General features: G+C 35.9%; 1 protein-coding gene and 1 pseudogene across 1 annotated transcript; one reads left to right on the top strand and one right to left on the bottom strand.

Moving 5' to 3' along the window:
* Positions 1 to 51183: 51183 nt before the first annotated feature.
* LOC120071682 (1-deoxy-D-xylulose-5-phosphate synthase 2, chloroplastic-like) lies at positions 51184 to 56948 on the bottom strand. Its single transcript, XM_039024059.2, has 7 exons — positions 56335 to 56948; positions 56025 to 56175; positions 54681 to 55226; positions 52902 to 53209; positions 52043 to 52324; positions 51688 to 51972; positions 51184 to 51577 (listed from the first exon to the last, which is right to left on the bottom strand). The coding sequence occupies exons 1-7, from the start codon at positions 56854 to 56856 to the stop codon at positions 51425 to 51427; spliced, it is 2247 nt and encodes a 748-aa protein (XP_038879987.2). The 5' UTR covers positions 56857 to 56948; the 3' UTR covers positions 51184 to 51424.
* Positions 56949 to 58724: 1776 nt separating this feature from the next.
* Positions 58725 to 65055, top strand: LOC150037697 (uncharacterized; annotated as a pseudogene).
* The last annotated feature ends 7034 nt before the right edge of the window (positions 65056 to 72089 follow it).

Genomic DNA, 72089 nt, shown 5'->3' with positions numbered 1-72089 from the left:
ATTCCTCATCGGAAGCATTTATTTTCACCACACTATAAAAAAAAGACTCTCCCAACGGCTAAAACGACCGTCGGGAGATAGGATCTCTCCCAATTACGTAAGTGAGGCATCGGGAGTTGGTTAGAACTCTCAACACCATACATGGGAACTCCAAATGGGCATAATCATCAGAAATTCTTATATAACTCTCAACGAACTGTTTTATTCGTCGGGAATTCCCTTATATCTCCTGACGGTATATGCTGCTGCATCAGGAGTTTGTTTACAAAATCCCCAATTCAATAAATCTTCTTCTAATGTTCTAGCTCTAGCCCACTGCTCGTCCGTTGAAAAGAAGAGGAAGCGCGTGCCGTTGAAGTGTTTTTCTGTCCGTCAAAGTGCCGTTCGTTGAAGAAAAAAGGTAGGTGAGCGTCGTTCGTCTTCGAAGGTCGTCTAACATCCGTCATCTGCTTCTCGAACGACTCTCCCCGTCGAACGTCATCGTCTTCCAACAACGTTGCCTCGTCGTCTCCCCGTCGAACGACATCCATTAGCACTTCTCCGTTGTAAAAAATTGTCTGTTAGTTGTGCCGTCTTCCAAGTACTCTTTGACCTGCCTCTTCCTGTTGAACGCCTCACCATTTTTTCAAGACAAATTGCTCTGGTATCCTTTCTATTCCTTTTGAATTTGTCATATCTCTTTGTTTTCATAAGTGAGATGTAGATTTGTTTAATTTTTACGAATTGTGATTTCTATTTTAATTTTTATGAATTATGAATTATGTTTTCATTTTTATGAACTCGCAATGGATAGAGTTATGATTTGTGATTTATATTTTTTTAATTAATATTTTTAATTTTTAGTCTTTTGGGAAAAAAAGTGTTGGATGATTTGGGAATTCTATCTATGTGTCTTGAAAGTGTTTGATGATTTGGGATTTCTATGTTAGATTAATTTGCCTTATTTTTTTTTCTTATTTCTCTAAAATTTACTTTAATTTAATTTTTTTTTTTTTACAATTTAGTTATTATGTTGTAATGTTAAAATGGATTGATGTTATTTTACTCCACTAGATATGATGTTACTTTATTATCGATATACTTTATCAATAAATTAAATATACTATATATCAATGATATTCAACTTTTATTTTTTTATACATGATTGATAATTCTTGATTGTTATTAGGTCTATCTCTAATAGGAGTTTCATAATTCTTGTGACAATCGTCTAAAAGTTAAACTTTTATGAATCATATCCGTCTCTTGATTTTGTTTTCTATAATCTATAGTTGAGGAATGCATCCATAAGCCTCTAAAAGTTAACCACCATTCATTATCTACACAACACAGGTTATAATTGTGTGTTTATAGATGTTTATGAAGTTTGAATGTTGTGGGGGCTGGGTTGTGTTTGGTTATAATTGTTTTGGGGGGAAAGAAACTTGGAGTTTTTTTGTGTGTTTGTGGATGTTTATGAAGTTTAAATGTTGTGGGGGGTGGGTTGAGATTGGTTATACTCGTTTTGGAATTGAACTTAGAGTTTTTTGTTTGTTTGTGGAAGTTTATGACATTTGAATATTTTTATTTTGTTGTAGGATGCTGTTCAGAGATGAGGTTGGAATGTTATTGGAGATGTTGTGTTCCAGATGTTGTTTTCATGTTCTTTTATATATTCCTGATCACATATTTTTTTTTATAAATTATCTTGTAACTTTTCTCTATTTTAGGCAATAAAGAATAGTATGAATTTTGTTTGTTTGTTTTATTTCTTATATAAATATGTTTGAGTTGTTTAATAATATTTTATAGGTTATTCGGATCAAATTAAAAAAAAAAAACTACAAACTACAAATTAAAAAAATTACAAATTAAAAATTCCAATTTTAAATAATGAAATTGTAGACGTCGGGAGTTTGGAGAACTCCCAATGATGACAATATATGCATCAGGACTGCACAAACTCTCGATGCTATATATTATGCATCGGGAGTTTGTTCAAACTCTCGATGCCATACGTTCAGCGTCAGGAGTTCTTTCCAACTCTCACGATAGGTAATTGAGCGTCAGGAGTTCTACTCCCAACGGACTTATCTCGACCCAACTCCCGACGACCAGTACCTCATTGGGAGTGAATCTCCCGACGCGTTTTCTACCATTTTTAGACGATTTTAAGTGTTGGGAAATGGTTGATTTCTTGTAATGACAGTTTTTTAAACTCTTATCTTGTAGAGGTTTTCCTTTGTGATTATCATTTTGTGTGGTTCTTTTGAAATTTGAATTATTAGAACGACCACCACAAAAATAATAATTATTTCTTTCTCTGCCACAATCATGACCTCGACCACGATTATTAACATTCACAACATTCACTTCAGGGAACGGTGTTGTTCCAGTTGGTTGAGATTCATGATTTTTCATCAATAACTTGTTATTTTGTTTAGTCACTATAAGACACGAAATTAGTTCAGAATATTGTTTAAAACCTTTCTCTCGATATTGCTACAGGAGCATATCCGAAATGTATAAAATGTCTTCTATAAAATATTTATTTAAAATTTTGGAGTCTCAATGCATCCATTTACAACGAGCTTTAGGAAAAAAAAAATTGTTTTTTGATGATTACATTTTGATGGCATCCAGGTTGATTTTGGTCAAGCACTAATGACAAATAATTATTACCATTAATACAAATGCTACAAATTTTTATTTTATAATATTTTCATGGTAACAACATTACAAAATATTATATTTATAATATAAATTAATGTATATCAAATATGTAAAACAACATTTAATTTAGTGACAGTTGCAAATATAGACATTAGATCTAAAGTATTAGCAGATAAAACATAATGTAAAAAAAATTGCAAATATGACCAAATTTAATAGTCTATCAGTGATAGACCATATTATTGGTAGGAGTCTATCAGCGATAGACCATATCATAAGAGTCTATCAATGATAGAAGTCTATCGCTGATAGACTTCTATCATTGATAGATAGACTTTGAGTCTATCAACGAAAGAAAAGCCTATCACTGATAAACTTGTCTATATTTGTAATTTTTTTTTTAAATGATGTTATACACTTGGTTATTATTCCTAAAAATGCTATCAATTGCAATTACCCTTTAATTTATTAATTATAAACAAGAGAAAAAAATTGACATATCTTTAGGACCTATATTTAGCGAAAAAAACGATAGGAGCTCGTGTTGATAACATGCTGTGAATTTGAGGAGCATAACGAGAACACGGATATACTAATATAATATAATATAATATAATATAATATAATATAATAATAAAATAAATTAAACATAATATATAAATATATGAAATAAATAAATAACAAAAGTAAATAAAATCAAAAGGATGAACTTCTCTACTTTCTTCAATATTTTTGGATTTTACCCCATGAGTGTGTCTTTCAAAACTCACCAAATATCATTATTTATAAGCAATTTGGTAAGCAGGAAGTAGATTACATGGACACTAATAATGTGTAATGTTGTGATAGACATCACTTTGAGAAATAAAGGCATGACACATGATCAATAGACACTAAGCATAAACATCTTATAGACATCTATTATCATAATATTTATAATAATTTATTCATTTACTATCTCTCTCTTTTTTTTTCTTTTTTTTTTCTGTTTTCTTCTTATTTTTCATTTTATTTTTTCATTTCCTTTTAGTGTGAATATATTTTTTTTGCCAACTTTTAACAATATTAATTTTGTTTTTTGTTTTATATTTTTATTTTTTTCTCTCATTTACACAATATATTTTATTTTCATTAATCAAATGAAATTGCAAGTTCAAAATAATAAGATGAGAAAAACGTTTTATAACCTAAAAGCTGACGACAGTTTCATACTAAATTTTACTTTTTTGCTTTATAATTTTTCTTTATCATCATATTTTCATTTTGAAAGTATTATACAATACTATTTATTTTCATAAATAAATATGCATACAGACTTTATTTGAAATTAGAATCATTAAATTGAATCTCTAAAATGAATTACTAATTATTAAATTGAATCTCTAAAATAAATTATTAATTCATTAGTTGAAGTTATGTCTACAATCCTCTACTATTTTTTCTATTGTCAAGTTATAAACTCGAGATTGATTTGAGAGTTAGAGTGTGTGTGACTTGAGACCACACCTATGCTCAATTTCTTTTGTTTGGTAAGCATTTTGGACTATTTTTTTTTTCTTTCAAAAAAATGCAGATTTACCGTTAATCATTTTTTTGGCATCACAACAATTATTATATAAATTTTGAAGTACTTTAATCTAAAAAAAGATTCTAAACATTTTGAAAAATATCGATATTGAAACAACTAAACATGAATTAAAGTCCAAAATTGAATCAAACTTTAATTACGTTTGAGGAATTGGCCTTGACAAGGACGGAACACTAATTAGCTCCTGAAGAGAAAATTCAATGAATTTGTGGCAAAAATTCTAGGACATGGAAAAAAGTTAATGGGTACTCAGATTTATTAATTAAAAAAAAAATCAAAAAAGTGAATGGAAATCGGATTCGAATCCACCATCTTTTGATTCATATCTGAATACAATGTAGGTAGCAAAGTTATAAATTTGCAACCATGCCAACTTAAATTAACATCTTTGTACGTTAAATCAAATTTGTAAACCTAACGTATTTGTGACATATTTGTAAAAGGGACTTATTTATTTTTTTTTAAAAAAAGAAAAATAATTCGTCCTTACCATTATTAATACTATAAAATAGATCAACTCTAAATTTGTAAAATTTGTGAGTAATTTGACAATAGAAAATAGTAGAGAAATTTAGGTCTACTTTTGACCAATAACTTTGATCGTTTATATAGACCAGTAATATAGAATTGATGCTTGAGCTCATAACTAACCCTTTTCAATGCAGTTACACTACCATAATTTGAGGTTGTAACCAATGCTTAAGTGCATCACCCACTCAATTCCTCAACGGTTCATTTATGAATTGTCCATTGAAAATATGGACGATTTCAAACTCAATCACTCTAAGTCTTCCAATAGTCCTCTGAGGTCCTTTATGGATTCTGTAAAGGTTACTTATGGGTTCTCTAAGGTCCTCCAAGTGATTCCTAGGTCCTCCATGGATTCTACAGAGGTCTTCCATAGGTCCTTCAAGGTTCTCCAAGTGACTCTTAAGTCTTCCATGGATCCTCTATGTGACTTCTAGGTTTTCCATGGTCCTGGATGTGACTCATAGGCCCTTAATGTATAATATTGAGCTCCATCTAGGCTCACTCATGGGTTCTTTAATCACACACAAAGCTCCTCTTGGGTCTTATGAGCTCACTCTAGGCTCCCTCATGGGTTATCTGATCTCCCTCTAGACTCCCAATGAGTCTTTTGAACTCATTCTAGGCTCCCTCGTGGGCCTATGAGCTACCTCTAGAGTCTCATGGATCCTCTAAAGTCCATCTAGACTCTTTCATGGGTTCTCTGGACTTTTCTTACGCTCATCATAGGTCCCTTGAACTCACTCTAATTCTTTATGACATAAGTTCAAATCTACCCATAACAATTATAATAAAAATTCTCAATTTATGAGTGTGCAATGTAGCTAGGATTAATTAAAAGATAAAAATATTTTTAAAAAAATTAGAAGATTTTTTTCCTTTTAAATTCATAATGTGTCTATGTAAGTGAGACATTTGACTAAAAGATATATCACATTCACAATGGTAGACAGTCGTCTTTAAATGTGTCTCTTGATCAGACACCCTTAAAGTGGAGAGATGCATAACAAAGTTTTAGCCAATTCTTTTTAATAAAAAAATGATTTAATATACTATAAGATATATCTTAAACTTTTTGGCTAAAAATATCCTATAACTATGTTAAAAGTGAAAACAACTAAATTATTAATTTAAATAAAATTTATAAATTTTTTACATGTACAAATATCCGTCAATATCGATACTTTACCGGTATATTCACAAAATTAAAATTCTATTATCAAGATTGATATCAAGATTTTAATGTTGAAGCCCTACAACAAAAGTAGTTTTCTATGACATAAAAGGTTTAGCCAAAATTGATAGGGCAGGGAAAAAGTGTTATAAATGAAAAAAATTCGCTGTTTTTGAATTTTTGCTATTCCATGACTTTTTTAAATATCACTAATTTATGACACTTATTTAATGTCATTAAATGTATTTGAATCAAAATAAAAATATTATAAATTAATTTAAAAAGATTTAGAATTTCCGTGTGATCGGATCTTCGTAGATCCCCACCTTGATCAAGGCGGGGAATCCCCAATTTAACCAAATAGGATCAAACCGAAGATTTTAACTGGGTCCCTGATCGAGGACGGGAAGGATATCCTCGCCCCATCCCTGTCCCCATCCCCAATTAACTTTTTTATTTTTTTATTTTTTTAATATATATATATAGGAGAATCCTCGTTCCCGTCTCCACCTTCCATTCGTGGGAATAAGAGAAATACCTTGCTAGGACGGAGATGAGGAGTCTCTCACCCCACCCCAGCCCCATTTATCGACACTAAGAAACCTTCAACCGCCATTCGCATGGAAGTTGTTGTGTGCCATCTCTTCATCGCCATTCCATCGTCGTTGTTCGTTCACCGGCATCAGTTAGTCTTCAGCGCCGCCAGACATCCGTTCTTGCCGATTTGTGGGACGACGTCTACCTCGTGGTTCACGTCCAATCTTCCTCCTATTTGTGAATTGACTCCGCCGTCGTTTGTTAGTCATCAACCAAATTTGTGGATTGATTTTATCGCTGAATTCGTGAAGAACCATTCTCCGATTTGCACCAGCATATGTTATTAGGCCAGTTTCAAAATATTTCCCTAACCTCCCTCCCCATTTTTATTGCTAAAATATAATTTTATTTTTTATATTGAATGTGTGTTGCTCCATCTCTCTTTTCCTCTGTTTCAATCTGATTCTAGCCATCAATTTGATTTCTAAGGTTTTTTCCCCTTCCAAATCTACGATTGAATTTACAACATCGACAAATCCAATCGTTCAACACAGGTAAAGAAAAAAGATTTCGATTGACATGTTTTTAGAGTCTTAGATTTTAGAGGTCTTTGTTGATACAATCTTTATAGCAAGAATGGATGCCAAAATCCTTTCAACTGCTTCATTGAGTGCCATAATAATGAGACTGATGAAGGTAAGCCAACTGATTCAAACGAGTTTCAGGCTCTTTGTTTGAATGAATTTGTTATCTTTTCATGTTAGGAAGTTTACAGTTTGATTGTCTTAACATCTTTTCTCTCTCTTCATCTTAGGCATGGGTGAGGTTGGTGGAGCAAATTTAACTCATGAGTTTTCATTAATGTCAAATATGGTATTTTATACATTTGTTCAAAAACATCTAGTATTTGATATCTGGGGTGTCATATTTATAAGATTAGTATGACAGTGAAGTTAAATAAAATGAAGAGTGTTAATTTACCTAATTAATAAACATAGTAAAAGTTATATCAGAGAATAATTTAGGGTTCCTTTAATATCATTTTATTTTTAAAAATTAAGTTTATGAACACTATTTCTACTTCTTAATTTCTTTCTTTTTTATCTATTTACCAATGGTTTTACCCAGCCAAATTTTGGGAACTAAAAAATGTAGCTTTCAAAAACTTATTTTTTTTTTTTAGAATTTGGCTAACAATTCAACCACCGTAATTAACAAAGATCAATTCATTATAAGAAATGTAGGAAAAATAGGCTTAATTCTCAAAAATAAAAAATAAAATGGTTACCAAACGAACATTAATTTTTTATTTGTGATTTTTGAAAATTATGCTTGTTTTATTGCTTTCCTAATTATTTTCATCGACCTCAAGATAACATTTAAATTTTTAGCTATTTTTAAAAAAAAAAAAAATTTCAAAACTACTCGATCCAATTTTCAAAACTTTAAAAAGTCAAACCGTTATCTAGGGTTAAATTAATTTTTTTAAAAAATGACTTAAATTAATTAAAACATTAGAAGATTGGAAAATTATAATAGGCGGCAAACCTAACTAAGAGAATTATAAATGCAGCTTTGGTTTTTCAGATTTTAGAGAAATAGTAAAAAATTCAAACTCTCATTTTAATTTTTTATGTATTCCCATTTTATACTCAGATATAGTTACTCCTCACGCACACCCTACACTTCAAACCTCCTTTTCATTCATCTCTCTTGCTCTCACGTTCCATCTCAAAGTCATCCAGCCAATCGATAGTTGTTTGCCTTTGTCGTTCTGTCGCTCGTCCATCGATCGATCACCAGCCATGTCGCTCATCGATCGCTAGTTGTCGTTGTCGTTAAGTTTCATTTGCAAGTTTCTCTCTCTCCCTGCCTTTAAAATTTTCTTCTAGTTTCAGCCATTGTCACCTTCATATCGTCCGCCATCAATAATGAAATCGATATGTCGTCTTCACCATCGTTGTGAAGACGTTTTACAAAAGAATCTACGATTTCGGATGAGGTTAGTTTTGATCGATCGGTGGAACATGTTCTTCTTCTTTAATTAATTTGATTTAGATTTTAAGAATTAAAATTACGTTGCAAAGGCTAATCCTTAACTCCTCTTCTTTATATTTCATCTCCGCAATCAACTTCTGTTGGAATTATGTTTCTATGAGAAATTGTTCATGGAAACCTACAAATTTTGACATGATTAATTGATGAATAGGAAATTCAATGAGGGTGGAGCTTGAAAAATCTTAGACCACATAATATATTGTTTTAACAGTTTTTTAGTATATCACATATCAATCAAACAATAATCAGATAACAATGAAATAGTAATTTATATCATTAAGTATCGGTATCAAATAAAAATCAGACAATAATCAGTTAGCAATCGATATTACTAGCAATTAGATAACAATCAAAACCAAATAGCAATTAGATAGCAATTAGACAACAATCGACATCATTAATAATAGTCATCATAAAATAATAATCAGATAGTAATTGGATAGCAATCTGATAGCAATCATATGTCAATCAGATAACAATCAAATGTTATAGTAGAAGTTCATATAGAATTCAAATGACAAAAAAAAAAAAAAAAATCAAAAGGCAGTTAGATGGCAATATTAGAAACTACAATTAGGAACTACTAATTATGTGACAAAAATAAAGGTAATCAAATGACAATATCATAAACTGCTAAATGTATAAAAAATAAAGGTTATCAGATGACAATCAAAAGAAAATTAGATAATAATATCATAAATTACTGACTAATTGCCAAAAAAAAGAAGGTAATAGATGACAACTGAAGTCAATCAGATGACAATATTAAAAACTAAAGTAATCAAATGACAATCAGAATGTAATCAGAAACTTCTTAATAATTAACAAAAAAAAAAAATCAAATAATAATCAAATGACGATTAGAAAATAATTAAAAAAATTTCATATTAATCAAACTATTATAGGTCTAAACTTACAATCGCATGACAGACAAGTATTCTTTCTGTAGCTAACATGAAACTAAACTTTCATGCTTAAACTATCGAAGGAGAAGAAGAATCAATCATAATGATTCTCTTCCGATGATGTATATCAGTCGTATCAAGAAATGGAATGTAAAAAGCATAGCTTAAAGGGAAAAATGTATAAAAGTAAAAGAGAATGGAGAACTAAAATTCAAGTAATCGAAAGTGAAATAAAAATTAGATAATAATCAGTATAATCGACAATTAGTATCAATTAATAATCAAACAACAATCAGATAACAATTTGTATCATCAACAATCATATGATAATCAATATTAAATAAAAAATTAGACATCATCACATAACATTCAGATAACAATCAAATTCTTATGATCTGTGAATTAGTGAGGGCATTTTTTACTTTTTCAGTTTCAATGCCTCATTTAAATTAGTTTGGGGTGACCAGATTTGCTATTTTTGTAAACATTGTGTGGATATGGGCCTAATTTTTAACTTATTTTAACATGCTTACAATTTTCCCTAGAAAATTGGCATGTTTTCAAATATAGTAAAATAAATCAAAATATTTAGAAATATAGCAAAATGTCATTGTCTATTAGTGACAAACACTGATATACTACTATCATCTATCACTGATAGACACTGATACATGTCTATCGGTGTTTATCACTGATAAACTGTGATATTTTGTTATATTTGAAAATATTTTAAGTATTTTTTCTTTTTGTTTTTTCAAATTTGGGATCTCTAATGTTGTCAAAATATACAAATGCAAACATCTCATATGTGAATTATTTTCAACATTTGGTATATGGAGGTCAGCCAGTGGTGATCAACGGAAGTTGTGGTAGAAGGTTCGCCAGGCAGTAATCGAAGGTTGTGTTCGGAGTTTCTCAAATTAGGGAGAGTTAACCATTGTACTCAAAATTCATTTTTCTAACCGTTTGTTTCAAGTATTTATCCTAAACTACCTTATTTTATAAACTCATTTTTCCAAAACTTATTTTGAGTGTTTATCAAATACTTGATTTTTTTTTCAAAATGATATATTTTTTAAATTAATCACTTGAGAACGTATTTCAAACAAAATTAAAAAATTGTGTAGGTCATTTGCAAAATCATCTTTTTTTTTTTTTTGTCATAGGTAGATTCTAAAATTTTAGACCGTCTACTTTTCTGAAAAAGGAAGTTTGTTTTGGCAACCAAAAATTATTTTTATCATGACCCGAAGTACTCCTCAATTCTCATTCTCACTCAAAAGTAACATATTTTTTGAAGTGATGTTTATGGAGTGTTTTCAATTCAAATGCATTTTGAATAACCTCTTAAAAGTACCGTTAGAATGTAGAATCTCGATCGCCAAAATTATTTGTCACGAAGCACTACTTTTTACAGTCAAAATACTTTTGTTACGATCATTTAACAAGCTCTACTATTTCTTCAAACAAATATAAGAAAAACAAAAATATTTTCAATTAAAAACACTTTTAAATACTAGTATTACCTTTAGCCATTATAAATGATTCATAATTACACTTGAATGTTGGATGAAAAGTTAATGTGTTATGAATGGTGAAGCAAGTGTCCTAGTCACTCTCCCATCACTTTTTTTTTATCCAGCTTACTTTTTCTATTTTGTAGATGATAGAAAATAAAAATGTTACATAATAATCAGACGTTTTGTGTGCCTACCTTCACCCATCTATCATAGACTTTAATTCTTTGTCCTATTTTCTTGATCATTTTCCATGATATTGGGCTTCTGAGATCAACACTAATGAGGCGTAAAAACTTCTTTAGGTTGAGATGATCCAAGAAAACAAAAAAAAAAAGTAGATGTTGTGTGTGTGGACTTAAGACTGTCAGCCACGTCGCTTCAAAAGGTGGTAAGCACTCTTCCTTCCTTATCTCTTTTGTTTTTCATTTCGATTGAAAACATTGAAAAAAAATAAAGCAGAACTCTAATCTCTCTCTTTCTCTCTTTTGTTTTTCCCTTGGCAAAGGAACTCGAGCGAAGATTTTGGATTCAAATGTTAGAAAATCAAATATGCAGTTTGAGTAATGAAAGGAGAAGAGAAAAATGAACACAAAGATGTATAGTAGTTCGGTGTTTTTCCCCATATCCACTCTTCAAAAGAACTTCAAGCTTCATTCAAGAACTTCAAGATTACAACTATTAGAACTGAGATAAGTTCTTTCACAGCTCCCTGTCTCAAACTCTATCTCTCTGAATTTTTACAACATTTTTCATTATACGCAGAATGGAGTTATATATTTGTTTCTTTTCCTGCATTTTTCTTTGACTATTTCTGATAGTGCTATGAACTCGGCTTCAATAGTTGATAGTGAAGGAACTCTTATTCAAGAGTACCTATGAGCGGAAGTAAATATTTCCAATTCATTGTGACAGAATTTCCACATATACATTCAAACATACAGATATGCATTCACAACGCTAAATTACTGGCATTCTTAGAGAATCAATAAATAAGAGACCAAGAGATCATACCAGTTGAAGACTTTTTCTTCACAACAAATCTCGCTTTTGCTGGAACGACAAGCTATCGTTCAGCAACACCCAAACATCTACCATGAACACTCTCCACATGAACAGAAGGAAATGGGGACGACACCACCACTTAGAGCCCTCAGTATTCTCGGGATGAGAATCCAGAGGGTGGGCTTTGTTTGGATTTGGTAGAGGAGAGGAAGTAAAGAGATCGTATACAATGATCATCCAAGTGGGAGAAAGGCTCGTCTATCATATAGATAAAATGCTTGATCGTTTAGGTGAAGTATACGATCGTGTAGGAAAAGGTAAGCGATCGTTTAAACGATCGTGTAGGAAAAGCTAAGTGATCGTATATACGATCATTTAGAAAAACTCGGGCGCTAAATGATCGTTTAGTAAAAGGTAAGCGATCGTTTAGTAAATAGCGCACGTGGGTGTAAGCGTAAGCGATGGTTCAGCACTATCGTATAGGTAAGCGATCATTCAGCACTATTATATAGGCTTTGATTTTTACTAAGCGATAACAAACTTCAACACTATGTCTGCGCATCCAATGCTTAACACATCGTGAGCTAGTCTCAAAGCAATTCTTCATCTTACTCATATGTTATGAAAACAGAAGAGACACCGACCTATTATCCCTTAACCGTCCAATTAATAGACAATAAATATAATCACATTATATTCATAACCTATGGATTAATATCATATATTAACCATAGTATTTTTCCAATTTCCTTAAAATTAATATCATATTTATATCCAATTTCCTTAAAATTAATGTATCTCATACATAAAATTAATTATATCATATATAAGTAGATTAGGACAAGAGACTAAGTAACCATAGGGAATAAGCAAATTAGGACAAGAGACTAAGTAATTATAGACATCCTATAGGGGGACACTCCCAGGGTGCTTCGAGATACGTGCAAAATCTTTATTTAATCTAACGAGAGAGACCGTGGGATATGTTGTCGCACTTCCCGCTCTCACTTACTATGAACATTCTCTCCATCCATCTTGATATTGACTTACCCAAACACCATCCTTTATGGGGACACTCCCAGGGTTTCACGAAGCCGATGATAGATCTCATGGTGTGGACTATGAGGGAGAAATGTGAAAGGTTTAAATGAAGCATCAAATACCCCAAGTACCTCCTACTGAATGTTCTACCTAGGGGTTTACTAATCTAGACAATCCGACTACTGATTATAATCTTAGTCATTTATTAAGTCTGCTTAAAAAAAAATTTTGTCTTTGAAATAAAACAAGTTCAAGTAGTCACATTAAACTCTTTAATAGACTGTCCTTAACTTGCATGCATGCATCAAATCTATCTAATTCACCTTTCCAGGTAGGTTCCTAGGTAGGGGTATTCCGTTGCCGTCATCTTAAATACCCCAGCCTAGATAGAACCTATCTTAGACAAAAGGTCTCTTATAGATATTGGGATTGATGTCCTAATTCTCTCGGAATCTCGTTGTTTTGTAAAGATACACATTGTTTAATGAATAAAATAAGTGTTATTTAATTCTAGCATTTACTCATATCCAATAAACAAAGCTCCTTGGCTATCTTATGTGAACTTAAGCATGTATATGTGATATACAAGTGGATCATGCCTTAAGTGATAATCTAAATAGTCTGTAGTATAAGGATTAAGGTGGGGTAACTTGTAGAAATACAAGTTATTTATGCCACCTTATCTAGATATTGTGGCCAAAAGTTAGTAAATATGCGCTGATTGTATGAAGATTAGCTTAGAATTACAATAATTATAAATGATCACAATTACACCCACTAACGCCATAAAGATGGAAGACAAGCCGAGTTTTACTCTGTTTTGTAGGAAACCAGGTCACCGCTTGTGCTCAATGCTCACGAAAAACTGATCAATGCATCTCTGTCATATTGCGCCCGTCAATCAACAATGAAGAGACAATCACCGCAATGACGACGTAATGCGACAGTCGATCTAGAGCTAACTTTCAACTGCATATGGTAATAAAAACAAACACTGCATACGAATACTCGATCGAAAGATGCAGCTGAGCAACGCAAAAGCGAAGGATTGAGACATGTGTACAGCTAACGGTTGTGCAAAATTGACGATCTGATTCATAACAGAAGGAATAATATCCCTCCATCTTCGGAATTACCATAACCATCAGTGGGGACCATAAGGTCGGAATCAAATACCTACACCTATAAATACCCCATAGATTTCAGAGAAAACTTATGCTACTTGATACGGGGCTAAGTGCTGCTAAACTGTTGAGAGAAAAGGCTGAGCTAAGTGCTTAAGTGAAGAAATTTGGGAAGAAGACGAGATAAGGACGAGAGGTGAATCTCAGATCTAATCTGCCGATTACCCGATCGGAAGCTCTGTGCATAGATCTCTGCTACCGGTGGAGCAAGCCTGAAAGGGAAGCTCTCCCTACCATAAAATCCATCCTATCCAGCAAGCAGATCTCCATCAAATCAGTGCCAAGACATTGGCACTTTTTTGTATCTGTTCTATCTCTTTCATTATTGTATTTCACTTTCTCTTTATCTTTTCATTCACACACCATGTATCAAACGCTTAATAGATATATTAAATATTTTGATAGCTTTCATATACCATTCTTTATCTATTTTTGTTCTTCCATTAATCATTTTATCCATGATGTCTTTTCAATCCCCTGATGGTTAATATGAATCAAACAAGTACTTAATCTGTGTTAAAGGTATAAAATGCATTTAGCTAAGGTATGCTAGACGACATCTTCACCTGTGAGAGTAGCAGTGAAGATGCCATTCTGATCTATTGAGAGAGGTTAGAAAAATGCGTTAACTAAAACGAGTAGTACTTCCAGACATGGAAGCAACCTTGTGTTCATTATGTTATTCTCTGTTTCACCACAGACATGCAGGAGCGTGGCCGATCACTGAAAGATGTACGCCAAGAGAAGAGCGGAACAGTATTTCTAGCTTCAACGCAATTAAGAACTTGCGTTGTTTACATTATATATCTTTCTCTTTCTATTCTATTCATAAGACTTGTCGCCGCATTTCACGTCTTTGCATAACTTTCACAGCCAGCCTTGACCGCAGCATCTTGTAACATGAAGCCTCTATCTTGTATCATCTAGCTTAGGTTTATTTTATTTTATTTTATCATCGCATCTTTACTGCTTTAATTTATTTTATCGCAATTTATATACCCGTACAAACACATTTTCAAAGATTGAAAACCTGGTTGCATATATCGATAACATATCACAATAACCTAAAACAGTCCCTAAGTTCGACCTCGGATCACACCGAGAAACTTGCGGTGGAATTACACTTGGTTCCATTGTCAGGAAACTTGTGAAAACGCATGGCATACTACGTGAACATCCATAATTAACACAAATCAAGTAGTAGTATCGCATCATTTCGAGCATAGAACATTATCAATCATACCTATCAGCGATTAGTCAACAGAGTTTGTATAAGACCTAGACCACGAGATGACTAGACTCTGTATATAACGCCGTTGATACTAGAGACTTGCATCTCACCTAAACGACCATAGGTGACACGACCTCAATTCTGAGCGTTTTGGAAACTCCTGTCTTTAAGGGCGGCCATTTGATTAGTATGGGTGAGAGTGACCAAATTGCAAACTCAACATGCCTACCTTTTTGGGGACTTGTCTGATCTGGGAGCTGGGAACACAATCTATGAGATGGAATTCACTCCTTTCCCGAAGCAGGGATAAGTAGAGAGATTACTCCCTTAAGGGCTGATTCCAAGGCTTGAACATAGTGGCCACAACTTTTCTTTGGAAGAGAAGACTCAGTCATAGTAGGACTATGACTTATGTTCATTAGAGGGATCAGTGGTACTTAAGGAGACAGATGTAACTATAGAGGCATAATGGTTATTGGCCCAGCGGTATTTACAAGCGATCTGTAAAGCGTTGCCGCACTGCTGATTGGTTAAGATTAACACATAATATATCTGTGGTAAGGAGAGTTCAACTGTCGGTCTTTAGTGGAGTGCCTGACAGTTAACGGATGGTGGATCCCGTGACTAAAGAGTTTAGTCAATTATTCACGTACTGTTGGAGCTTCGAGCTACAGGTCCATAAGGTCCCTTTGGTAGCTTAATGGATTCAGTTGAGGATCAGTTCTTGGTGTTGATTTGAAATGTTCAAATTGACAAAAGGAATTTTGATTATATATCATATAATTGGGATGATGTATGAGATACATCTAGTGGAGGATTGATGTAAATGAGATTTACAATAAGTACCATGTAATAGAAAAAGAACTATGGTTTATATGTTTTATGAGATGAAATATTAAAACTATATGTTATAAATATAATATGATAAGTTGGTTATCATATATATTTATAATAATTATTATTATTGGATAATTAATTCTTTTTCTTTAATAACCACTTGAGTGGGTGGTTATTGGTTTTTCATGGTAGCCATGAGATAAAAGGAAAATGGTTTTCCTAATTTTAGTAAGTTTTACAAACTATTGAAAAGCTTTTCATAAAAAGTTTTTTAGAGATTTCTCTCTAACAAAAAAGGATCTCACGGAGTTGTCAAGTAAATATAAAATTACTAAATGATAGTTTGGGTTAGCTAAACGATCATATAGTGGCGAGCTAAACGATCATACATTATTTATCAAATAATCCATAGCTTTTGCTAGACGATCGCTTGCCCAAAGTAAACGATCGTATAGTGTCTGTAGGCGACAGACCGAGCTAAGCGATGAGCTAAACGATCGCATAGATTTTGCAAGACGATCTCATAACTTTAGCTAAACCATTGAGCATCAACCTATATGATAGGTCTCCATCATCTCCCACTTGCCTAGTCGTGTACACGATTGGTGTTTCCTTCTTCGTCTGCCTCATTCCAAGTCCGAACAGAGCTCACCCTCTGGATTCACACACCGAGAATACCAAGGTAGCCTTGTTGATGGTGTCATACTTAACTCGACATCGTCAAGGTTCTGTGGAGGTTGTCGTTCTGTTGCAGAGAAGTTCGTGGCCGAGGCGATCATTGAGGGCGAGCGCGAAGAGTTTGTGATGTGTTGCGGTTGTGTAGATCGAGCATTCGTGGTTGCTATTGTTTGAGCGGTCGTGCACAAAGAAGCGTGGAGATGCATCTTCAAATGTTCGTAGAGTATTCTCTTTGTTCATTTGAGTTTTCATATTGTGGTTTCTGTATTAATTGTATAACTACTTGTCTGAAGTCGACTGTAAATGTATTGTTCATTCATGATTGTGATTTGGAATAATCTTAATTCTGCTGCTTATGGAAATCTCAAATGTTCATTCATGACTGTAAATGTATTGTTCATCCAAATTACAACTTTGAATTGAACACATTTTATAGTCGCGGTGGGTTTTTGCATTTGTCGTTACTCATTTTCTGCATCTATGACTCCTCTAATGACCAATACAACATAGTCCAACTAGGGACTTTATGTTTATTGGTTTGTGGTAAAGCAAATAAAACCTACAATTGAGCAAAATCAAGATGTAAAGTAAATATCATATATTATACAACAAAATACAACAGAAGCGTTCGTACAAACTGTTTACAAACTATAGGACACAAGACTTTAGGGCATCAACCCCAAAAATCTCCCATTTTCCTAAAGCGAAGTGGAGTGTACATAAAAATAGTACAAAACAATAATCTAGGGCATAAAAGCCTAGTACAAGAAAATCTCAAACTTGACCTAGTTCAGCTGCAGGCGATCTTGTAGATCCATGCTCGGAAGGTAACCCTCATACACTGTAACGTGAGATCCTTGTAAACGGGTCAGTAACATATTACTCCGAAGTGATCCTTGTGACGATTACGTCCTCTTGATGCATTATCTCGCAAATCAGATGATATTTGCCCCACTATTATCACAATAGAGGGTAATGGGCCTAGACATATCTGGAACAACTTCCAGTTCTGTCAAGGACTTCTTGAGCCAAACGACCTCTTTAGCAGCTTTGCAAGCCACTTTGTACTCCGCCTCCATAGTGGAGTTCGCGATACACCCCTGCTTAGTGCTTCGCCACACTACAGCTCCTCCGTTAAGAGTAAAGACCAACCCTGATGTGGACTTGTGAGAGTCCTTATCAGTCTGAAAGTCAGAATTCGTGTCTCTAGTAAGGATCAAATTCCTAAATCTATACACGAGCATGTAGTTCCTCGTTCTCCGAAGGTACTTGAAAATGTGCTTTACTATGGTCCAGTGACCCTGGCCTGGGTTAGACTGATACCTACTAACTATGCCTACAGTGTAGTTGATGTCTTGACGAGTACAGAGCATCGCATACATCAAATTGCCAACGGCAGACGCATATGGGACCCGTCTCATCTCCTCAACCTCCTGAGGCGTCTTAGGACACATGTCCTTAGACAAAGTGACTCCATGCCTGAACGGTAGTAGGCCCCTCTTGGAGTCCTGCATCGAGTACTTGAGCAATATCTTGTCAATGTACGATGCCTGAGACAATTCTAGCACTTTGTTCTTACGATCCCAAAAGATATGTATACCTAGAAAAAACTGAGTCTCTCCCAAATATTTCATTTGGAATTGGGTCACTAACCAGTTCTTAATTGCAGTCAGTAGACCTACATCATTCTAAATGAGTAGTATATCGTCTACGTACAACACTAAGAAGACTACTGAAGAGTTCATGATCTTCTTGTATATATAAGGTTCATCAATGTTCTGGTTAAAGCCATACGACTTGATCGTAGTATCAAATCGTATGTTTCGAGATCTAAACGCTTGTTCCAGCCCGTAAATGGACCGATTCAGCTTGCAAAGATTTTGCTCTTGACTTTGGTCTATGAATCCCTCAGGTTGCATCATATAAATGGTCTCTTCAAGATTACCATTTAGAAAGGCCGTCTTGACGACAATTTTCCAGATCTCATAATTATAATAAGCTGTAATGGACATGAGGATGTAAATCGACTTTAACATGGTAACAGGTAAGAAAGTCTCCTCATAGTCGACTTCTTCTACCTAGGTATAATCCGAGTCGAGCCTTGAAGGTCTGTACCTTCCTATCAGCACCCCGTTTGCACTTGTAGATCCATTTGCAACCTATATATCTTGCCCTATCAGGCTAATCTACAAGATCCCATACTGAGTTGAAGTATATCGACTCCATCTCGAGATCCATGGCCTTGACCCATTCATCTCAGTCAACATCCTTCATTTCCTTCTGATAAGACAACAGATCCTCAACGTCGCCATCTGCTACTATAGCAAGAATTTCTGTGAAACCCAGATAGCGAATGGGCAGGTTCGCAACCCTCCCAATACATCGAGGTTCCCTCAACTCTTGAGGTGAAACCGACCTACTAGATGAACTCCCATCAATCTCTTGCTGATGTATCAGGCTCTTCAACAACTCTTGTTGAAGTTTCAGTAGTTTCATTGGAAAGCTCACGCAACAGGGACTGTGCTCCCTTATATGATCCTCCTCCAGGAAATTTGCGTTCGTGGAAACAAACACCCTATTTTCCGACGGATCATAAAAGTAACCCCCTCATGTACCTTTGGGGTACCTACAAAGAGGCATAACCTCAACCGTGGTTCCAACTTCTTGGTATTTGCCTTAAGCACATGTGCATGGCAACCCCAAATGCGGAAGTGACATAAACTAGCTTTACGCCCGTTCCGCAACTCTAGAGGTGTTCTCGCAAAACTCTTGGAAGGAACACAGTTGAGTATGTATAACGTAGTCTCCATTGCGAAACCCCAAAACGAGTCCGGTAAGGAAGCGTAACTCATCATCGAACGAACCATGTCCAACATGGTTCTATTTCTTTTCTCCTTTACACAATTTTTCTGAGGTCTACCTGATGCTAAGAGTTGGAAAACGATTCTATGTTCTATCAAATCATGAGTACGATGACCTTACAGATGCTCATAAGTACAGCTGGGCAATTCTACATCTCACTCCTTAAGTATCACTGATTCCTCTAATGAACAATACAACATAGTCCAACTATGTGTGAACACCTCTTGGGCCAAGAGAAGGTGTGTGGCGCCACATCATTCAAGCCCTGGAATTATCCCTTAAGAAAGCTATCTATATACTTGCTCCTGCCTCGGGGAAGGAGTGAATTCCATCTTGTGTATCTGAATTTTCAGCTCCCAAATCAGACGAATCCCCCAAAATGGTAGGTTTGAATCGGTGACCTGGCCATTCGCACCCATACAAATCAAAGGACCACCCTGAATAGAAGAAGTTCCCAAGTCACTCAGGATTGAGGTCATGTTACCAATGGTCATCTTAGTGAATTGAACTCTCTGCCATTAACGGTGTTATATAACGAGAAGTTAACACTTCGTGGTTAGGTCTTATACAAAGTCTTTGTATAGGACGCCCCCGCTCGCATGTCCCTTACATGAATGATAATGATCAGACCATCTGTGATGAGTCACAACACCTGTAACTATTCCACAAAGCGGCCGCCTCCATAGCGTTACCAGGATAAGGTTTCCCTTCTATATCCATATACTACAGACCATTTTGGTTATCACTTAAGACATGATCCACATGTATGTCACCATATACATGCTTAGGTTACATACAGATAAATAGGGATTCTATGTTCATTGGTTTATGGTAAAGAAAATAAAACATACAATTGAGCAAAATCAAGATGTAAAGTAAAATATCATATACTATATAACACAAGCGTTCGTATAAACTGTTTACAAACTACAAGACACGAGACTTTAGGGCATCAACCCCAACAACCATATCCTGGTAACGTTACGAATGCGGCCCGCTTTGTGGAATGATCACAAGTGTTGTGACTTGTCACAAATAGCCTGAACCTGATCATTCGTGTAGGGGACATGCGAGGGGGGGCATCCTATACAAAGAGCTTGTATAAGACCTGACCACGAAGTGTTAACAACTCGTTATATAACATCGTTCATGAAAGAGGCTTCACTTCACTAGGATGACCATAGGTAACATGACTTCAATCCTGAATGAGTTGGGAACTCCTTCCATTGAGGGCGGTCCTTTTATTTTCATGGGTACGAGTGGCCAGTTGGGAAATCCTGCCATTGGGGATTCATTTGATTTGGGAATTGGGAACTTAGCTACACAAGATGGAATTCACTCATTCCCTGAAGCAGGGGTAAGTGGATAGATAGCTCCCTTAAGGGCTGATTACAAGGTTGGAACGACGTGACGCCACACACCTTCTCTTAGCCCAAGAGGTGTTCACACATAGTGGGACTATGTTGTATTATTCCATAGAGGGATCAGTGGTACGTAAGGAGTGAGATGTAACTATAGGGGCAAAACGGTAAATTGGTCTAACTGTACTTACAAACATTTATGAAGTGTCATCGTACTCATGATTGGTATATCTGATAGACACCGAAATATATCTGTGGTAAGAAGAGTTCACCTGTTGGTCTTTAATGGGATTGATAACTGGCAGAAATGCCAGTTATTATATGCCTTTTATTGAGTTTTGCGTTGATTAGCACTTAAATTCTCATTGACCCAAATATTATGCATTACTCCATGCCAAAGTGTATTTTTGTAGCTATCGCAGGAATCAAACGCATGCGTTGGACATAAAAAATCGTAGACAAACGCATGCGCTAAAGCCAAACGATCGTAAAGACAAACACATGCACTGAAAGTTGGATCACATGCGTCCATCACATGAAGTTGCAGTGATCGAATGTGTCCATCACATGGAAGTTGGGGTAATCGAATGCGTTCATCGCATGAAAGATGTGGTGATCAAGCGAATGCGGTGATCAATTGGGAATTGCGGCCATAGAGTGACAACCATAATAGAAGGACAATTGCAAAATGGGTAGAACGCGTTGATACTTCAGCTGGATCAAGTTCGGACGTATACCTTGGGAGTGTCAACAAGATAAGACGATGTAACATTGCCCATACTGTGACAAAAACAGCAGTGAGCCATAACGCAATCATGATAGTCGTTGGCGTTTAAACTCTATAACTAGCCTTTTGGACCATCATTTCAAGACATTCAAACTTCTACCTCAAGGCAGAGATTTGCGATCACAGATGAGAGCTTGAACAAGATTTTCAGTGAGAATTCTTCACCTCCACAAACCAGATCGAGTGACGACCGGAGCTTTCGTCGGAGAAAGACCATTCATCCATGAAATCAATGCATCTCTTGATTCCTTCAATGCCATCTTCTTCTTCATCGTTATCTCTATCATTGCATATCTTCAGCATTTATTTATCAAAGGTGATCGCATACTTAATCGTGTAGCCTAGAGATAGGACACATAAAGCAACCCATGTGCGAGTATAGTGAGTTAATCCTCTTTTCTTGGTGAAAGGCTGTAGGAACGTTTGTCTATGGGTTGTTGCATTGCTTGTCTATAAGTTAAATAGCCGCGTTTAACTGCCTGAGAAGGTAAGAGATGGAATGCACTAAAGAAAAGTTTGCATTTTTTAGAGATAGGCACAATCTCATGTTCGACGCAACCATGCACTATAGAGATATAGTCATGCGGCTGACCACCGAGAGGTGTGCAATGTGTTAGTACAATGAGTTGGGATTACTCAGGCGATTTAAGATAATAAACATTACTATGTATTAATGGTTGTTGTGTATCCACCTATTCTCATCGCAAGTCTTCTATTGCTCAATCTGTTTAGTTAGGAGTAGGAATAGTGTGTAAATCTATTAAACTTTTATTTATTTATTTTTTTCATCGCCTCAAACGCATTGCTTCACAAGCATTATTGAGTGACAAGTCCCTATGTTTGATCTCGGATTACCCGAGAAACTTGCGTTCGCATTATACTTGGCGTGAGCATAAGAAAACTTGTGATAGGAGCACGTGGTTATTTCATACTAGATTAACGCATTTTCATTCCGACGCATGAGCGCAAACTCATAAGCCATGTCTAATGCATGATTGCATGTACAACCCCATTCGTCCCTAATCAATTTTTTTATCCAACAGGATGCCTGACAGTTAACGGATGGTGGATCTATTGGCTAAAGAGTTTAGTCATCTATTCAAATATTGTTGAAGCTTCGAGCCATAGGTTCATAAGGTCCCCTTGGTAGCTTGGATAAAGTTAAGAGTCAGTTTTTGGTTCAGTTTGAAATGTTCAAATTGACAAGAGGGAGTTCGATTATATATGATATAATTGAACTGGTTAATTATATATGATATAATTGACTAAATATATGAGATACATTATTTTGGAGGAAATTGGATATAAATATGATTTATATCAAGTAGAGGAGAAAACACTATAGTAGATATATGATATCAAACTATAGGTTAAGAATATAATATGATTATATTCATTATTTAATTAATTAGGCAGTTATGACATAATTGGCCGAGTAATTCTTTGGAATCGTGTGAAAGTGGGAAGTTCGAATTCAGTTCTTGTAACTGAAGAATAAAATGAAAATTATTTTAATTTTTGCAAGGCACAAAAAAGAACGCAAGAAAATCGCTCACGGAGTGTTTCTATACGATCGCTTAGCATTAAGAGCCTATATGATAACGCCCATCGTCATAAACGTTTGCACATCTGCACGTTAAACGATTGCCCACGATATCTAAACAATTGCTTAAGTTTACTACAAGATCGCTTAGCGTGCCGAGCAAACCCAAACAATCGCATACCATTTTCTAGACGATCACTTAGCTAAACCTATACGATTGTGTACCCTTTTCTAAACGACAAGCACCCGACCATACAATAATCTTCTACTATCTCCCATTTGCTTGTTCGTACTATACATTCGTCTTTTTCTCCTCCCTCTACCAATTTGATCAAAGTCCACCCTTTTGATTCTAAATCCGAGAATACCGAATACTTGGAGTGGTGGTGTCGTCCCCGGTTGCTATTGGTTCATGCGCTGCCGATCATGTAGACTATCGTGGTGCTGTTAGGCGATTGTTTGCTTAGTGATAAAGAGCATAGAGAAGTTCGCTTCTGCTGGAGTGAGTTCAAATAAAGAAAGACTTCAACTGGTACGTGTACTCCGCCTTTTCTTATTTTATTTGTTAAACCATACCAATAATTAGTGTTACAATGCATATTTGTTTGTTAGAATGTATGTGTGGTAATTCTGTCACAAAAAAATTTGAAAGATCCGCTTCCGCTCATGGATACTTTTGTTTAAGAGTTCCTTCACATATGACATAAAAAAAACATACATCACATGTATAAAATCATGGATTAATGTACTGGGACGAACCAACACAAAATCGGAATGAAAATTCTATCTATTACATTATTCTATCGAGCAAACTGGTTCACAACCGAACAGGTCTTGAACCGTCGGGCGAAGCTCCATCGTTTTATGAATGCCTCTAGGTAAACGATTGTGTAGCGTACACTAGACGATAAAGCAAAAGCTAAACGATAGCATAGATGACAACAAGGTCGCAAAGCCTGATCGTCTAGACGATCGCTTAACACGTGAAAGGTAAACAATTTACTACGCATTTACTCTGCGATCGTATAGTCAGTGACTAAGTAATGAAGCTTGTTGAGCTATACGATCGTCTTGTGTGCACACGCGTTAAACAACAGTTGAGCATCTGATACTCAACGGTCGTCTACCTCATCGTCTACACGACACGACCAACGCTTTATCGTCTTCTTCCTCGAAGAACAACAACCCCTCCTCCGAACTTCTTCACGAACAACTCAAAACACAAACTAACCTTGAAATTACAGACTCGATAGATATTAATTGTGCCAAAAAATGCAAGGGCCTTTACAATTAATTGGAGAATTTAACAAACCAAGGTTTCATCCTAGAAAACTCCATTGACCACAGATCCACACATCCACAAATGAATTAACAATTAAAAAAAGAGAGTAGACATGTTGCACCCATCGAGAATGTAAATGAAATTCTTTTTCAGCAATGAGATGGAATATTAGAAACCTGGCTCTGATACCAATTGAAGGAACTCTTATTCAAGAGTACCTATGAGCGGAAGCAGATCTTTCCAATTCATTGTGACAAAATTTTCACATATACATTCAAACATACAGATATGCATTCACAACACTAAATTACTGGCATGCTTAGAGAATAAGTAAATAAGAGACCAGAAGATCATACCACTACATACTTGACCTCCATCATGGAGTCAGCGATGCACCTCTGCTTAGTGCTTCGGCATACTACAGCACCTTTGTTAAGAGTGAATACTGAGCTTTAAGTGGATTTCCAAGAATTCTTACCAGTCTGAAAGTCAGAGTTCGTGTTAAAGGATCTCTTACTGAAGATTTCCATGAGCACATTCGATCGCTCCGATCTCACCGTGATTGAAATACACAATATACATTCAAATGCACATTTATGTAAATGAACAGTCAATTAAAGGCATGATTTGAACAAAAAAATGAGGAAGAGAGTTGCCATACTAGTTGAAACGTACTTCAAACTTCGAAACTCAATACAGCAAAAACCTCTACCCGATCAACCAACGCCCGACAGATGCGTCGACTGCAGCAGCACGAATAACCACGAACTCACGAACGCAATAGGGACGACACCACCAGAAAAGAACCCAGGTATTCTCAGAGTAAGAACCCAAAGCGTGATCCTTGGTGAGTTTGGTAGAGGAAGGAAGAAAACCAGATCGTGTAGGCAATAAGCAAGTGGGAGGGATAAAGACACTATCGTATAGCAAGATGCTTATCGTTTTGAAGAAACTACATGATCGTGTAGGTTTTACTCAACGATAAGTTAGGAAAAGGTATACGATCGTTTAGCAAACTCGGCACATTATACGATCATTTAGGGAAGCTATCTGATCATGTAGGAAGTAGCGTGCGATCGTTTAGACGTGAGGTGGACGATCGTCTAAAGATGGAGCGACTATCGTATATGTCACTTCCCTTCCTAGATTACCCTTCTTAATATAGAAGTGAATGTAACAACAGTAGTTACCAACCCTTTTGTTGGCACTTACTGCCTATCTAACCTGTTAAATTTTGTTCAAACCTTGAATATGTACATATTATCAATATACGAACATATTAACTCAGAACTTAACACATTTACATTACAGGGTTCCGCAGCATTGTTCATACATGAATATAACAACTTAGTGAGCCCCATCTAGAATACTAGTCACTAGACAGACACATGTGTACTAACTAGTACAGGTCTTCAATTACGCTTCCTTCAACCTATTTCTTTGAGCGACAGAGCAGCAGCAAAAAAGTCTTTTGGGAACTGACTACTACCTGCATGAGCTAAAAGCCAGTGAGGGACTTAATAAAAACATAAATCTCATGCTTAAATTGAAAGCTCAAAAACATAATACTAGAACTAAAATATGCCAAGCAAATGTGTACATAAAACTTTTCAAACCATTGTATCTGAAACTTGAATCTTAGTTGGGAATGAACATCCATCGCTCTAATTCCCAATGCCAAGCCATGGCCAGATGAGACCCCTACACTGATCTCTTCATATTGAACTATGGCTGGGAGAGATCCCAACGTCGATCTCTTTAAATATACCTATGGGCATCTTAACCAACTTCCTCTAAACATAAACATTGATAACTACTCATAAACACCATTAAACATCATTATTCCCTAGTTGATAACTACTCATAAACACCATTAAACATCATTATTCCCTAGTTGAGAACGAGCATACATCGCTTTAGCTCCCAACGTCTGTTATCAACCAAGAGACCCTTACTTCGGCCTCTCATTCAGAACTACCTACGTGCACATGGAGTTACTAAGTACCGTCAACACCTTAGATACTTCTTGGATACCTTCCATACCTTCAGTATCCGACTTACTAAAAATATACCATGCTTTAAATCATACACATTAAGAATCTTTCAGAACATAGCTTTTAGTATAGAAATCTCTTTAGGATACCTTCCTTACCTTCAGTATCCTTTTTCATTGTGTTTAGGAATACCAACACATATACCTTGAAAACCTTAGGTATTAAAACATTGTACATCAAGCTTAATTCAACCTTAGCTATAATCCTAACGTATGCTTCATAATTTGTAAAATATGTCGGCTTAAATCATGTTAAACTAGCTTGTAAAAACCATTAGCATGCGTTAGACATGGAAAACATACTTGGAAAACTCATTCATTAGTAAACATCATGTGTTGGTCATGCTTTTAATCATAGAAATAATTTTCTTGCAATCACATAAAACTTAGCATGAGAATAACTTTGCAAAGCATAAACTTTATCATTTGGAAACATTAGTCACTCACAGCTCGTCAGGGCTCCTAAACGATTTATATGCCTCTCCTAGCTCTTCTTTTCCTGAAAGGACATAATCCCCGGTTAGATTCCTTAGAATTCTCTCACTTACTAATGAAACTTTCACCAACAAAACAGCATTACTAGTAAGATGATCATCATGAGCGAGATCATCCTCATCAACGAGACTTACCACTTCCAGCGAGATTTGTGACTTCTAGAGAGATCCTCTTCTTCCTTTACTCACTCTCGCTCTCACTCATTTTCTTATCTCTCGCTCACTCTCGCTCATTGTCGTATCTCTCGCATGCTCTCGCTCACTATGGTGAACTGCGTGCTTAATCTTCCCAAGCAACTGCTTGCTTACATACCGATTCCCTGTTCAACTTCAAAAATTCATAACTCAAAATCCAAAACTCTTTTTAAGAAACTTCCTTCTACAAACTTGTTTAGAATTGAGTTATCTTTCTTAAAATATAATCCAAAAATTCCTTGTAATTAGGCTTGGAGCTTCCAATCTTCACTTCGGGCCTTGATTAATTCGAGAATCTGTCCCTTCTGTAAATTCTTCACTTCTTGCTATTCTCCAGCAAAACAACCTCAAAAACTAGATTCTTCCAATTTTCAAACAACATCGATCTCACTCAATTTGCTCAAGTCATTTTCTGAAATCGAGCTTCCGAAGTTCCTCTCCCTTTTATACTTCCTTCCGCCTCCCTTGTTCAAGGGTTAAACTGCCACCTCATCCAACACTTAGTGCTTTCGGGCCAATTCCCATAACTGAGTTTCTTTAATTAATTTATTTCTCCTTCCTTCATAACCGACGTTAGGCCTTCGCCTCATAATATAAATTTAGCATGCATCGCACACTCCATCATCTAACACCCAATGCCTATCGTCTAGTGCCCAGCACCCAGCACCCATCGTCTAGCATTCAACATCTATCGTCTAGCACTTGTCGTGCAGCTCATCGTCTAGCGTTGATGTCGATCGTGAAGTGTCAATGCCTCATCGCTTAACACTATCGTCTAACGTATAGCGTTATCGTTTAGCGAGATCTTTCGTATTGTCTAGCGCCCAGTGCCTATCTTCTAGCTCAATCGTTTAGAAAATGATCTTGCTCTCAACAATCTCGCTGATCTCGCTCTCAATAATCTCGCTCTCAACGATCTAGCGCATAGCCTATCACTTAGCTACTGCGAGCATCGTTTACCTCCGCGCAATTACTACACGATTCCCCCGCGCCCGCCTACACGATCGTCTTCCTCATTGTATAGTGTCGTTCACTTACTAAACGATCGCATACCCAATCATATACTATCGCTCATCTACTACACGATCATCGAACGCCTTTGCTCGCACACACTTGAGGCTATCGCGAGCCTTATCAATGCATCATGCCTTTCAACTTATGCGTTCATCGTTAGTACCAATGCATAGTTTACCTTTGCCTTTAACACTTAACCTCTACAAGCCTTGGTTGCTACACACGCAACCCCACGCGTGCACACTTCTCCATCAATGCATGCCTACACTTTGCTTCCATACTTAACCAATTTTCACTTGTTATATTATCTAAAACTCACCTTTGACTAAGTATTTCTAACACTTAGAATTTTCTTCCTCCATCTGCCTAATTTCTTTACCTCCTTTCATAATTTTACTTAACACGCTTGTTACTCACTTACACTTATGTAGGAAAAATGGAGTACGGGGTTTACAATTACCTCTCCCTTAAAGAAATTTCGTCCTCGAAATTTGCTCGGACTTACTTGTAACTAAAGTTTCACCACATCTTTTGGTCGTAAACTTTACAACCTTCTTCTTTTCTTTCCTCTTTCTTTCTTTCTCTTTTACTACGCTTCCGCTGTGCTACTCTGGTATTAACTTGTCCATATTAAATAATACCAGTACGTATGAACAACTTTGGTCATAATAGTTCACTGAATTTGTTGGACTATGTTGTATTGTTCATTAGAGGAATCAGTGGTACTTAAGGAGTGAGATGTAACTACAGGGGCAAAACAGTAAATTGGCCCAACTATACTTACGAGCATCTGTGAAGGGTCATCGTACTCATGATTGATTATATCCAATGGACACAGAAATATATCTGTGGTAAGAAGAGTTCAGCTGTTGGTCTTTAGTGGAATCACTGACATTTAACAGATGGTGGATCTCGTGGCTAAAGAGTTTAGTCAGCTATTCACATACCATTGGAGCTTGAAGCCACATATCCATTAGGTCCCCTGGGTAGCTTAAATAAAGTCGAGAACTAGTATTTGGGTTAATTTGAAATGTTCAAATTGACAAGAGGAAGTTCAATTATATATGATATAATTGGACTGGTTAATTATATATGATATAATTGACTAAATGTATGACATACATTATTTTGGAGGAAATTAGATATAAATATGATTTATATCAAGTAGAGGAAAAATATTATAGTAGATATGTGATATCAAACTATAGGTTATAATATAATATGATTATATTAATTAATTAATTATATGATAATTAATCATAATATCACGTTTGGACGTGGGTTAGTGGACAACATCGGTTATAGTAACCGATGAGTTAAAATGAAAAAAAAATCATTTTTAAATCGTGCAATCTATAATCCGTCATTCGCCCAAGAGAATTCGTAAAGCGCGCGTTGGAGAAAGAAAACGATCACTTGAGAGCCTATACGATAATGTTCTCCGCCTAAACGGTCGTATACCTCGCGCCTAAACGATCGCACACTGCCGCCTAGACGATCGGATAGCTTATTTAAACGATCGTATAGTGTGCCGATTTAGCTAAACGATCGTATACCTTTTCCTAAACGATCGTTCAGCAAATCCTACACGATTGTGTAGCTCCTCTATGCGATAAGCACTTTTGCTATACGATAGCATTGTTTTCTCTTCTATTTGCTTATCGCCTACACAACTCGTTTGTCCTCCGTCCTCAACCAAAATCACCAAAGCCCACCCTATGGGGCTCATTAGTGCTGGTGTCGTCCCCATTGCAGCGTTCGTGTTCGCGTTGATCGTGCTACTGCAGTCGAAAATCCCGTCGAGTGTTGGTAGATCTATTAGAGGGATCCGCTGAGTTGGGGTTCTGAAATTCGAAGATAGTTTTCAACTGCTATGAAACCATTTCCCAGTTAATTATCTTGTTCTGAGTATGCCGATAATTAGATTTATTTGTATAATTGTATGTGATGAATGTATATTGTTATATTTCGGTCACGGTGAGATCGAAGCGATCCGAACGCACTCATGGAACTCTCGGTATGAGATCCTTCACGTACAACACTAAGAAGATTACTGAAGCGTTGATGATTTTCTTGTAGACACAAGGTTCATCAATGTTTTGGTCAAAGCCATACGACTTGATCGCAGTATCAAACCGTATGTTCCAAGATCAAGATGCCTGTTTCAGCCCGTAAATGGACTGATTCAGTTTGTAAACCTTTCGCTCTTGACCTTAGGCTATGAATCCTTCTAGTTGACCAATATAAATGGTCTCCTCAAGCTTGTCATTCAGAAAGGTTGTGTTGACGTCCATTTGCCAGATCTCATAATTATAATAAGCTGCAATGGACAGGAGGATATGGATTGACTTTTACATGACAACAGGCGAGAAAGTCTTCTCATAGTCGACTCGCTCTACTTGGGTATAACCCTTTACCACAAGTCGAGCCTTGAAGGTCTGTACCTTCCCATCCGAACCCCATTTGTGCTTATAGATCCATTTACAACCTATAGATCTTACCCATCAGGCTAATCTACAAGATCCCATACTGAGTTGAAGTACATCAACTCCATCTAAAGATCCATGGCCTTGACCCATTCCTCCGGTCAACATCCTCCATTGGTTTCCGATAAGACAACGGATCCTCAAATCGCCATCTGCTACCATAGCAAGGATTTTCGTGAAACTCAGATAGCAAACGGGTGGGTTCACAATCATCCCATTACGTCGAGGTTCCCTCAACTCTTGAGGTGGAACTGACTTACTGGATGAACTCCCATCAACAACTCATGCTAATGTAGCAGGCTCTTCAACAACTCTTGTTGAAGTTTCAGTAGTTTCATTGAAAAGCTCACGCAACACGACTTTGCTTCATAGACTGTTTTCCCTTTTATGATCCTCCTTCAGGAAAGTGGCGTTTGTTAAAACAAGCACCCTATTTTCCGTCAGATCATAAAAATAACCCCCTAGTGTACCTTTGGGGCAGCCTACAAAGAGGAAAAACCTCGAACGTGGTTCCAACTTCTTGGGATTAGCCTCAAGCACATGTGCAGGGCTACCCCAAATGCGAAAGTGACGTAAACTAGCTTTATGCTCGTTCCACAACTCTAGAGGTGTTCTTGCAATACTCTTGGAGGGAACACAATTGAGTATATATACCATAGTCTCCACTGCGAAACCCCAAAACGAGTCCGGTAAGAAAGCGTAACTCATCATTGAGTGAACCATATCTACAAGGTCTTATTTCTCCTTTCCGCTACACCATTTTGCTAAGGTGTACTCGATGCTAAGAGTTGGGAAACGATTCTATGTTCTATCAAATAGTCCAATGCATTTTCAACTTCAACCTTGAACTATTTGATATTTTCAAAGGATTCAGACTTCCGTTGCATAAGATAAACATACCCTTACCTAGAGTTATCATCCGTGAAACTGATAAAATACTCATAGCTACCTCGGGCTCACACATTCATAAGACCATAAAGGTCAGAATGTACTAACTCAAGAGACTCCTTGGCTCTATAACCTTTTCCAGTAAAAGGTCGTTTAGTCATCTTACCCTCAAGGCAAGATTCGCACACTGGTAAAAAAATTTCTTCTAACTCACTTAGAAGTCCATTCTTCACCAATCTCTCAATCCTATTGAGGTTGATATACCCTAAACGAACATGCCAAAATTGGGAATTTTCTTTTGGAGAAATTCATCGACGTTTTGAGTGAGTTATGACAGTTCTGAACAATTCAATATTATGGAGGGAACTAATGGCTAACAGCCTTGGCACATATAAATTCGATTCCAGATTTACTATGCAAATAAAAACACCATCTTTATGAACAAACGCTTTATCCACATTAAAAGTGATAGTATATTTACATTGCAATAAACACTTTCCAGAAATTAGGTTCCTCTTTAGTTTGGGAAAAATATATACATAATTTAAAATAAGAAACCTATTCTGTAAAACTAACTGGAGTCCTCCCACTGCCACAACTGAGATGACGTGCCCGGTGCCTACTTGCATTGTCATCTCATCAACCTCCAACTGTCACCAAGATCTAATCCCCCGAAAAGAAGAACAAACATGATTAGTGGTGCCCAAATCAATTATTCAGGAAGAATCATCATTCTCCACTAAACAAGTTTCAAGTACAAATAAATCACATTTACCTTTATCGGCCTTGGCCTTAACCTTGGCTGCTTTCTTCTCTTTCAGATACCGAGAACAGTTCCTCTTCCAGTGTCCATCTTTGTTGTAGTGGAAACACATTCCTTTAGCAACCTGTGGATGCCTCCTTAGAGCAAAAGGCGGTGGGTTAGCAAGTGCCTTCGTTTTTCCCTTACCACCATTCTTCTTCTTCCCCTTTGCAGAGTTAGAAGCAGAAGGTGCAAACTTCGTTCCTGAGGTCAAATCTCTATGGAACGTGCTAGAGGATGAAGCAACATTTGCCTCACCTTCTGCCTCTCCTTACTTTTCAGTAAAAATTGGTAGGTCTGAAACTCGTTGAAGAGAGTTGTAAGGCTATATTTCACTTTGTTAAGAATCACATTGCTAACAAAGTGCAGGAAGCTCTCCGACAATGAATGCAGGATTATGCTAACCTTGCTACCCTCATTGATGGTAGACTCATTCAACTCTGCCACATTGAAGTGGACTATCACGTTAAGCACAAGTTGATGAACTCAGGTGCCTTCTTCCATTTTGGAGTTGAATATGTATTTAAAAGCATCATGCATAAGCTGTTCAGATGGTTGTCTAAACATTCCCTGCAGGGACTCCATGATCTCACGCGCTGAGACGATAGGCTCATGTTTCTTGTCCAAAACTTTAGAAAAACTTGCCAAGATGTAGGCTCGAGCCTTCTCATTCGCCCTTGTCCATCATTTCGAGATGCATTAAGAGTTGGAATAGAAGGACAAGCCTTTCTAAGAGCGAACATGAGATTCTCGATGATCAATATCGTCGTGATCATGTGTTTCCATGTTGTAAAATTATCGCCAATACATTTTTCGGCATTTAGTAGTGCCAACGTGGTTGTTTCCATTTTGATAACGTTGTTGAAAATACGAACAAAATTTTATTAGACTTTTCTAAACCACTTTTAAACAAATCAGTCTTGCAAAATAGTTTCAAGTACCCTAAGATATAGACTTCTATTTTGCAATGATGCCTCAGTGAGGCAGGATAAATGTCATCGGTGGGTTGATCAATTGCCCCTTCACTGGGATGAGATATTCTCAACCATTAGGCAGAACCAACTCTTGGAACCGAACCTAATAGCCACCATTTTTTGGTCCATAATGTTCGATCTCCTCTACGTACAATGGCAGAACCGTCTTCACGCTCTTAAGCGCACGACCGTTTGAACAACAATAATCTCGAACGCCCGATATACACAAGCGCAACATCGCACAAACACTTCACGCTCGTCCTCAGCGATCTCCTCGGTCACGAACTTCTCCACAACACGAACGACTTCCACAGGACCATGAATGGCCTTCAGTAAACCTCGACGGTGTCGAGTTGAGTTTGACACTACCAACAAGGCGACCCTTATATTCTCGGTGTGAGAATCCAAAGGGTAGACTCTGTTCGAACTTGGAATGAGGCAGACGAACGAAGGAAACATCGATTGCGTACACGACTAAGCAAGAGGGAGATGACGGAAACCTATTGCATAGGTTGATGACCAATCGTTTAGATAAAGCTAAGCAATCATTTAGATCATCGTTTAGCTCGGTTTGTCGCCTACAGACTCTACACAATCCTTTACCTTTGGCCAGTGATTGTCTAGTAAAACTATGTGATCGTTCAGTTAGTACTGCACGATCGTTTAGCTCTATTCTGCACGATTGTTTAGCTCTCACAGCTGTTGTTTAGTAAATCTGTATTTACTTGACGATTTCATGAGTTTTTGTTGTGCGGAGAGAAAACTCAAAACCTTTTTCAATTGTTTTGTAAAAACTTCTTTGTTTTTTTTTCCAAAATAGGAAAACCATTTTCCTTTTAAACTCATGGTTACCATGATTCAATAACGAACCACTACTTTGGTTATTTAAAAGAAAAAGAATTAATTATCCAATAAATAATATTATTATAAATATAAATGATAACTAACTTATCATACTATATTTATAACCTATAGTTTTAATATTTCATCTCATGAAACATATAAACCATAGTTCTTTTTCTATTCCATGGTACTTAATGTAAATCTCATTTACATCAATCTTCCACTAGATATATCTTATACATCATGCCGATTATATCATATATAATCAAAATACCTCTTGTAAATTTGAACATTTCAAATTAACACCAAGAATTGATCCTCAACTGAATTCATTGAGCTACCAAGGGGATTTCATAGACCTGTAGTTCGAAGCTCCGACGGTACGTGAATAACTGACTAAACTCTATAGTCACAGGATCCACCATCCGTTAACTGTCAAACACTTCAATAAAGACCGACAGCTGAACTCTCCTTACGAATGATATATTATGTGTTCATCTCAACCAATCAGCAATGTGACAACCCTTCACAGATCGCTCGTAAGTACAGCCGGGCTAATAACCGTTATGCCCCTGTAGTTACAGCTGTCTCCTTAAGTACCACTGATCCCTCTAATGAACATAAGTCATAGTCCTACTATGACTGAGTCTTCTCTTCCGAAGAAAAGTTGTGGCCACTATGTTCAAGCCCTAGAATCAGCCTTTAAGGGAGCAATCTCTCTACTTATCCCTGCTTCTAGAAAGAAGTGAATTTCATATTGTGGATTGAGTTTCTAGCTCCCACATCAGACATGTCCTCAACAAGGTAGGCATGTTGAGTTGGCAATCTGACCACTCTCACCCATACTAATCAAAGGACCGTCCTCAAAGGAAGGAGTTCATAAAACACTCAGGATTGAGGTCGTGTCACCTATGGTCATTTAGGTGAGATATAAGTCTCTAGTATCAACGGCGTTATATACAGAGTCTAGTCATCTCGTGGTTCAAGTCTTATACAAACTCTTTGTATAAGACACCCCCGCTCTACTCTCCAGATGAATGGTTAGGATCTACCATTTGTAGTAGTTTACAACACTTGCAAACTTCTACAAAGCGGGTCATATCCATAGTATCACCAGGATTAAGTATCCCTACCTTAATCCTTATACTACAGACCAATTTAGGTTATCACTTAAGGCATGATCCACTTTTATATCACATATACATGCTTAAGTTCACATAAGATAACCAAGGACCTTTGTTTATTGGATATAAGTAAATGCCAAAATTAAATAACACTTATTTTATTCATTGAACAATGTGTAATTTACAAAACAACGAAACACCGGGAGTATTCGGACACCAATCCCAACAACCCCTACCTCGGGAAATGAGTGAATTTCATCTTGTGTAGCTGAGTTCCCAGCTCCCAAATCAGATGAATCCTTAAAATAGTAGGTTTAAATTGGCGACCTGGCCACTCGCACCCGTACAAATCAAAGGACCGCCCTCAATGGCAGGAGTTCCCAACTCACTAAGGATTGAGATTACGTTACCTATGGTCATCCTAGTAAAGTGAAGTCTCTGTCATGAATGGTGTTATATAATGAGATGTTAACACTTCGTGATCAGGTCTTATAAAAACTCTTTGTGTAGGACGCCCCCAACTCGTATGTCCCCAACACGAATGATCAGAATCAGACTATTTGTGACAAGTCACAACACTTATGACCATTTAACAAAGCGGGCCGCATCCGTAGCATTTCCAGGATAAGGTTTCCCTCTTATATCCATATACTACAGACCATTTTGGTTATCACTCAAGACATGATCCACTTATATGTCAACACATACATGCTTTAGTCACATACATAAAACCAGAGATTTTATGTTTATTGGTTTGAGGTAAAGCAAATAAAACAAGCAACTAACCAAAATACAAGATGTGAAGTAAGTATCATATATTATACAACACAAGCGTTCGTACAAATTGTTTACAAACTACAGGACATGAGAGTTTAGGGCATCAACCCCTACACGAGTATCCAGTAAGGATCCAATCCGTAGATCCATACACGAGCATATAGTCCTTCATTCTCTGAAGATACTTGAGGATGTTCTTGATTGCGGTCCAGTGACCTTGTCTTGGATTAGACTAATATCTACTGACTATCCCCACAACATAGCAGATGCTCGGTCTAGTGGACAACATTGCATACATCAAACTACAAACTGTAGATGCATAGGGGACCCGTCTCATCTCCTCAACTTCTTGAGGTGTCTTAGGACACATTTCCTTAGACAATGTAACTTCATTCCGAAAAGGCAGGCAAGGAGTTTTGCATCGAGTACATGAGTAACATCTTGTCAATGTACAATGCCTTAGACAACACTAGCACTTTGTTCTTTCGATCCCAGAAGATCTGAATACCAAGAACAAACTGAGCCTCTCCCAAATTTTTCATTTGGAATTGGGTCTTTAGCCAGTTCTTAACTGAAGTCAGTATACCTACATCATTCCCAATGAGTAGGATATCGTCTACATACAATACTAGGTAAACTACTAAACTGTTGATGATTTTCTTGTAGACACAAGGCTCATCAACGTTTCGGTCAAAGCCGTACGATTTGATCATAGTATCAAACCGAATGTTCCAAGATCGAGACGCCATTTTCAACCCATAAATGGACCGACTCATTTTGCAAACTTTTTGCTTTTGACCTTGAGCTATGATCCCTCGGGTTGCACCATATAAATGGTCTCTTAAAGATTACCATTAATAAAGACAGTTTGAAATCCATTTGCCATATCTCATAGTCATAATATGAGGCAATGGATAAGAGGATGCAGATAGATTTCAACATGGCAACGGGCGAGAAAGTCTCCTCATAGTCGACTCCCTCCACCTAGGTAAAATCCTTTGCCACAAGTCTAGCCTTGAAGGTTTGCACCTTGTTTCTCTTGTAGATCCATTTGCAACCTGTAGGTTTTACCCCATCAGGTTGATCTACAACATCCCATACTGAGTTAAAGTACATCGACTCCATCTCGAAATCTATGGCTTTGACCCATTCATCCCGATTAACATCCTTCATTGTCTTCTCATAAGATAACGAATCCTCAACCTCGCCATCGGCTACGATAGCTAGGGTTTTAGTGAAACCCATAAAGCGAACAGGTTGGTTTGCAACAGTCCCACTATGTCGAGGTTCTCTCAACTCTTAAGGTGGATCGAACCTACCAGATGAACTTCCATCAACAACTCTTGTTGATGGAGCAGGCCCTTTAACAACGCTTGTTGAAGCTTCAGAAGTTTCATTGGAAAGTTCATGCAATATTATCTTACTACGTGGACTGTGCTCCCATATTTAAACCATAGTCCTTTTTTTCTTTACTTAATATAAATCATATACAATAGAACCAGTTTAATTATATCATATATAGTCAAACTCCCTTTTGTCAATTTGAACATTTCAAACTGACACAAAAACTTATTCTCAACGTGAATCCATTGAGCTACCAAGGGAAACTTATGGACCTGTAGCTTGAAGCTCCAACAGTATGTGAATAGCTAACTAAACTCTTTAATTATGACATTGACCATCCGTCAATTTTTGGGCACTTCGCTAAAGATCGACAGCTGCACTCTTCTCACCACAGATATATTTTTATGTCCATCGGATATAACCAGTACACAGTACGATAACCCTTCACAGATTGCTCGTAAGTACAACTGGGCCAATTAACCATTTTGCCCCTATAGTTACATCTAACTCCTTAAGTACCGCTGATCTCTCTAATGAACAATACATTATAGTCCTACTATGAGTGGACACCTCTTAGGCCATAAGAAGGTGTGTGGCACCACATCATTCAATCCCCAGAATCATCCCTTAAAGGAGCAATCTATCTACTTAACCCCTGTTTCGAGGAAGGAGTGAATTCCATCTTGGGTAGCTGAGTTCCCAGCTCCCTAATCAGACGAATCCCTAAAGTGGTAGGTCTGAGTCGGCAATCTGGCCATTGTACCCATGCAAATGAAAGGACAACCCTCATAGGTAGGAGTTCCTAACTCACTCAGGATTAAGGTCAACCTATGGTCATCCTAGTGAAATGAATGTCTCTGTCATGAACGGTGTTATATAACGAGACTAAACACTTCTTAGTCCGGTCTCATACAAACTCTTTTGTATAGGACATCTCCACTCGCATGTCTCTACATGAATGATTAGGATCAGACCATCTTTAGCACGTCACAACACTTGTAACTATCTACAAAGCGGGTCGTATCCATAGTGTCATCAGGATATGATTTCCCTCCTATATCCATATACTACAGACCATTTAGGTTATCAATTAAGGCATAATCCACTTTTATGTCTCCACATACATGCTTAAGTTACAACGACAACTAGGGATCTTAGTTTATTGGTTTGTGGTAAATGCAAATAAAATATCTCATATTTCATAGACAACAGTGAAGAAAATATCTCATATTATTACATCACAAGAGTTTATTCATATAAGTGTTTACAAACTACAGGACCATACGAGAGTTTAGGGCATCAACCTCAACACAATGTTCAAGATACAGCTTAAAGGGTCCATAATATAGTGATAAGATTGGGTACCTTATCCTGGTGACACTATAGATATGACCAACTTTGTATTTAATATAAACACATGGTCTAACACATTCGTGTAGGTGACATATGAGTGGGAGTATCCTATGCAATGAGTTTGCATAACACTGGACTGCGAAATAGTAACCACTAGATGTAATACCCTTGACTAGTTAGGTTTTTATTTCAATAGGATGACCTAGGCAACTTAGTCTTAATCCTGAGTGTATTATAAACTCCTATTCACGAGGAATTTTCCTTTCATTTGTACGGGTGAGAGGGCCAGTTCGCCGACTCAATAAACCTACCATTTTAGGGATAAGACGAGAAGGGATCTGGGAACAAAATAATACAAGATGGAAAACACTTCTTCATGACTTTAGGGTAAGCAGATGAATGTTCCCTTAAGTGGTGTCTCCGGGATATGAACAAAGGGTCCTACCCTCTCATTGGGTTGAAAGGGGTTCTGTTTAATGGTTGTACCATAAACAAGTTGTTTATTAGAGGAGCATTGGTACTTAAAGATATAGAGGTAACCCAAGGGTAAAACGGTAATTTGACCCAGTCGGTGTTACGAACACTCGTAAAGGACTAACTTGCTGTTATTGGTCTATATCCGTGAACACAAAAAATATATCTACAGTAAAAAGAATGCAGTTATAGGTCTTTAGTGAAGTATACTCGCAGTTAACGAATATTGATTAATTTGGTAATGAGTTTAGCCAATTAATCTCATATTGTTGGAGTTTCTGATCTATAGATCCACTAGGTCCCCTTGTTAACTTACTAAAGGATATTAACGAGGAATGATTGGAATTTTTCAAATCAACTGAGGAAGTTGTACATTAATGTGATTAATATATAATTAATTATAAATATGATCTATAATTCAAATTATGTAAGAGAGAGATATTTGAATGAGATTCAATTGTTAGATTTATATGAATTAGATTTCTAAAGAAATGTACACATATAAATATGTGATATTTATATATTAATTAACTCTATGTTAAATATGATTTAATATAGTTACTTAATTGATTACTTAATGGTTAATTAATTGATTAAGAAATGATAGAGAGATGGAAGAATGTAAAGATGTGATGTTTATATATTCTAATTAATTAACTACATATTGAATTAGATTTAATACATGGTTATTTAATTGATGTGTTAATTAATTAAATAAGGGTTATTTAATTAATTGGCATCAAGGGTAAAAAAGAAAATACTTGGAGGGATAAATCATTCTCCATATAAATTAATCTTATTAGCTCATTTAGGGTAAGAATTGATTTGGTGAAAAATATACTCTAGCCACCAAGTTAATTACTCTCTACACTTTCTCTACAATCTTTCTATTTCCTCCTCTTCCAAGGGTTGGAGACCACTCATCCAACTCTTAGAATCCTAGAGACTAACAAGGTTATTCTTGTGATAGTGTCGATGATCGTTGAGAAGAAGTTCGTGTGAATGAACAAGAGGAATTTCAAGAAGCTTAAGAGTCTAAAAAGGTAAGAACCCTTCTTCCCTTTTGCTTCTCCTTAAAGTGCATGCTAAGTATGTTGCTTATCCTTTTATTCTCTGTTTTAGCTTGCTGTTTTTGTTTCACTTAAAATGGAAAAATGGAATGTAAGGCGATCCTAATGCTTTCGCTCAATATTCGATCCCTACACATTAGACATAGCTCACTTCTCAACTGGATCTTTAGGAGAGTCATTGGAAGATAACTTGAATTGTTGGCCCATAGAAGTAGTTACTAATTTAGCATTAGTCATATTAAATCTGTCTAACACCTTTTGAGCATACTGCCTCTGTGATAAGATTAATTCTCTCCTACTTCTTTGTCTTGTGATCTTTATTCCTAGGATTTTTTAGCTGACCCTAGATCCTTCATTTCAAAATTAGCCTTTTATTGGTCCTTTATTTCATTCAATTCAAACATATTTCTCCTTGCCAATAACATATCATCTACATATAATAATAAGTAGATTCGACTACCATCAGAAAGCTTCTTGTAATAGACACAAGGATCATATAGGCTTCTCACAAAATTTATTTTGCTAATCAAAATATCAAACCTTTTATACCAGCACCTAAGTGATTGCTTAAGTCCATATAGGGACCTCTTCAACTTACAAACAAATTCTGTTTTTCCTTGAACTTTAAAGCCTTTAAGTTGCTCCATATATAGTTCCTCCTCAAAGCTTCCATGTAGGAAAGTTGTAATGACATCCATTTTCTCTAGTTCAAGGTCTTCACAAGCCACAATAGCAAGGAGAACCCTGATTGATGTGTGCTTTACCATTGGAGAGAAAATCTTTGTATAATCAACTCCCTCTTTCTGTCTAAAGTCCCTGGCAACTAGCTTGGTTTTATACTTCACTTTTTGATTGTTTTCCCCAAAGAATTTCTTCTTATAAACCCACTTACAAGGCATGATACCTTTGTTAAGTGGTTTATCAATCAGCTCTCATGTCTTATTTTTGTAAAGTGAATATATTTTACTCTTAACAATTGTAAGCCATTCATTCTTCTCTTCAATGTTCAAGGCTTCCTTAAAGTTGTTAGGTTCTTCAATCTTACAAACCAAGAGGGAGGTTTGGTAGGCCTAAAGTTTTTGAAAACCCTACAGAGTGTGATCAGATCACAATTTAAATATTTTACAAAAACATATTAATTTACAGAGGAAGTAAACCATATGTATTTGGATTTACAACATGCTTAAAACAGAAAGGAAAGGGAATTAGGTTTAGATAATTACCCTTGAAGTCACAATTCTTCTTGAATCCTTCTACGAATACATCCTTCTTTGTAAATGTTATAATTTTTGTAAAGTGCTACACATGATCTGATCCTGATCATTTATATGGAAGGTGTCCATCAAAAGGTACAAATCAACCTTCAAAAGAAATGTCGGGAGATCAAGAGAATCTTAGGAATTACAAGTGAACAAAGAAGGCTTGTAAAATATTTTATTTATTTGCAAAAATAGACATGAAAGATACATTACTTTATTTTATATTATTTGTATACTTTGTTTTAGAAAATTATAACATTGTTTTTTTTTTCTTTTTTGTAATGTTAATAGATTTATAAAATTTCAATTATGAATGAAAGTAATGGTATTTAATATGTTAAGAAGTATGTAATATGTGTGGGTTGAGCTTGAATCACAAGTTTATTTTTAACACAAATATGAAGAATGATATACAAACTATTCTCATTGAGAAAAAAAATTATACCTTTTATTGCCATGAGCAAAGCTATAACAAAATTTATATAGTGAAAAAAAGTACTATCAAAATATTATTGTAGTAATTATAGCTATTAGAAAAGACTAAATAACCTTACTATAGCATAAGATCAAAACTATAAATACCATTTTATAGCGTTAAAAAGTGCTATTACAAGTTAAAGATAACATATTATTTTAGTTATATAAACAAGTAAATAAGCTATATCTTCATACAATTATAGCATCCAATACAGCTCTACAAAAAACGCTATAAAAAATTTCAAACTTTTAATAAAATGGGTTGTTAGAACCTTCAAAAAATGCCATAAAAAGTCTTTTATAACCTTTTTCGTTAGCTACTGTATCCCTTATTTTTTTGTAGTGATTTTAATTTAATTATTTTACAAACAGCGAAAATCATATGTATTTAGATTTACAACTTGCTTAAAACATAAAGGAAAGGAAATTAGGTTTAGATAATTACCCTTGAAGTCACAATTCTTCTTGAATCCTTCTCCTTGATCAGGAACACTTCAAAACCTTTGGATCACAAACTGTAAAAAAATAAATAAAAAATAGCACCTCCAATAACCAATTAGGTTGGACACTACCATAAGAATTCCAGGGATGAGAATCAAAAAGAGTTTGTAGGCTTCTCTTAATTTTTGGGAGAGGGAAGTGTAAAGTAAAGTTGCAGAGAGATTTTGGAATAACTCAGAGATCTTCCTTAAAACGTTATGTGAACAAGAAGAAGAAGATCCCCTCTTAAAATCTAACTCCCAGAAAACATAAAACCGATTTCACGATTAATTTTAGATAACGTGGTGGAGGGAGTTACGATAACTCCATCCCCTTTGAATTTAATTTAAAAATTAATTTTCAAAAATTAAAACAATTTAATATAAATATATATAATAACTACCTTATGATATGTACACCATATATTAAACTAACCATATGTTATATCTAATATAACATATAACCTATAATTTATATTATAATAAATATAACATAACCTATAGTTTAAAAATATCTCATTTAACCTATAGAATTTAATACGAATCAAATTCATATTAAATTTAATCTATAGTTTTTATATGAATCCAATTCATATATTTAATATTTTAATCATATTTGAATATTTATTTCCTCTCAAATTAAATTTTATATTCTAATGTATCTAATACATTATATTAATTATATCATATATAATTAATTTATATCAATTATATCATATATAATTAATTCCCTCAATGAATTTGAACTCTTCAAATTAATCTAAAATTAATTCGATTCTCATTAACCCCATTTGAGCTACTAAGCGAACTTTATAGACCTATAGATTGAAGCTCTAATGGTACATGATTGATTAGTTAAATTTTTTAATTAAATTAACCAAGTTCCAATAACTGACGGTCACTCCACTAAAGACTGACAGTTGCACTATTCGCGCAACAGATATATTTCGTGTCCATTGGATATAATCAATCAACGGTGCAATTACCCTTCACAAATTGCTCTAAAGTACAACTGGGTCAAAATTACCATTTTACTCCTATAGTTACATCTAACTCCTCAAGTACCACTGATTCTTTTAATGAACAATAAGTCATAGTCCAATTATGACCAAACCCCTCTCAGGCTAGGAGAGTGTGTGGCACTACATTGTTTAAGCCCTAGAATCAGCCCTTAAGGGAGCAATTTTTCTACTTTCTCTAACTATAGAGAAGAAGTGAATTCCTTCTTGTGTAGTTGTGTTCCCAGCTCCCATTCAGATGAATCTTCGAAATGGTAGACATATTGAGTTGGCGAATTGACCACTCTCACCCATGCAGATCAAAGGACCACCTTCATATACAGGAGTTCACAACATACTCCAGATTCAAGTCAAGTCACCTATGGTCATCCTAGTAAAATGTAAGTCCCTTCTATCAATAGTGTTATATAGTGAGACTATTCATTTTGTTATCCAGTCTTATACAAACTCTTTATATAGAACATCCTCGTTCACATGACTCCACATAAATGATCAGGATCATATCATTTGTAGTACTTTACAACAATTATAACATCTACAAAGCGGGTCATATGTGTAGTGTCACCAAGATAAAGTACTCGGCCTTATCCATCTACTACAAACTATTTAGGTTTTCACTTAAACACGATCCACATGTGTGTCTCCACATGTATGTTTAAGTTACAAAAGATAACCTTTAATCTTAGTTTATTGGTTTTGTAGGTTAATGCTATTAAATGTCAAATAAAATACATCTGATTTTATTAGATGAATAAATTATTTGTACATTACAACTGAAAAACTACAGAACCCATGAGATTTAGGGCATGAACCCCAACAAGCCTTTGTTTCTCTGTCTCTTGACAGAAAATAATCTTCTAGATTCTCTGTCTTCCTTTCTTTTCTATCTTTAGAAGTGCTAGGGGCATCCAAGGGACTTCAATGTGAGATCTAGTAAAGAGTTTAGGCAAATTGTTCAGGGTTGGTTTGTTCACAGTTTTAGAGTGCATATAGGACTCATCTTCTTTGAGAGTCACATCTATGTTGATTAGACTTCTATTAGAGGTGAAATCTCATAACTTGTAGTCTTTTATTCCTTCAAGATATCATATGAATATACACTTCAAGGCTCTAGGCTCCACCTTGCTCTACTGAGTATGAACATAGGTTATACAACCAAAAGTCTATAAATTTGATAAATCAAGGGGTGAGCCTCTCCACATTTCTTCGAGAGCTTTCATATTAATAGAAACACTAAGGCTTCTATTAATTGTATAGGTTGTTGTGATAACCTTCGACTAAAGCATTTTGGACGGATGTAAATTGTGCTATCTGCAAATTCTTTTTAATTATGCTACATTTGCTCTTACTTTAGACCTGATTGCTACAATTACAACTGTCTCAATAAATTGCCTCACTCAAAGTCTTAATTTTATTATAACAAAATTGTTAATACCAATAATAATTATACCCGTGTTTATGCGAGTTCATTAATTATAGACTCTATTATTGATAGATTTTGCTATCAATGATAATAGAAGTATATCTCTGATAGGTTTTGATATCGGTGATAAAAGTTTATTATTAATATGAGACTATCACTGATAGACTGTGATAACCTTCGACTAAACATTTTGGATTCTATCAATTCAATGTAAATTATGCTATCTGCATATTCTTTTGAAATGTGCTATATTTGCTCTTACTTTAGACTTGATTGATGCATTCCCATTAAATGAGTCACTCAAAGTCTTAATTTTATTATAACAGAATTGTTAATAATAATAATAACTTTCATGAAAAACAATACATGTGAATAATTTTTGAAAATATATATCGCAAATGCTAATATATAATAATTTTTTGTATTAAAATATTAACAGTAAACTAATAAAAATGGACTAAGTTTTAAGTTTTATTGAGAGAATATGGACTAAAATTAGACATTTAAAAATATTTGAAAAGAAAATTTGTCAAAAATAGTCCCTAAAGTTTTAATCTTTTATAATTAGCATCATTTTTGTCCATTCGTAATAATAATTATTCTTGGTCGACATCTGCATAAGATTCGAATAAAAATTTAACTTTTTTTTTTAAAGAGCAAATCCAAGTGTATTTATATTATTTTTGCTTGTCGGATAGAATCTCGATCAAGACAAGACCAGAATGGATGTAATTGTTTCACAAATATTACGTAGTTTTTTTCTAATATTCTTCAAATTCTACGTGTACACCTACGTTTCAGTTCCATAAACTATGGAATCTAAATTTTTAAAACCCCTATTTATGACCGTTTCAACAACCTCAGCCCAATAATTTCCCAAATATTACAATTATCCGAAAATTGAAACCCATAGAAACATGGCAATCCAAAAATAATTATATATATATATATATATATAGAAATGATAAGATTTATGGTGATTTTTTTGCTCAATTTTTTTTAAATATTTTTAAATATAGAAAAATAAACCAATTTATTTACAAATACAACCAAATATCATTGTCTATTAATGATAAATAGTAGTAGACACTTATAAACATTTATCAATGATAGAAAGTGATATTTTGCTATATTTGAAAATATTTTCAACAATTTTTCATTTAAAACAATTACCTAAATTTTTTCATGATGAATCAAAATTTACCATTGAGAAAAATATTAGGTAAAATTTGGAAAAATTTGCATACAATGTTGATTTTCGTTATAGTTGTGATTCCATCGAGAAGTTAAAAAAAAAATCAATAACTTGTATTGAAATTTTATGATTGATCTCAATTAAGAAGGATTGAGAAAATTATTATAATAAATGGTCGAAAAGAATACTAATTATGAAAGATAAAAAAAAAAAAAAAAAATTGGAGGTATTTATGAGAATTTTCACTAAAAAGGAAAAAAAAAAAAGAAAGAAAAAGAAACATGGTTGGCGTTGGAGAAGAGAGAAGAAAAGGGACGCAACGCAAGATTCATGGTCGAGCCATGATGAAAAGGCAAACCGAAAAGCAAATAACTAACAATCGGGTTAAAGGTTGGGTGAGTCGTCGGGTCAAGGTAGGCCTGGTCACACTCACGCTCACTGGAGGATTCAAATGAGGTCATCAATTGCGTGTTAATTTAGTTGGACCATAATGCCCCTCCCTTATGCCATTCAAGTTTGTGGCCACCCATTGGCATGGAGTCGCTATCAGCGTGCCAGGTGTGGCAGACCAACAAGGTCACCAAACCGCGTCGCGTTTATTGATACGTTTCATATCTTCCTTGGACTTACCTTCCGGGGCATTTCCGTCATTTTACTCCCACCTTCTTCTCTCACCTTCTCCCCCATCCTCTATTTGTTATTGGGAAATTGGATTGCACAAACATAAGTGAAAACCATACAATATATATATATATATTTTTAATTGTACTCTTAACATTTTAATTGTAAAGATTAAATCTTTCCATTTATACAAATGTTAAAATTAGATTCTAAAATTCATTCTAAAGTGTAACATTTGTATGGATTTAAGGGCTTAATTTTTACATTGCAACTACTACTATATTTAGGATGTGTTTGATTTAATTTTAAATTTGTTAAAAGAACAGCGTAAAATGTTGAATAAATGAAATTGTTAATAGATAATGTAGGATTTCTTTTAGTAGTGAGAGTTGGAAAGTAGATAAGATCAGTTCGTCCTTTATTAGTAATTAAGAGATAAAAAGTAAAGGACTAACCTACAAAGTGGCTATCTATGGTTTGTTTTGTCGCTTTCTGTGGTACCCACTTGTCCAAAAGTCGATAATGACGACTACTATTAACTATTCCAATTCTACTCCTCAAGGGTATTTTCGTCTTCCAACCACATTTGTCCATTTTTTTTTGGGAAGAAGGTCCATTTTTACCTTTTAATTTGTTTTACTTCAACTTTATAATAAACAAATTTTGTACATAGAATCATAAATATTCAAATTTAATTTAGTATTTATTGATTAATGTAGTTATTTTATAAAGTTACAAAGTCTATACCACCCATCAGTCAACTTTTAAAACCAGTTAATGTAATTAAAATATAAATTCTCATCAAGAGATTAAAAATTTGAATCTTTACTACAATTGTTGTTTTAATGTTAAAAAAAAACAATAAATTTATAAAATATATTTACTATATTAACAAATAAGTTGACCTTTAATTTAGAAATAAAACAAGGAATAAATTGGCCTAACAAAAGTAAATGATGTACTTTTAGTTAGAACAAAATCACCAAAACCTTTTAAATAGTAATTATTAGGGATGTTCGAAAAAATATAATAACCTAACAATCTATTAGCCATCAACCCAATCCAATTCGTACAATTTGGACTAGATTAGTTCATATGTTTATCTAAAATAACTCGAAACAACTTAAATTTATTATTAATTTAAAAAGTATGTTTTTTTTTACTTTCAATAATTTATATATATTTTTGAACGAGAAGTTTCAATTTGTCTAAGAAAAAAAAGAATGGGAATTTCAATCTACCAAAGTTTACCATGTCATCATAACAAAATCAATTTTCTTAAATTTAGGGTCAATTAGGAGTTATTGTGTCCATAAATTAAAATTTAGAGAGAAATAAATGACAAACTAAACAATGTCACATTTCTCTTTTCTTGTGATCTTATCGCTTAATTGAATTCAACAATAATTAAGCCTTGACCATGATTGATAAATTTGACTAGTAGCTCAATTGGACCTAAAATTATAAATTGGATTAGGTTGAATAATTTAACTCACTCGGGAGCTAAAAAATCCAATCTAGTTCAAGTCCATATGAAAAGTTGGGTCAAAGAAAAGATTGGGCCTAAGCCTAACTTTAGTCCAGGACCAAAATGATGAGAAGAATTATGAAATAATTAGTATTTTAGTCTAAAATTTGTTTAGTTGCCTAATAATTATTTAATTAGTTTATTTCTTTTTAGGGCTATAAATAACTCTTTTATGATTGTAATAGGGATTTATTTTTTAAAAAAATATCATTTAAAATAGAACATCGGTCTCAGAGATAGTTCTCTCAGTCTTTAATTAGGGATAAACTTCCCTTGTTTAAACAATTTAATAACTTAAGTCTGTTTGGTAATCATTTGATTTTTAATTTTAACTAGTGAAATTAAACCTACAAACACATCTTCCACCTTTAGGTTTCTTATTTTCTTATCTACTTTCTACCAATGTTTTAAAAAATCAAACCAAAATTTGAAAACTAAAAAAAGTAATTTTTTAAAAACTAGCTTAGCAAATTTTTTTAAAAAAAAAAAATTAAAAAAACAAAATAATTCCTTAATAGTGCCTTAGGTTTTAGGATTCTTGAGCTAAATAAGTTACATAGAGGAGACTTAGCAAATTAGAAAATTTAATCTCTAAAGATCTAAAGATTATAACTCTCCTGAAGTTCTGAAGATTAGAAGACACTTTGAACATCTAAAAAATATAACACTCCTAAAACCCTGAAGATCAAAAGATTATAACTTTGAAGAAAATAACTCTCTTAAAACTCCGAAGATTGGAAGAACTAAAAATCTGAATGTTTTTAAGAGTATAACTCTTCTGAAAATCTGAGGACTAGAGACTTAGAGCACAAAAACTTATCTTAAGGTTCTTGAAGACTTCTAAATTGAAATTCTAAGGAGACTCAGAAGAAAGACTTCAACTTTTGGGAGAAAACATCAAAGAATCAATTTATTAGAGATTGTATTTACTTACTAAATATATTGAAATACAAAGTTCATTCAACGTATTAAATTTCTTCAAAAATCTTGTGTAGCTATATACATATATTTATTTTACTTTTACTTAATTTCATGATTTTTTAGATCGTTCTTCAAAAATTATTAAAAATAAATTTTCAACAATAGAAATAAATTTTTTATAATATGAATTGAAAATTGGTTTGCTTAATTATCCTAATTCAAAATGTGAAAATAATTAAAAAAAAAAATTACATGGAAACATTTTGCTCATTCTTTAAGAAAAAAATTAGTAATGACCTAAATAATTCAAACCAAACAAATCCAAATGTTTCATAATTGGGTTGGATTGGATCTATTATTAATCTTAAAATTATGGGACAGTTGTAAATATAGATATTAGACCCAAAGTATTAGCTGATATAACATAATGTAAAAAAAATTGAAAATATGGCCAAACTTAAATAGTTTATCCGTCATAGACCATATTATTGGTAGAAGTCTATCAGGGATAGACCATATCACTAGTAAAAGTCTATCGTGGATAGACTTGTCTATATTTACAATTTTTTTAAAATGATGTTATATACTTGGTTATTATTCTTAAAAATGTTATCTGTTGCAATTACCCTAAAAGTATTTCAACTCAACCCAACCTAATCCAATCCAACCTACAAATACCTTTAATTGTGTCTTATCCACTTAATTATATTCATATTGAAAACAAAATATTTATGCCACGTGCTCTCTTTCTCTCTCATATCTATGAAATTGAGAGTGGGATATTTGAATATTTTAGGGTTATATTTTGTTAATTGATCAACTATTTCTTTAAAACAAACCAAATGGTATCGTTGATATAATATTTTTTTAGTCAATATTATAGAATGGGAGAACATTGGACATCTAATTTCGATGTCGATAGTACAAGTTTTATACCAATTGAGGTAGGTTCATTCGATTCCATGATATGACAAATGATACTATATATTAGACCTTCCATTTATAATTAAAAAATAATTTTCTTCCAAAAAAACATAAATGATCATTCAGAAGAAATAATTTTCATATCTGCCTGTTATATAAACTCGAACTCTTTTAGATGAGACGTATTTTCACATTTATGTAAATTTGGATTATATTTTTATTTTAAGTTATTTATGAAATCATAATCAAATTAAAAAAAGTAAAATAAAGTAATTTAAAAATTGAATAGAACTTTAAAAAAAAAACATTATGAATTTGATTGTACTGTAAAAAAAAAAAGTCTAACGTTAGTATATCGAAGAGATTTGAACTTTTAACCTTTTGACCTAGATATACATTTTATAATAAGACTTGCAGGTACGAAATGAAACTCTCATAAAAAAGAATTTTAGAGAGACAAAGAGAAGTAGAGAGAGATGGAGAAATCTTTGTATTAGGATTTCTCGCGACTATCACAACAAAAGCATAATGCTTAAATGCTATAAGTTAAGGTCCGACGGACTATTATATCTAAATTAAATTAACACTAATTAACATAATACGGAAAGAAAATAAAGAATAATTTAAAAAAGAAGTAAAAAAAAAATTGTGAGTAATAAATTAAGATTGGAGTGGATGGAGCTAAATATTTTTTTCCATGTGTTATGATGTTTGAAATTAACTTACAATTATAGGCATGGGTAACGGCTTGCAAGCTTGCAATTGCAGCCCTGGCCCAAAACCTCAAATTTAAAATTGAGGGTTTTGCAATATATTCCTAAACAAAATTTTATTTTTATGCACATAATTAAGTAACTAAAAATGCAACCAAAATTATGAATCAACAAAGGCGTTACTTATTAATTCTTGAACAATATCTATAAATTTACTAGTTGAAAGCAATCTTTGCCTTTCCCTATTAGTGATAAAACAGTGGCTGCTATATCCTTCCAACTCAGCCCTGCTTCTTGGGTTTGATCCTTCTGTGATCCATGGTCGATGTATCTATCAGGAAGTACTATTGCCCTCCACTGCACATTTTAACCACAAATTAAACAAATCATTCCTAATTCTTTTCTAATTATGATAAAACACAATCAAATATGAAATTAGAGATTGTGTGTTCTTGTTTGTTGAGTACCTTGAGATTCCCATCTAGCAATCCATTCAATCCAAGAAAGTGGGAAACATGAGAGCCGAAGCCTCCAATGGATCCTTCTTCAACAGTGAGAAGTATCTCATGTTGTCTTGCTAATTGTTTCACCAATTCTCCATCTAAAGGCTTGCAAAATCGCGCATCGGCTACCGTTATTTGAATACCGTACCCTTGAAGCACGTCCGCCGCCACCAAGCAGCTTTGTACAATTGTTCCATACCCCAAAATTGCTACTCTGTTTCCTTCTCTTAAGATCCTTCCCTTCCCCACCTGTATGTAATTTCTGGGTTTATTTTTGAGTATTAATTCATGGAAGTATACCAGTTGGTTTTTATATTACCTCCAATGGAATGCCTTTGTTGTCGAGGGGAAGAACAGAGCCAATGCCATTTCCTCTTGGGTACCTAAAGCAGCAGGGTCTGTCGTCGATGGCGGCTGCGGTGGCCACCATGTGCATTAGCTCGGTCTCGTTTGAAGGAGCCATCACCACCATGTTTGGTAAACATGCCATGAATGTTGTGTCAAATGCTCCGCAATGGGTCGGCCCATCTGCTCCCACTAGCCCTGCTCTATCTATTGCAAACCTCACTGGTAGCTTTTGAAGATCTACATCATGAGCAACCTGCAGTGTTCAACCTATTAAATCATCCATCCACCCAAAAATGGGTAAAAATAAGTTTAATATTATATCATCTAATATTAATACTGAATTTAAAATATGTATTAGAAATCAATAATAATTGAGGTAATTATAATAGTTAACACTTTTATGGCTAATAATTAAAAATATATCCGTCATAGATTTTATCGTTGATAGATTTCTATTAATGATAAACTCCATTGCTTATAGACTTCTATTAGCAATGTGGTCTATCATTAAAATACTCTAGTTAGTTGAATTTAAATTTTGACATATCTACAATTTTTTTTATTGTACTATATTTGTTAATATTTTATATCAAATTACTATATTTACAACTATCCTATTAGTTCAGGAGAAATTAAGGTTGGAACAAGTGACATTCTGGACCATCTCATACCACATTAAATCATAGACTCAAAAATTTATATCATCATTTTTCAACGCTTCATTAATGAACTACATATGGTTAAAATTGGTTTCAATTTAACACTTTCCTTAAAATTGTTAGCAAATTTTGTGAATAGATCTCTATTTTTTGGGTGTGTTGATTAGTTACCTGATCATAGGCTCTTTGAAGAAAGGAAGAGTAAATGGCACAAAAAGGCTTGAGGCCTTCAGTGGCGAGGCCGGCAGCAAAGGTAACAGCATGTTGCTCGGCAATTCCGACATCGAAGCAACGATCGGGGAATCGTTTCTGGAAATAGTCGAGACCAGTGCCACCTCCCATGGCGGCATGAATTGCTATGATTTTGTCATCTCTCTCTGCTTCTACTATCAATGAATCTACAAAGTATTGGGTATAGGAAAGAGTTTTGGTCTTCTTCTTCATTTGTTTCCCTGACTTTGGATCGAAATTCACTACTCCTGTTATCCAAATGTAAAATTTTGACGTTACTCAAATTTCCTTGAATCATTTTTCAATGTTTTACAAACTTTAAAACCATTTTAATTTCAGTTTATTTTCAATCATGTATCCTCTCTAATAGGTTATCTGTATGAATCCACCTTCACTACCTACATTATACTTTTAATATAGAGTTCAAATATCAATGTCCTTGTTTTGATAGACTCATTAATTTTGAAATTTTATTAATTATATCAACTAATTTTTTAGAACAACAAAGGAAGAAGTATGAATATTTTGAATCTACAATCTCAAACATTCAAGTTAATGCCGATTATATCAATTGACTTGAAGGTACCTCAAATGCTCAAAGCATTTGTATTAAACTAATTACTCCAATGTCATATTAATAAAAATAAAATAACAATAAAATAGAAGTAGAAGAGTAAAGACAAAATATATAATTCCAACTCGATTGAAAGGCCTGGAAAAGCACAAATTCAGATGACAAAAAGTTTATTAAAAAAAAAAGCTTTTATTTATTTATTTATTTATGAATATTAAAGTATTACTTTAAAGTAAATTTAAAAATTTCAATATCTCGCTCCAATAATAATAATAATAATAATAATAAAAAAGTGAATCATTGTGTATTGGATGGGCCCTTATATAATTATCATCTTTTGGAATAAATAATCTAAGAAAAAATGATCGACAAACGAAGTTGGGTAGATAGGAGAGGCGTATTCATTTGTTGCTCATCGTCTATTTTGGGTTAAACTTGACTTGATGTCGATCATTGATTTCAATTTTTTTTTGTTGGTCGGTGGTACTCAACTTATGAGAGATAGGATGGGACAACCGATGTTCGATAAATCAATTTTGATATTCAATGTATGTGAAAATAAAAATACTAAAAACCCGAGAAATAAGAAAAAGAGGAAAAAAACATGGAGAAAAGGAAAGATACTACTATTGGTTTATACTTTTACTTCACCCTCATGTTTTTTTATTAAAAATATATTTTTAGTATAATTAGGATTGATAGATTTGACTATAAAACTCTGTATTTCTAACACAAGAATGTCAATTGAATTAAAATAAAAAATAAAAAAACTTAGATATTGATGATATTGTATCTATTTTTATGTAATCCAATCAATTATCAAATTAAAACTTGCCATAACAAACATATCAACGAAAAGGACAAATACTAATCATGTTTTTTGTCCCTTTTTTTTACATTTGATTATGTGGTTCGACTGGTTGGAGTTTAGTCTTTTTGGTGTACTACCGATAGTATGTCTAGAAAATGCCATCTTTGGTCGACATGACCATAAAATGGACAGTCAAATCGGTTTTCGGTCCAATTTAGTTCATCCCCAATCACTTGTTTTTTTATTTTAAAAAAATAAAATAAAAGTCAAGAGGAGGATACGGTGACAAATAACAGTATGAAAAATGAAAAAGGCAGGGGATTTTAGTTTTTACCGTGCATTTTGTCGGCTGCAATCTCAGCAGGCGGATACCCTTTGCCTTTCTCAGTAATGACATGGATGAGAACAGGTCCAGGCGCCGGCATAGCCTTAACTTGCTTCAATATGTACACAAGATCTTCCACATTATGCCCATCCACCGGACCTACGTAATATATTCCAAGCTCTTCAAATAACGATGCCCCTGATCCTCCCACTATTCCTGTCACGCAATGGTCTACTTTTGCTGCAATTCCATGCGTGTCTCCCCCCATCTGAATCGTTACTGCCTTCGCTGCCTCCCGTAGTTGCCGAAGCGTTTTACTGGCTTGAAGCCTCGTGAGAGCCTTGCTTAGAGCACCCACCGGAGTAGCAGGACCGTCCACGGTGGCGGTCGGCAAAGAAACTTGTCTGTTATCATTTAAAATTATGATGAGGTTTGAATCTAGGTAGCCGGCGTTGTTCAGTGCCTCGTAAGCCATTCCCCCTGTCATTGCCCCGTCGCCTATCACTGATACTACGTGGTTGTTTTTACCAAGTATGTCTCTACCTACAGCCATCCCTGCACAACCAAACAATAATTATAAAGGCAAATTTCAAAAAGGGGAAATTTCCAAAATATATATATATATATAAAAAAAAAACTATTTATACAAAATAGCAAAATTTTTATCTTCTTAAATTAGATCTAAATTTATCAGTATTTTTTTATTATTTTTATAAATAATCATTTTTCTATATGTGACCACACTGAATTATGGTGTTTGTTGCAATTACACTTATACCCTCAAATTTATAATTATTAAAAATTGACCCTAAACTTATATCATTGTCACAATTTCTACAATTATGTAATTTTGAGGGGTTGATTTTAATATTTGTATAAGTTTGATGGCTTATTTTTTACAATTGAAATTTTGAAGGTATAATTGCTACTACCATACTTTCAATAGTGTTTTTTGTAATTTATCCAAATTATAATAATTATTAGATTAAAATATCATTTTGGTCTACATACTTTAAAGTTTAAGTTTAGTTCATATAGTTTATAATGTCCAATTTTATCTATGTACTTGAAAAAGGTTAAATTGAACCCCACCTAATTGTTATTATTGATTTTCCAAAAAAAAAAAAAAGAAAAGAAAAGAAAATCAAAATTGTGAAAATATATTCACATATATTATATTTTATGAAATTATTATTTTTACACTAAATTTAAGATTTATTAAAATTATAAAGGATATTTGAAAATGGAAAGATTAAAGTTGGGTAAATGAAAATGATATTTTAATCCTATTATTAGTAAGGTTATTTTTGACAAAAATTGAGAGGAAGAGAGAGATTAAAAGTAAATGAGTACCTAAACCAGCAGAAATGCTGGTAGAACTGTGGCCAACGCCAAAGGCATCATGAACACTCTCTTCTCTCTTGGGAAAACCGGCGAGGCCAAAGGTTTGGCGGATTGTATGCATCCTCTGCCTTCTCCCCGTCAACATCTTATGAGCATATGCCTGCAAAATATCATCCAATAAATAAAAATCAAATTAATCGGAGAAAAAAATAAATATGGTATCAAACCACCTGTTTGATACCATATAAAATTCACTAAAAAAAGTAAAGTAAATTTAATATTATCTAATCTAATAGTAAATTTGGTTGAGAAAACCCACCTGATGACCCACATCCCAAATAATCTTGTCTTCTGGAGTGGCAAACACATGATGAAGTGCCACCGTGAGCTCCGCCACACCCAAGCTCGAACTCAAGTGCCCTCCGGTCTTCGATACCGTGTACACGATTTCTTCTCGAATCTCGTCCGACAATTCTCGGAGCTCTTGGATTGAAAGATTTTTCACGTGGTTTGGATGATTTATGGTATCCAAAATGGGAGTGGATGGCTTGTCTCCAGTGAACTTCAAAGCCTTCACTCCTCCATCGCTCTTCTTTACCGTCGTTGAACTTTGCATCTCATTATTATCCCCACAACAACCAGATACATAAAAAGGAATAGATTTGGGGGACTTGAAAGTAGTGAGACGCAGATCTTGAGAAGATGGGAGTAGAGGAAGGAAAGAATTGGTGAGAAGTGAAGACATTTTTATGACAATAACAACTGAATGAGTTGTGTTATGTTTAGATGCATTTTCCTCTTTTGCCTCCATTTTATTTATAAATGTTTCTTTTGCCGGCATGTGTGGAACTGTTCCTTTTTCTTTTTGTTTTTTGTAAAATTACTTTATAAACGGGTGGGAAGTTATTGTGCTAAAATGAGAATCACATGCAACATTTGCGACAATTAATTATATAATTTTAGTCAACACAGTTACTAAAATGATAAGGCTTCAAGACGTGTCAAACATTAACCCACTCCTCTTCATTCATTGATATTAATTTTCCAAACGTTAGTTTTTTTTTCCGGCAACATGTGGAGTGGAGAATTGATATTCTAACATCATTGTTGATCATACGGTTGGATTTTGACAAAATATTAGAAGTATAGTTTTTTCACATTGAAAAAATTCAAAGTAGCTATAGACCCCTAATTCTAGTTAAATTCTAGTTTGCATTTCTAGTTTGAGAGTGAGATTAAAGAGTGTGAGTAGTATAAAAACTTTGAGAGGGATACTCTTGTAAGTAAAATGAGGAAAATAATTATTCTATATGATTATAACAATTTTTTACATGGTGGATTTCTTTAAAGTGTGTCATGGTTTTCTTCTAACAAGTACAAACATTATATGAGTCAAATTATGATCATTTTGACCTAAACATTAGTATTTTAGTTGAAATGGTCAGATTAACAAAAAAAAAAACTTTTTCTACCTATCTTTGTTTGTTTTTAGTACAACATAGAAATAGGTAAATCAATAATAATTCAAGAGGATTATCTTCAATCTTGAATTAGCACCACACATTTGAAGCCAAATGTCATAGGCTGCCATATTACTAGCAAGTGGTAGCAATGCAAAATCGTGCCTAAAACTGTATTGAGAATTTTTTTTTCTTTAAAAATACGTTATCATAAACAATGATATATATTAGTAGACGATAATTAAGTATGATTTTACATAATTTGTTGGGCATTTAATCTGCAAACTTGACATGAAATATTATTGAATATTGATTTCTCTTCCTTTCCCACCCACCACAAAGAAAACACAATGAAAAAGGAAAAGAAAACATCAAATCAACCATGTGCCTCATGCCTATACGCTAATTCTTCTGTGTATGTACTTTTGGAATATCTTAAAAAAATGTGTGGCTGAGATTTTTTTTTAGAGAAATAGAAAAGTTGAGTAATACTACTATTGATTTTAAAGTTAGGATTTCTTTGTATATTTATTTCGGAATGTATTTTAGTTTTAACTTAAAATTAGATGGTATAATATTTATTTTATTTCAAATTAAAACTTAAGTAAACATATTAGAGCGACATGTCACACCCCACAAAAAGACCCTAAATTTTCTGCAAAAGAGCTCCATAGCATAAGCCAATAGGAGCCTCGAAGTCATGCAAAGTTCCAATGCATGTAGGCCAAGCGCCCGTGCGCACCACGTTAGGCGTGCACACACGTGCATTCCATGCCAGGTGTAACGGTCATGCTTGTCCAGGGCCTGTTGCCCATGGCCGCATGCCCAATCCAACCCCCTTCTAGCATACTTTCATATCCTGTATTGTATTAGTTTAGTTAGCTTGCTTTCTTTACATTTTCATTGTAAGTGACCACTCGCCCTTTTGCATATGCAAGGGCGCCAGTTGGCTTTTTGTTCAGAATGCACTATATGGGGATAAGACTAACCATCACTTCCTCATACCCGGAGTAGTACTCTATAAAGCCGTTGTTGTTGCTTATTGCTTTCTAGTCTACTACAATCTTTCTTTCTTTATTCACACTCACAAATCTTCTTACGAAAACCTTTTCTCTAAACCCGTTTTCTAAAACCGTTTTCCCTAAAACGGGGGTGGAGGTTGCAAGAGGCACTCGGTGTGCCATCGGCAGTCCGTATTCGAGTTGGCTGGCTTGTTCGTGAGCGGGAACAAGTGCCGCACAATCGCTAAGAGAAGCTTCCGAAAGAGCGATTGTGACAGTTGGTATCAGAGCCAGGTTGGCTTATAGAGGGAAGATCAGTGATCATGTCGGCGACGAAGAACCTGAACAAGTCCCATGTGGACAGATTGGTAGAGATGGAAGAACAAATGCTCTACCTGAGAGAGGTCCCAGATAATGTCCGTTTCCTTGAGACTCGGCTACAAGAAGTTGCCGAGAAAGCCGATGGAATTGATGCGGTGGTAGGCCGCCTAGACGGATTACCCGTCAGAGAACTGATGATGAAGGTAGAGACCCTCGAGACCAAAACAGTACGGTCCGGCATCTTTGAACGAGGCGATAGCTCCTCGGGCTCTGTTGCCCACATAGAGGAGCGTGTCGAAGAGTTGGACAGCTCCCAAAAAGCAATACTTCAGATGGTAACCGATTTATCTGAAGACTTTCGATCGGCCCTAGATGTCGTCAGAGCCGAGATAGCGGATGTGAGTGTTAGGGTGAATCTCACCATCCGAGCGGTAGGGAACCAAGCCCCACCTGGGGGAGCAATGGCTGTGAGCAGAATAAAAATCCCAGAACCGAAACCCTTATGTGGGGTGCGAGAAGCGAAAGCCCTGGAAAATTTTATCTTCGACCTTGAGCAATACTTCAAGGCGACGAACACAGTGACTGAAGAGTCAAAAGTCACAATAGCAACGATGCATCTAGTTGAAGATGCGAAACTGTGGTGGAGATCACGATTTACAGACATACAGGAAGGACGCTGCACTATTGATACTTGGGATAGATTGAAACAAGAACTTCGTTCGTAGTTCTTCCCTGAAAATGTCGAGATCTTGGCTCGACGAAAACTCTGAGAGCTAAAGCAAACAGGTAACATCAGGGACTACATAAAACAGTTTGCAGGACTCATGTTGAACATACGAGATATGTCTGAAAAAGACAAGGTCTTTTGCTTTGTGGAAGGGCTGAAACCGTGGGCGAAATCAAAACTATATGAACAGAGAGTACAGGATCTCCCCTCTGCCTATGCGGCAGCTGAACGGCTATACGACCTTAGCACTGACTCACAAGATGTGAGGAAGCAATCAACTTCCTCAAATGGGGGAAACAGAAACAGCCGTTCCAGTCCTCCCAGACCTGGGGGAGGAGACAATAACACAGGAGGGGACCGTAAATCATCCCAACCGAGATCAGGAAACAACTGGCGGGGGCCGCCACAACAGCATAACAATTACAATCGCCCCCTGTCTTGTTTCATATGTAGAGGGCCACACAGGGCGGGCGAATGTCCAAATCGAACTGCGTTCAATGCTTTTCAAGCCACATTAGCCTCTACCTCCGAAGACAAGGCTAAACTAGAAGAGACGATAACCGAGCCAGCAGCAGAAATTGAGAATCCCAGGATGGGGGCATTGAAATTCCTATCTGCACTCCAGAAGAATATGGGAAAGGCGACGGAGCCACTAGAGAAAGGTCTCATGTATGTGGACGCTTGGGTCAACCAAAGATCGGCCAAAACCACAATAGTTGACTCTGGGGCTACCCATAACTTCATGGCTGAAACGGAAGCTCGCCGCCTGAACTTGAATTGGGAAAGAGATGCAGGGAAGATGAAAGCTGTGAATTCCGCAGCCCTACCGATTACGGGGATAGCGAAGAGAACTCCGGTGAAGTTAGGAGACTGGAAGGGCTTCGTTGACTTCGTAATTGTCAAGATGGATGATTTCGACGTGGTACTAGGGATGGAATTCCTACTTGAACATAAAGTCATACCAATGCCCCTCGCCAAATGCTTAGTTATTACCGGATCTACACCGACCGTAGTCCAAGCCAGTATCAAGCAGCCAAATGGGGTGAGAATGATCTCAGCCCTCCAATTGAAGAGGGGTCTGGCCCACGACGAACCCACGTTCATGGCCATCCCGATAGAATCAGTTGAGTCCACTGAAGAAGAGGTCCCCCAAGACGTTCTATTTGTCTTGGAAGAGTATCGGGACGTCATGCCGAAAAGCTTGCCCAAGTCCTTACCCCCACGAAGGGGGATTGACCATGAGATTGAGTTGTTGCCAGGGGCAAAGCCGCTTGCCAAGAATGCATATCGGATGGCCCCGCCAGAATTGGCTGAGCTTCGGAAACAGTTAGACGAGTTGTTAGATGCAGGATTTATCAGACCGGTGAAGGCTCCTTACGGAGCCCCAGTACTGTTCCAGAAGAAGAAGGATGGGAGCCTCCGGTTGTGCATCGACTATCGGGCCTTGAATAAGCTCACAGTTCGCAACAAATATCCCCTTCCTATCATTACTGACTTATTTGATCAGCTTCACGGTGCTAAGTATTTCTCGAAGCTGAACCTATGGTCTGGATATTATCAGGTTCGAATTGCTGAAAGAGATGAACCTAAGACGACCTGTGTCACGAGATATGGAACCTTCGAATTCCTCGTGATGCCCTTTGGCCTCACCAATGCTCCAGCAACGTTCTGTACCTTAATGAACCAAGTGTTTCACGAATACCTCGACAAATTCGTCGTAGTATATCTTGATGACATTGTGGTCTATAGTGCCTCGCTGGAGGACCATCGACATCACCTCCAACTAGTCTTTGAAAAGCTGAGGAGAAATCAGTTGTATGTAAAGAGAGAGAAGTGCTCCTTTGCCCAAGAGCGCATAAATTTCCTCGGCCACGTGATTGAGTGTGGTCGGATTGGTATGGAAGAGGGCAAGGTGGCCGCAATTAGAGACTGGAGGGTACCATCATCCGTGACCGAACTACGATCCTTCCTCGGACTAGCCAACTACTATAGGCGGTTCGTAGAAGGATTCTCGAGAAGAACAGGGCCATTAACCGAACTGTTGAAGAAGGATAGCCAATGGAGCTGGACTCCTGAATGTCAAGCCGCCTTTGAGGGCTTGAAGAAAGTGATGATTGAGGGGCCGGTCCTCGGAATTGCCGACGTGACCAAGCCATTTGAAGTAGAGACTGATGCTTCTGACTTCGCGTTGGGCGGTGTTCTCCTCCAAGACGGACACCCCATCGCGTATGAGAGTAGGAAACTAAATGATGCCGAACGGAGGTATGTCGCCTCCGAGAAAGAGATGTTAGCAGTAGTTCACTGCTTGAGGGCCTGGAGACAGTATCTCTTGGGGGCCAAGTTCGTGGTCAAGACCGACAACAACTCCATTTGTCACTTCTTCAACCAACCGAAGTTGTCGTCGAAACAGGCACGGTGGTAGTGAGTGTCTAGCGGAGTTCGACTTCCAATTCGAACATAGACCGGGGAAAAGTAACCAAGCGGCTGATGCTCTTAGCCGAAAGAGCGAACATGCGGCCCTGTGCATGTTCGCCCGCCTACAAGCAAGTACGTTGAGTGCAACAGTACGAGAAACTGTCAAAACTCACTTGACAAATGACACAGCGGCGCAGGCCATCTTACAGTTGGCCAGAGAGGGGAAGACACGCCAGTTCTGGGTGGAAGATGATCTACTATACACCAAAGGCAATCGCCTCTACATCCCCAGATCCGGGGAGTTACGAAGGTCGCTGATGAAGGAGTGTCACGACACACCGTGGGCAGGACATAATGGTTGGCAGAGGACTTATGCCCTTCTGAAGCAAGGCTACTATTGGCCAAGTCTTTGAGACGATGTCATGCAATTTACCAAGACTTGCCTTGTCTGCCAACAAGATAAGGTCGAAAGGGCGAAATTAGCGGGTCTGCTGGAACCCCTACCTGTGCCCTCTAGACCATGGGAGAGTGTGTCTCTCGACTTCATCACCCATTTGCCCAAGGTGGGAGAGTTTGAATCGATCCTTGTTATCATCGATCGGTTCTCGAAATATGCCACTTTCGTCCCAACGCCGAAAATGTGCACAACCGTGATGACTGCTCAGCTGTTCTTCAAACACATCGTGAAATTATGGCGTGTCCCCGTGAGCATTGTTAGCGATCGGGACGGAAGATTCACTGGGACATTCTGGACAGAATTATTCAAAATATTGGGATCATCACTGAATATCTCCTCTAGCTATCATCCCCAAACTGACGGCCAGACGGAACGCTTCAACAGTATGCTCGAGGAATATCTGCGTCACTTTATCGACGCTAGGCAGAAGAACTGGGTCCAGTTGTTAGATGTGGCTCAGTTCAGCTTCAATAGCCAGCAGAGTTCCGCGACCGGAAAAACGCCCTTCGAAGTGGTGTGCGGCAGACAGCCACTCATGCCACACTTGGTGGACCACCCTTATGCAGGCAAAAGTCCTCAGGCACATAACTTCACTAAAGAGTGGAGCAAAACCTCTGAGATAGCTCGCGCCTACCTAGAAAGAGCATCGAGGAGGATGAAGAAGTGGGCTGATAAGAAGCGGAGGGCCCTTGAGTTTCAAGCTGGGGACAAGGTCCTGATCAAGCTACGACCGGAACAGTTTCGTTTCCGAGGCCAGAGAGACCAACGGCTAGTAAGGAAATATGAAGGTCCAGTGGAGGTAATTGAGAAAGGTCGGGAGAACCTCATATAGGGTTCAATTACCCTCATGGATGAAGATTCATCCTGTCATCCATGTGAGTATCCTGAAGCCCTATCATCCCGATCCCGAGGATGAACAGCGAAACATGCTAAGGCGCCCACCGGTCACGATGAAGAGTTCTGCTGAGAAAGAAGTTGCACAAATTCTGGATAAACGTACGCGCCGTATTGGAAGACCCAGACGAGAACTGACAGAGTTCTTAATGAAATGGAAGGATCTCTCCGACGTAGAGATCAGTTGGGAGCGGGCCGAAGACTTGAAGAATACAGCTCCAACTATCGCAGGTTTTGAACAAGGTCGGTTGACGGGGACGTCAACCAATTAAGTGGGGGAGAATGTAACGGTCATGCTTGTCCAGGGCCTGTTGCCCATGGCCGCATGCCCAATCCAACCCCCTTCTAGCATACTTTCATATCCTGTATTGTATTAGTTTAGTTAGTTGCTTTCTTTACATTTTCATTGTAAGTGACCACTCGCCCTTTTGCATATGCAAGGGCGCCAGTTGGCTTTTTGTTCAGAATGCACTATATGGGGATAAGACTAACCATCACTTCCTCATACCCGGAGTAGTACTCTATAAAGCCGTTGTTGTTGCTTATTGCTTTCTAGTCTACTACAATCTTTCTTTCTTTATTCACACTCACAAATCTTCTTACGAAAACCTTTTCTCTAAACCCGTTTTCTAAAACCGTTTTCCCTTAAAACGGGGGTGGAGGTTGCAAGAGGCACTCGGTGTGCCATCGGCAGTCCGTATTCGAGTTGGCTGGCTTGTTCGTGAGCGGGAACAAGTGCCGCACAATCGCTAAGAGAAGCTTCCGAAAGAGCGATTGTGACACCAGGCGTGCACCTTGGGGACAATATGTGCAAGTCCTCGTGCACACACGCTTGTGCGACTACCTATATGTGTGCGCCTATGCGAGCATGCCTGTTGCTATGTGCGTGCCTATGCGTGCTGCCCATATTCCCAACACATGACGAAGGGTCTAGATGCCTCACTCATGTCCTAGGCAAGCCTATAAGCTTCTAAAGAATGTCGGACGGTACTAACGCATACACCAAGTGCCCAGATGACACGAGAGAAGCCTAGAAGGCCCTAGAGGGCGCTAGTGCATACGAGACGGATCTACATGATGCTAGAAGGCCCTAGACAAATCCAAACACCTATGGAAGATTCTAGAACAAGTTGGGTGAGCCTAGACAAGGCAATGATAATCAAGGATGGGAAGGTGCTAGGAGAGTCTGGACATGTCTGGAACATTCTAGAAGGCTCTAATATGTTTTTAGATACTTGTAGAAAGGCCTAGTTGGACCTAAAATGTATCAAGAGAGCTCTAGAAGGAGCCACAACCAACCTCCCTTTAGTTTAAGGCCCTAGGTCGGTGGAGGCATCCTTATAAATAGCCCTCAAGGGCTCATTTATACAACATTGGTTGGAAGCACAAGCAATATAACACCCATTCTCCCAAACTCTTGTGCCTACTCTTTCTTTGTCTTTCAATTTTCCTTGTGCCATAGCATAATTAGAACCTTTATAAGGCTTATTTGGAGTGTCATAGCCACTCAGCTCACTCAAGTGCCGCACGATTGGTTTTTGCAAACAACAACCTTGAGCAAGGGTTGGAAGATGTTCAGCTCATTGTTGGTAGGCTTGATGAAGATTATGATGGGTTAGTCCAAGAGAATGTCGAGATCACCTCGATAGCCCGAGATTTGATCGAGAAGCTTGGACAAACATTCATGAGGGAAATCAGTATGCTAACAACCGAGGTGGCCGACCTACGAAAGTTCGTCGAAGGTAAGATCAATGAACTTCTCTAAAATAAATAATGTTTGAGCCGAGTATAGAACATCTTGAAATGCTAGTTGCCCAGCTTCCACCACTTACATTCCTACGAGATGTTGCCCAATTATGGTGGCGAAGGAAACATGTTGAACATGAACGAGGGTTGTGCATTATCAGTACATGGGAGCAGATCAAAATGGAGATTTGAAAACAATTTGTCCCTCACAATGCGGATATAGAGGTACAAGGTAAGCTTTGACGCTTGAGCCAAACTGGCAGCATCCTTTATTATGTCAAGGAGTTCACAACTCTCATGCTTGAGATAGAGGACCTATCCAAGAAGGATGCCCTTTTCCACTTTAAAGATGGCTTGAAAGATTGGGCTAGGGTGGAGTTGGATAGTAGAGATGTCTAGAAACTTGGTGATGCCATTGCTACTATTGAGACACTCATTGATTACTCCTCCCAAAACAAGGGGAAGAAGCCTGGTCCGAGCAAAAGTGGGGGAGACAAGTCTTTCCAAAGGAATGATCATCATAAGAAGGATGAAGGTAAACCAAAAACCTCCTAAGGCAAGCATGAGAATCCCTATAAAAAAGGTTAGTTCTCGAAACCTCCCAAGCTATGCTTCATATGTGATGAACCTCATTGGACAAGAGAATGTCCAAATCGAAAAGCCATAAATGCCCTTATGGCCAAGCTCAACGAGGCAAATGAAGACGTAAAAGAGGCCACGATAGGGTCACTACAACAATTGGGGGCTCTTACAAAGAGCCTATCCCTAAAAGAGGGCAAAGAGAGTGTTCTTCTTTTCGTTGATGCCATATTAAATGGAAAATCTGTGTCGATCATGCTCGATACTGGTGCCACGCATAATTTCATGGATGAAAAGAAAGCCAAGAGACTTGGCCTGGGCCTCACAAAAGAGCATGACACCATCAAAGCTATCAACTTAGGAGCAAGACCTATAAGGGTCATAGCCAAGAATGTCACAATCATGCTCGGCGATTGGAAAGGTACGCTAGACTTTACTGTTGTGCCTATAGATGACTTTAAAATAGTTCCTAGTCTAGCATTCTTCCATGATGCATTGGCCTTTCCGATTCCTTTCTTGTAGCCCCTAGTGATATTAGATGAGCATAAACTCGAGTGGTTCCCCTGAGGAGTAAGAAGAGATCCATCAATATGATCTATGCCTTGCAATTCAAAAGAGGGATCATGAAGAGTCAAAACTACATGATAGCCTCAATAAAAGGCCTTCGAGATGAGAAAAAAGAAAGTCCAAGCCAACCTTCTGTACCGACTTGCATACAAGAAGTTCTTGATGAGTATAAGGTTGTAATGCCCACTATGTTGCCCAAAAAACTACCCCACGGTGTGAGGTAGACCATGAGATGGAGATGAAGCTAAGTGCCAGACCTCTAGCCATGCCCCCTATCGCATGGCCCCACTAGAGCTTGAGGAATTGAAGAAACAGTTGAAAATTTTACTTGATGCATACTATATTCTAGCCTCAAAAGCTTCCTATGGTGCCCCGGTGCTCTTTCAGAAGAAGAAAGATGGTTCCTTGAGACTATGGATCGATTATAGGGCATTCAACAAGATCACTATCAAGAATAAATACCCAGTTCCCTTGATAGCAAATCTCTTTGATCAGCTTGGCGAAGCCCGATACTTCAGTAAGATAGACTATTCGTCAGGGTATTATTAAGTGAGGATCAAAGCAGGAGATGAACCCAAGACCACGTGCGTGACACGATACAGTGCCTACAAATTCCTAGTTATGTCGTTTGGTCTAACCAATGCCTCTAAAACTTTTTGCACGCTCATTAACAAGTTGTTTCACCCATCAATTCGTGGTGGTTTATTTGGATGACATCGTCATGTGCAGTCAGACCCTTAAAAAACATGTACAAAACTTGAAACAGGTCTTCCAAGTACTCTGCAACAACGAGTTGTACATCAAAAGGGAAAAATGTTCTCGGAGTGAAAATCCAAAAGGTGGGCTTTGGTGAATTTGGTAGAGGACGGAGGAAAAACGAGTCGTGTAGGCGATAAGCAAGTGGGTGGGTGAAAGCAACGCTATCGCATAGCGGAAGTGCTTATTGCATAGAGAAGCTACATGATCGTGTAGGATTTGTTGAATAATCGTTTAGGAAAAGGTATACGATCGTTTAGTCAAATCAGCACACTATACGATCGTTTAGAAAAGCTATCTGATCTGTAGGTGAGAGTGTGCGATCGTTTAGCACAAGGTGGACGATCGTTTAGGCGAAGAACACCTATCGCTTAGGCTCTCGAGCGATCATTTACTTTCACCAATGTGTGCTTCCGAATTCTTTTTTGGGCAATCTGCCGGGCTATCGATTGCCCGATTCAAAAATTAACAAATTTTTCATTTTAACTCATCGGTTACCATAACCGATGTTGCCCACTAACCCATATCCAAACGTGATATTAGGATTAATTATCATATAATTAATCAATTAACTAATTAATAAATATAATCATATTATATTTATATCCTATAGTTTGATATCACATATCTACTATAGTATTTTCTCCTCTACTTGATATAAATCATATTTATATCTAATTTCTTCCAATATAATGTATCTCATACATTTACCAATTATATCATATATAATTAACCAGTCCAATTATATCATATATAATCGAACTTTCTCTTGTCAATTTGAACATTTCAAATTAACCCAAATACTGGTTCTCGACTTTATCCAAGCTACCCAGGGGACCTAATGGACCTGTGGCTCGAAGCTTCAACGGTACGTGAATAGCTAACTAAACTCTTTAGCCATGAGATCTACCATCTGTTAACTGTTAGTGATTTCACTAAAGACCAACAATTGAATTCTTCTTACCACAGATATATTTCTGTATCCATTGGATATTATCAATCATAAGTACGATGACCCTTCACAGATGCTCGTAAGTACAGCTGGGCTAATTTAACGTTTTGCCCTAGTAGTTACATCTCACTCCTTAAGTACCACTGATCCTTCTAATGAACAATACAACATAGTCCAACTATGTGTGAACACCTCTCGGACCATGAAAAGGTGTGTGGTACCACATCGTTCAAGCCCTGGAATCAACCCTTAAGGGAGTTATCTAAATACTTATCCCTGCTTCGGGGAAGGAGTGAATTCTATCTTGTGTAGCTAAGTTCCCAGCTCCCAAATCAGACGAATCCCCAAAGTGATAGGTTTGAGTCGGCAACTCACACCCATGCAAATCAAAGGACCGTCCTCAATGGCAGGAGTTCCTAACGCACTCCGGATTGAGGTCATGTTACCTATGGTCATCCTAGTGAAGTGAAGTCTTAGTCATGAATGGTGTTATATAATGAGACGTTAACACTTCGTGGTCAGGTCTTATACAAACCCTTTGTATCGGACGCCCCTGCTCGTATGTCCCCTACACGAATGATCAGGATTAGACCATTTTAGCGTTATCAGGATAAAGTATCCTTCCTATATCCATATACTATAGACAATTTTGGTTATCACTTAAGACATGATCCACTTGTATGTCACCACATACATGCTTAAGTTACATAAAGACAACCAAGGATTTTAGTTTATTGGTTTGTGGTAAAGCAAATAAAACAACCAAATGAGCAAAATCAAGAAGTGAAGTAAATATCATATATTATACATCACAAGCATTCATATAAACTGTTTACAAACTATAGAACACGAGAATTTTGGGTATCAACCCCAACAGCAGGCCCAGCGCCTGTGTGTGCCACATTAGGCATGCATATGCACGTACGCCATGCTAGGTCTACGGCTTAGGGACAATGCGTGTGGGTCCCCCCGTGCACACACACTCGTGCGATGACCTATATGCATGCGCCTATACGCACATGGGCACTGCTATGCGTGCACCAATGCATGCATCCCTTCTACTATGCGCGCAAGGCGAGCCTAAAAGCTTCTAAAGAATGCTTGACGGGACCGATACATACGCCAAGCGCCCAGATGACCCGAGATAAGCCTATAAGGCCCTAGAGGGCGTTGGTACATACGAGATGGATCTAGACGATGCTGGAAGGCCTTAGACAAATCCAGACACCTCTGGAAGATTCTAAAACGAGCTGGGTGAGCCTAGACAAGGCAATGACGGTCAATGATGAGAAGGTGCTAGGAGAGTCCGGACATGTTCGGAACATTCTAGAAGGCCCTAGTATGTGCTTAGATGCTTGTAGAAAGGCCTAGTTCGGCCAAAAATGTATCAAGAGAGCTCCAGAAGGAGCCATAGTTAACCTCCCTAGGTCGGTGGAAGCGTCCTTATAAATAGTCCTCAAGGGCTCATTTGTACATCATTACTTGTAAGCTCAAGCAATACAATACAACACTCATTCTCTCAAACTCTCATGCCTACTCTTTCTTTGTCCCTTTCAATTTTCTTTGTGTCATAGCATAATTAAAATCTCTATAAGGCTTACTTGAGTGTCTTTGCTACTCAGCTCACCCAAGGGCCGCACAATTGGTTGTTGCAAACAATAACCACGTGACAGGCAGAAAGAGATCTTACATTCAAACTCATGTAGTATTATTTCTTTCTCAATTAATACGTATTAATACTGATTTTCCAACTCAAGTTTAAAAACATTGCACAAGAAGACAGGATGTTTGACCAATTGGCTACACACATTGTCCCGTGTTGCAATTGTTAGTTGACATCCATGAAACTTGGAGCTTTTTATAATTACGTATTTTTTTAAAGTTATATGTATTTAGTTTTTATATCATTTAAAAGGAGTTTCCAAATAAACCTTATCAATAGAAAAAAATCCCAAATATACATTTTCTTGAATTTCCATGATTCTTTCTATTTAATCCACGTAATTTTAAGAAATTCCTGTAAATACATGCATTTGTAACCTTGAGTTAAATAAGTTGTTAACCAAGTCTTATTAAATTACATTTATCCTGCCTAACTTTCTTATATTTGAATTGAATATTGTGCCTAATTGTAAAAATTGTGTTTGATTTTTACTTAGGTAGTAAAATATTAAGGAACGGGTGAAATTAGTTAAAAAGCACATTTAACCATTATTCATGAGATCCAATTTTAAATTGTTGATAAGTATCATTCAATTACATTTATTATGCCTAATTTTCTTATATCTTAATTGAATATTGTGCCTAATTGTGGAAATTGTATTTAATTTTCACCTAGGTAGTAAAATATCACAAAATTTTTTAACTTCAGGATTTATTGGAAAAGGAAGATTATTTATTCTGGTGGTCTTATTGGCAGATTTTAAGGAGGAAAAAGAAACCTATTTTTAATAGAATTTTTCCTCCCCCTTCAAGTAAAAATAGGGGTTGTGAGGAATATGTGTAGGGGCAAGAGTTTTTATTCATCTTCAATTTATTTTCTTTAGGTATATATCTTTTTTTTTTTTTTTTAGTTATGAGAAATTTCTTTGTTTTTTTGTATTTAATTTTTATGAATGACTGTTTTTGGTTAAATTGACGCTTTAATTTGATTTCAATTGTTCAAGTTGCTAAATCTTGAATTAATGATCCATAATTGTCATAAATCATTGATATATGTAGCAAAGAGTTGGCTTATATGTGTAGTTTTTAGTTTTTCCATCTTTACAATAGCATAATAGACTAAGGGAAATAAAGAAACAAAATTAATTAAATTATACATTTCTTTTATCATCGTGAGATGGGGATCGAACTTTCAACCTCTAGAAAGAGAGATTATGTCAATTACCATTGAAATAAATTCACTTTGACATTTGTAGCTATTTCAATTTGATTAGTTTTGATTTAGTTATTTCAATTGTATTTAAGCCATGTGTACATCAAGGAAGAAGTAATAAATTAATGGTAATCTAAAAAATGAACCCCAATTAATTATGTTGATTGTTGTTCACCCTTGTGTCCCATACTTATATGGACATGTGGAGTCCACTAGCCAATCTAAAAAAAAAAAGTCAATTGATTGACGAGCACATGATGATCAATTTGTTTGCTTTTTGAAATTATGTTATCATTATTGTCAGTGTATTGTTACCGTATGAAAAGTATGAATCTGTCATATTTATTGTTACCGTTTCTATTTAAAGTCAAATGACAATAGAAAATATGACAGATTCATAATTTTAAATAAACATGATCAAATTCAAAAGTAATCTAATTATATTTGTGGTTCTAGCCTATTATGATTGATCTATCAATGAAATTCCATTATGATTATACCGATTTTCATTACGGATTGATAAAGGTGTTCTTAACACTATATATTAATTGATATCAAACGCAATTGTACCCAATTGATTAAATTATAAATTGTGATTTTGAAGCTTTATTAGAATCAATTAAATAAGAAAAATTTACATTTATTGCGGCTTTTGCGAATAAATTGACTAAATTCTTGAATTAAGAAATTTACATATTTTTAAACTCATGATCAATATTACAGTTAGATAAGATAAAGACCCTTTAGTTGAAAATTTGGTAACATTGGTTTTAAAAAAAATTAGGTACCCTTTAATAACTATTTGAATTTTTATTTTTGTTTTTTAAAAATTAAGTCTATTTCATCTATATTTCTTATAAAGATTTCAAACTTTCTTAAATACAATGGTTGAATTCTTAACCAAATTCCAAAAATAAAAACAACTTTTTGAAAACAACTTTTTTTAAGTTCTCAAATTTTGGCTTGATTTTTTAAATTATTAGTGAAAAATAGATAACAAAAGAAGAAATTCGAAGATAAAACTAATGTCAAAAAATAAATATAAAAAACAAAATGATTACTAAACGATACCTTATTTATTCATTTATTATTATTGCTCAGTTTAAATTCTCGTTCCAAAAATCAAAACCTCATATTTTATCTTTGTTATTAATTTGAGAAATTAATTCAATTAGGAGGTATTTAATGAATGGGTATAAGTTATTGGGTTGGGTGGCCATATTTATTAAGCCCATAAAGAAAACCTATGCGTTATTAAAATCCCTTTTTTACCCACTCAAAACTCCCTTTTTTATCCCCTTAAAACTAATCCTAAAAATCAATA

The sequence above is a fragment of the Benincasa hispida genome, chromosome 2 (assembly GCF_027475165.1).
Source record: "Benincasa hispida cultivar pf3 chromosome 2, pf3_genome.v1.1, whole genome shotgun sequence".
Taxonomy (NCBI): Eukaryota; Viridiplantae; Streptophyta; class Magnoliopsida; order Cucurbitales; family Cucurbitaceae; genus Benincasa; species Benincasa hispida.
Note: the sequence above shows the minus strand (reverse complement) of the source record. Positions and strands in the feature narration are given on the sequence as shown.

What these genes read in the sequence shown, in the direction of transcription:
- LOC120071682 (XM_039024059.2), bottom strand. Translation starts at nt 56,856, where the DNA reads ATGCCGGCAAAAGAAACATTTATAAATAAAATGGAGGCAAAAGAGGAA. An exon ending in TGCAGCCGACAAAATGCACG is followed by an intron (nt 53,210 to 54,680) that starts GTAAAAACTAAA and finishes TTTGGATAACAG; the next exon opens with GAGTAGTGAATTTCGATCCA. An exon ending in ACAAAGGCATTCCATTGGAG is followed by an intron (nt 51,973 to 52,042) that starts GTAATATAAAAA and finishes AATTACATACAG; the next exon opens with GTGGGGAAGGGAAGGATCTT.